Source organism: Scyliorhinus torazame, chromosome 27, assembly GCF_047496885.1.
Source record: "Scyliorhinus torazame isolate Kashiwa2021f chromosome 27, sScyTor2.1, whole genome shotgun sequence".
In the NCBI taxonomy this organism is placed as follows: domain Eukaryota; kingdom Metazoa; phylum Chordata; class Chondrichthyes; order Carcharhiniformes; family Scyliorhinidae; genus Scyliorhinus; species Scyliorhinus torazame.
The window spans coordinates 6,768,505-6,840,593 of NC_092733.1; the positions used below are offsets into that span (position 1 = coordinate 6,768,505).

Consider the following 72,089-nt stretch of genomic DNA (forward strand, 5'->3'; position numbering starts at 1 on the left):
TATATAGAACTAACTTCGACCTAATTTTCAGTTCAAATCTGTTTATCTCAGGAAGAATAGTCTGGCTGGAATGACGAGGAAGCAGGTTCAACACGCTGATGCTGAAGGGGACAATGAGGTTGAAGATCCATGTACTGAGGAGAAAGTGCAGAGCGATCAGTCTGATGCTGATTTAGATCGAGAATATTACAGACTGGAGGTCGGAGTGGAGCCAGACGATGGTAAGAGTTCATTTCACTTGATCGGCGGTGGTTGCCTTTGACATATTAGCAGAATTTCCGTGGAGTTGTCGTGTGGAAAGTTGCTTCGTTCTGAGGGGGAGGGGGGTTAGGGGGAGGGGGGATAGGGGGTGGGGGGATAGGGGGTGGGAGAGGGCTTTGCCATCTCACCAGAGGGCAATCAGGGAGCAGTTGATAGGGGGTCTAGTTGATCTCTTGTAAGATCAACTTGGTGTGTAAACGATGGTGTTTTTCCTGCACACAACTCCAACATGGTCCCTTTCGGCTGATTGGCCTTTTCATAATTTCCCACCTACATTAATTCTTCACGTTCTCGAGATCAGTAAGAGAAAAGCAAACTGCTGTTAGAATTTACAATCCATTACGAAATAAAGATTGTCAAAATGACAGTGATTTACCGGCAGTTTGTTGAACAGATCCCTTAAATACAGAAGCAGTTTGAGCACAGCTGCCGGGGAGGCATTGAAAGAAATCTCTTACACGAAAACATTTAAATTACTTTAATTTATAAGCCTGGTGTTATTTTTGGGCTTTGCGGAGCTGGTCCACGGACGAACGGGATGAAAAGGCTGAATACAACTTGGACCGCAAGTCCAGACACAATCTCAAATGATCTCCCTCCTGGTAATCCTGTCCACATGAACGTTGAAACAAATGAGGTGCACAAACCTGTGACACTGGAAATATTTATTTAATTTTATATTAAGTTTAGAGTACCCAATTCATTTTTTCCAATTAACGGTCAATTTAGCGTGGCCAATCCACCTACCCTGCACATCTTTGTGTTGTGGGGGCGAAACCCACGCAAACACGGGGAGAATGTGCAAACTCCACACGGACAGTGACCCAGAGCCGGGATCGAACCCGGGACCTCGGTGCCGTGAGGCAGCAGGGCTAACCCACTGTGCCGCCATGGTGCCCCGTGACACTGGAAATATGACGGTGGCAACTCATGCCCTGCTTTGAAAATGAACATTGCTTTTATAAAACTAAAACCCCGCGTGGCAGTGTTTGAGAAATGTTCCGGAGACAATACCAGAGTCGCAATGTCTGCAGGCTTTTCACGGAACTGTCCACGATCTCTGAAGACGAGTGACATCGACTCGAGGCGTTAATTCTGTTTTCTCTCTGCACAGACCTGCTGAGTTTTTGCAGCATTTAATGATTCTGTTGTCCGTAAATAAGCTCTAAACTGAACAGTAATTAATTCACATTGTTTCATTATGATTTGCAGTTTGGTTGGAATAGAACGCAAGGGGAGCAATTTTAACCTCACTCTCCTGTCACAGAAATTGATACACTTGTTTTTGAACCCAAGAGGAATAAACTGCAATTCCATCTGAGCCTGTGGATTTCGCTCCTGCAGAGTTTGGTTAAAATTTCCCCCAAGTGTTTTAACGGCATAATATTACTGTCCTTAAAAAAAAAAAAAAAAATAGGTCAATCTCCTTCTGCCCCATTGCTTTGTGTTGGGGACACACTTGAGCAGAAAGCTGTTTGGGGCAGGCAGGGAGTTAGTGAGGAGCACCGAGCTCACTCCGCTACTGCCCCTGTCGGATGATGAGCTGGGAATGTTGCTCTGAGCTGATTTGCAAGTTTTTTCTCCCTCCCGCAGATCTGTTTCCAGCAACATCGTACAGGAAAAGGAAGAGGGACAGATCCCCAACGTCAGGCAGGAAGCCGAAGAGGACCAAGGGCCCGGATAGAGCAACCGGCAAGAAACCCAGCTGCCCCGATTCAGACAGGAGCAACAAAAAGATTATGCAGAAGAGGAAAACCCGACTCGTTGGGACTCACCTGGTTAATTCCCCGTTCAACGGCGAGGCACTCGGGAGTAAAGCTCTATTCAAGAGAAAGTGGCGTCGGGATCTGGGCTCCAAGGCCAAAGGTCAACGCCCAAGCTCCCAGGCCAAAGGTCAACGCCCAAGCTCCAAGGGCAAAGGTCAACACCCAAGCTCCAAGGGCAAAGGTCAACACCCAAGCTCCCAGGCCAAAGGTCAACGCCCAAGCTCCCAGGCCAAAGGTCAACGCCCAAGCTCCCAGGCCAAAGGTCAACACCCAAGCTCCAAGGGCAAAGGTCAACACCCAAGCTCCAAGGGCAAAGGTCAACACCCAAGCTCCAAGGGCAAAGGACAATCTCAGAAAAGGCGCAAAATAAAACGTTACTTTAAACATAAATGAAGAGAAGCACAGAGACAATAAAGAATGATTTTGCTGGATTCATAATAATTGTTTCTCCAATTGCTAGGCTGCGGCTAAAACTCGGGTTTACACAGAGAACGGTATTGATGGGCAAATTCGGGTTTACACAGAGACAGCTTAAAGCTGCCGGTATTGATGGGCAATAACTTTGACCCGTTCGCAATCATTCACGTTCCCACAAAACATCGATCGAAAAGTGTTTTTTTAAAAAACTACACAGCAGCACCAAGTTTTTAAAGAAGTTTTTTTTGTGGGTTTTGTGCAAATTGAGGTGGGGTTAGTATCTGATGCTTGAGGATCAGTATTGACTTTGTGCCCAGGGGCGTTTTTCGACCTCCCCCCGGGCCCCGTGGTAATTGCCCTTCAGATAGAGGCTTTCTGAAACTGCGCCCTCCCCCAGCCCCCGGGGGCCTAAACAAGGGAATTCGACAGGAATGATTTGTTCCTGGAAGGGGTTAAACACTATCCGGTTTTTCCCTATAAACCTCCACGGACTGTACTGAGACCCAGAGTCTGCTGAATCCGGAATGAATCACAATGTGTCACCTGCACACTCCAGCCAGGAGGCCACGGCCATCTCGTTCCGGTGCAAAAGTGCTGAGTGAAAGAGCAGGTGGATTATGAGTCCAAAGATGTGTGGGTTAGGTGGATTGGCCATGTTAGATTGCCAACATGTCTAGAGATGTACAGGTAGGGCAGCACGGTGGGACAGTGGGTTAGCCCTACTGCCTCACGGCGCTGAGGTCCAGGGTTCGATCCCGGCTCTGGGTCACTGTCCGTGTGGAGTTTGCACATTCTCCCCGTGTTCGCGTGGGTTTCGCCCCCACAACCCAAAGATGTGCAGGGTAGGTGGATTGGCCGCACTAAATTGCCCCTGAATTGGAAAAACTGAATTGGATACACGAGGTTTATAGGAAAAAAAAAGATGTGCAGGTTAGGTTAGGGGGGTTCCAGCAATAGGGTGGGGTGCTCTTTCAAAGGGTCGGTGCAGACTCGATGGGCCGAATGGCTTCCTTTAGCGCTGAAGTGATCTGGGCTGGGTGTGCGGAGGCTGGGGATACTGAGCTCTGGTCAGCGAGGTGCAGATGTGAGCGCTCCACTTCATTAAAAAAAATATATAAATTTAGAGGACCCAATTCCTTTTCTTTTCCAATGAAGGGGCAATTTAGCTTGGCCAATCCACCTAGCCTGCACATCTTTGGGTTGGGATGAGACCCACAGTCACGGGGGGGAATGTGCAAACTCCACACAGACAGTGACCCCAGAGCCGGGATCGAACCCGGGTCCTCGGCGCCGTGAGGCATCAATGCTAACCACTGCCCCACCGTACTGCCCTTTCACTCTGTTTCAGAGCATCTCCCTGAGCAGAGCTGAGACTGCAGGTCCCCAAGGCTCTGGGGACATACTGGAATGAGAGTGAAAAAAACACTACAAGCAAGGAGCGAAATGTAAATCAAAGCTTATTTAGTAATGGACAGACTGGATATAAACAGCTGGATGTGGATGAAATGTTCTCATTGAACTCACTCATATTATCAGAGTTATGGACAGTGAGTAAATGAATTGTCAGAAGGCTGGTTTAGTCCAGTGCCCCGTTACATATGGAGCAGTGTGCAGAATCCTGACCCAGAATGAAGATGTAACAGGCCGCAGCTGCTGTTCACTGTCACCACTCAGTGTTGAGTCTTATAGACCTGTACAAGATCAACCCTAAGCCTCCTAAGCTCCAGGGAAAAAAGTCCCAGCCGATCCAGCCTCTCCTTATCGCTCAGACCATCAAGTCCTGGTAGCATCCTCGTAAATCTCTTCTGCACTCTTTCTCGTTTAACAATATCCTTCATATAATAGGGTGACCAGAACTGAACACAGTCCATGTGTGGTCTTACCAAAGTCTGGTACAACTTCCAACAAGACGTCCCAACTCTATTCAATATCCTGACCAATAAAACCTAGCATGCTGAATGCCTTCACCTGCGTGTGTGTAAAACCGTCAGTGCGTGTGCATAACGATCAGTGTGTGTATGTAATGGTCAGTGTGTGCGTAACGGTCAGTGTGCGCGTAACGGTCAGTGTGTGTGTAACGGTCTGTGTGTAACGGTCAGTGTGTGTGTAACGGTCAGTGTGCGTAACGGTCAGTGTGTGCGTAACGGTCAGTGTGTGTAACGGTCTGTGTGCGTAACGGTCAGTGTGTGCGTAACGGTCTGTGTGCGTAACGGTCAGTGTGTGCGTAACGGTCAGTGTGTGCGTAACGGTCAGTGTGTGCGTAACGGTCAGTGTGTACGTAACTCAGTGTGTGCGTAACGGTCAGTGTGTGCGTAACGGTCAGTGCGTGCGCTTAATGATCAGTGTGTGCGTAACGATCTGCGTGTGTGGGTAACGGTCAGCGTGTGTGACGGTCAGTGTGTGTCGGTCAGTGTGTGCGCAACGGTCGGCGTGTCCGTAACGGTCGGCGTGTCCGTAACGGTCGGCGTGTCCGTAACGGTCAGCGTGTCCGTAACGGTCAGTGTGTCCGTAACGGTCAGTGTGCGCGTAATGGTCAGTGTGTGTGTGTAACGATCAGAGTGTGCGTAACGGTCAGTGTGCGCGTAATGGTCAGTGTGTGTGTGTGTAACGATCAGTGTGCGCGCGTAATGGTCAGTGTGTGCGTAACAGTGTGCGTAACGGTCAGTGTGTGTGTAACGATCAGTGTGTGCGCATAATGGTCGGTGTGTGTGTAACGGTCAGTGTGTGTGTAACGGTCAGTGTAACGGTCAGTGTGTGTGTAACGGTCAGTGTGTGCGTAACGGTCAGTGTGTGTGTGTAATGGTCAGTGTGTGCGCGTAACGATCAGTGTGTGCGCGTAATGGTCAGTGTGCGTAACAGTGTGCGTAACGGTCAGTGTGTGCGTAACGGTCAGTGTGTGCGTAACGGTCAGTGTGCGCGTAATGGTCAGTGTGTGTGTGTAACGATCAGTGTGTGCGCATAATGGTCAGTGTGTGCGTAACGGTCTGCGTAACGGTCAGTGTGTGCGCAACGGTCGGTGTGTGTGTAACGGTCAGTGTGTGCATAACGATCAGTGTGCGTAACGGTCGGTGTGTGCGTAACGGCCTGTGTGCGTAACGGTCAGTGTGTATGCGTAATGGTCAGTGTGTGTAACGGTCAGTGTGTGTGTAACGGTCAGTGTGTGCGTAACGGTCAGTGTGTGCGCGTAACGGTCAGTTTGTGCGTAACGGTCAGTTTGTGCGTAACGGTCAGTGTGCGTAACGGTCAGTGTGTGTAACGGTCAGTGTGTGTAACGGTCAATGTGTGTCGGTCAGTGTGTGCGCGTAACGGTCAGTGTGCGCGTAACGGTCAGTGTGCGCGTAACGGTCAGTGTGCGTAATGGTCAGTGTGTGTAACGGTCAATGTGTGTCGGTCAGTGTGTGCGCGTAACGGTCAGTGTGCGTAATGGTCAGTGTGTGTAACGGTCAATGTGTGTCGGTCAGTGTGTGCGCGTAACGGTCAGTGTGTGCGCGTAACGGTCAGTGTGTGCGTAACGGTCAGTGTGTGCGTAACGGTCAGTGTGTCCGTAACGGTCAGTGTGTCCGTAACGGTCAGTGTGTCCGTAACGGTCAGTGTGCGCGTAATGGTCAGTGTGTGTGTGTAACGATCAGTGTGTGCGTAATGGTCAGTGTGTGTGTGTGTAACGATCAGTGTGCGCGCGTAATGGTCAGTGTGTGCGTAACAGTGTGCGTAACGGTCAGTGTGTGTGTGTGTAACGGTCAGTGTGTGTGTAACGGTCAGTGTGTGTGTAACGGTCAGTGTGTGCGTAACGGTCAGTGTGTGCGTGTAACGGTCAGTGTGTGCGCGTAACGATCAGTGTGTGCGCGTAACGGTCAGTGTGCGTAATGGTCTGTGTGCGTAACGGTCGGTCTGTGTGCGTAACGGTCAGTGTGTGTGCGTAACGGTCAGTGTGTGTGCGCAACGGTCGGTGTGTGCGTAACGGTCTGTGTGCGTAACGGTCAGTGTGTGTGCGTAACGGTCAGTGTGTGTAACGGTCAGTGTGTGCGTAACGGTCAGTGTGTGTCGGTCAGTGTGTGCGCGTAACGGTCAGTGTGTGCGTAACGGTCAGTGTGTGTGCGTAACAGTCAGTGTGTGTGCGTAACGGTCAGTGTGTGCGCGTAACGGTCAGCGTGCGCGTAACGGTCAGCGTGCGTAACGGTCAGTGTAACGGTCAGTGTGTGTGTAACGGTCAGTGTGTGTGTAACGGTCAGTGTGTGTGTGCAACGGTTGGTGTGTGTGTAACGGTCTGTGTGTGTGTAACGGTCAGTGTGTGTACGTAACGGTCAGTGTGTGTATGCAACAGTCAGTGTGTGTGTAACGGTCAGTGTGTGTGCGTAACGATCAGTGTGTGTACGTAACGGTCAGTGTGTGTACGCAACGGTCGGTGTGTGTGTAACGGTCAGTGTGTGCGTAACGGTCAGTGTGTGTGTGTGTAACGGTCAGTGTGTGTGCGTAACGGTCAGTGTGTGTGCGTAACGGTCAGTGTGTGTGCGCAACGGTCGGTGTGTGCGTAACGGTCTGTGTGCGTAACGGTCAGTGTGTGTGCGTAACGGTCAGTGTGTGTCGGTCAGTGTGTGCGCGTAACGGTCAGTGTGTGCGTAACGGTCAGTGTGTGTGCGTAACGGTCAGTGTGTGTGCGTAACAGTCAGTGTGCGTGTAACGGTCAGTGCGCGCGTAACGGTCAGCGTGCGCGTAACGGTCAGCGTGCGTAACGGTCAGTGTAACGGTCAGTGTGTGTGTAACGGTCAGTGTGTGTGTGTAACGGTCAGTGTGTGTGTGGGTAACGGTCTGTGTGTGTGTGTGTAACGGTCTGTGTGTGTGTAACGGTCTGTGTGTGTGTAACGGTCGGTGTGTGTGTGTAACGGTCAGTGTGTGCGTAACGGTCAGTGTGTGTGTGCAACGGTTGGTGTGTGTGTAACGGTCTGTGTGTGTGTAACGGTCAGTGTGTGTGTGTGTAACGGTCAGTGTGTGTACGTAACGGTCAGTGTGTGTACGCAACAGTCAGTGTGTGTGTAACGGTCAGTGTGTGTGCGTAACGGTCAGTGTGTGTACGCAACGGTTGGTGTGTGTGCGTAACGGTCAGTGTGTGTGCGTAACGGTCGGTGTGTGTGCGTAACGGTCGGTGTGTGTGCGTAATGGTCAGTGTGTGTGTGTAACGGTCAGTGTGTGTGTGTAACGGTCAGTGTGTGTGTGTGTAACGGTCAGTGTGTGTGTGTAACGGTCAGTGTGTGTGTGTAACGGTCAGTGTGTGTGTGTGTAACGGTCAGTGTGTGTGTGTAACGGTCTGTGTGTGTGTGTGTAACGGTCTGTGTGTGTGTAACGGTCTGTGTGTGCGTAACGGTCAGTGTGTGTGTGTAACGGTCTGTGTGTGTGTAACGGTCAGTGTGTGTGTAACGGTCAGTGTGTGTACGTAACGGTCAGTGTGTGTACGCAACAGTCAGTGTGTGTGCGTAACGGTCAGTGTGTGTACGCAACGGTCAGTGTGTGTGTGTAACGGTCAGTGTGTGTGCGTAACGGTCAGTGTGTGTGTGTGTAACGGTCAGTGTGTGTGTGTGTAACGGTCAGTGTGTGTGTGTGTGTAACGGTCTGTGTGTGTGTAACGGTCTGTGTGTGTGTAACGGTCGGTGTGTGTGTGTAACGGTCAGTGTGTGTGTAACGGTCAGTGTGTGTGTAACGGTCAGTGTGTGTGCGTAACGGTCGGTGTGTGTGTAACGGTCAGTGTGTGTGCGTAACGGTCAGTGTGTGTGCATAACGGTCGGTGTGTGTGCGTAACGGTCAGTGTGTGTGTGTAACGGTCAGTGTGTGTGTGTAACGGTCAGTGTGTGTGTGTGTAACGGTCTGTGTGTGTGTGTGTGTAACGGTCTGTGTGTGTGTAATGGTCTGTGTGTGTGTAACGGTCTGTGTGTGTGTAACGGTCAGTGTGTGTGTGTAACGGTCAGTGTGTGTACGTAACGGTCAGTGTGTGTACGCAACGGTCAGTGTGTGCGTAACGGTCAGTGTGTGTACGCAACGGTCAGTGTGTGTGCGTAACGGTCGGTGTGTGTGCGTAACGGTCAGTGTGTGTGCGTAACGGTCAGTGTGTGTGTGTAACGGTCAGTGTGTGTGTGTAACGGTCAGTGTGTGTGTGTGTAACGGTCAGTGTGTGTGTGTGTAACGGTCTGTGTGTGTGTAACGGTCTGTGTGTGTGTAACGGTCGGTGTGTGTGTGTAACGGTCAGTGTGTGCGTAACGGTCAGTGTGTGCGTAACGGTCAGTGTGTGTGTGTAACGGTCAGTGTGTGTGCGTAACGGTCGGTGTGTGTGCGTAACGGTCGGTGTGTGTGCGTAACGGTCAGTGTGTGTGCGTAACGGTCAGTGTGTGTGCGTAACGGTCAGTGTGTGTGCGTAACGGTCAGTGTGTGTGCGTAACGGTCAGTGTGTGTGCGTAACGGTCAGTGTGTGTGCGTAACGGTCAGTGTGTGTGCGTAACGGTCAGTGTGTGTGCGTAACGGTCAGTGTGTGTGCGTAACGGTCAGTGTGTGTGCGTAACGGTCAGTGTGTGTGCGTAACGGTCAGTGTGTGTGTGTGTAACGGTCAGTGTGTGTGTGTGTAACGGTCTGTGTGTGTGTAACGGTCTGTGTGTGTGTAACGGTCTGTGTGTGTGTAACGGTCTGTGTGTGTGTAACGGTCTGTGTGTGTGTAACGGTCGGTGTGTGTGTGTAACGGTCAGTGTGTGCGTAACGGTCAGTGTGTGTGTGTGTAACTGTGTGTGCGTAATGGTCTGTGTGTGTGTGTAACGGTCTGTGTGTGTAACGGTCAGTGTGTGTACGCAACGGTCGGTGTGTGTGTGTAACGGTCAGTGTGTGCGTAACGGTCGGTGTGTGTGTGTAACGGTCAGTGTGCGCGTAACGGTCAGTGTGTGTGTGCGCGTGACGGTCAGTGTGCGCGTGACGGTCAGTGTGCGCGCGAAACGGTCAGTGTGCGCGCGTAACGGTCAGTGTGCGCGTGACGGTCAGTGTGCGCGCGTAACGATCAGTGTGCGCGTGACGGTCAGTGTGCGCGCGTAACGATCAGTGTGCGCGCGTAACGATCAGTGTGCGCGCGTAACGGTCAGTGTGCGCGTGACGGTCAGTGTGCGCGCGTAACGATCAGTGTGCGCGCGTAACGATCAGTGTGCGCGCGTAACGGTCAATGTGCGTAACGGTCAGTGCGCGCAACGGTCAGTGTGCGCGCAACGGTCAATGTGTGCGCGTAACGGTCAGTGTGTGCGTAACGGTCAGTGCGCGCAACGGTCAGTGTGCGCGCAACGGTCAGTGCACCACCCAGAAATGTCGTCTCCACAGGCCAATAGATGGTCAATGTTACTGTTCTCTTGTTGAATATATCGGTGTGGATTCACACTTGGCCACATTCTCCTATCAGTGAAGAGGTTGAAAATCCTTCCCCAAACTCCAATCCCATCGCCACTACCTTCAACCTGCTCCCTAGCAACCGTCTGAAATTCAGCCAATCTGTTTACAATCCTGGTCGCCTGCTTGACCCTGAGGCGAACTTCTGACCTCAATAGTGTCATCACCAAATATCGCAGATTTCCACCTCCGTAACATTGCTCAACCTGCCCTGTCTCAGCTCATCTGCTCTGAAACCTCCATCCATGCCTCAGTTACTCTGAACTTTCCCGTTCCACCGCTCTCCTGGCTGTCCTCCCACATTCTATCCCTATAAACGTGAGATTGTGCGACCCTCTGCTGGCTGTGTCCTAACTTACGCCAGGTCCTGACCCCCTCACAGCAACTGGTCGACATGGCCCCAGGTCAAGCAACATTTTGAGTTTAAAATTCTCATCCTCTATTTTTTCAAATCTATTCATGCCGTCCCTATCTCTGTAATTTCTACCATTCGCACAGCCATCTGAGATATCTCCACTTCTGCATCTCCACCATTGTCTTCGGTTGTCATGGTCCCAAACTCTGGAATCTCTCCCCATCCCCGCGGACAAGACACTCTTTAAAGAACAGGTCTCGAACGAACCATCTGCCCCAACACCTGTGTCTCTTGGTGTCACATTTTATTTTTTCTGTTTTGTGAAGCACCCTTGGTATGTTTTGTTGCATTGAAGTTACAGGTGCTATATAAATGGAAGTTGTTCCGTGTTCTTTGTTCCGTGCTCATCATTTAGTAGGTTTCTGTTCCCCCCGCCCAATTTGGTTTTCACTTCTTTTGTTGTAATTGCAAGCCAGCTCAGTCTCTTCCTCCTGGGAACCCCACTGCCTGGAGGTTCCCCTCCAAGTCACACCATCCTGACCTGGAAATATATCGCTGTTCTTTCACTGTCGCTGGGTCAAAATCCTGGAACTCCCTCCCTAACAGCGCTGCGGGTGTACCTACACCTCACGGACTGCAGCTGGTTCAAGAAGGCAGCTCACCACCACCTTCTCGAGGGGCAATTAGGGGTGGGCGATTAAATGCTGGGTGGAGCCAGCGAAGCCCAAATCCCGTAAATTAATTTATAAAACTTCTGGACCACTGCCCGTCTCCCAGAACGCTGACTGCCCAGAAATCACTTTTGTTAAAGATTCAGTCGTGACCTGAACCTGGCCGAATAGCCACTGTCTGGCTGCGGTGCTGGATGCAGGTGTGAAGGACACCTACAGCCCCCCTCCCCCGGTTGAATATTCTGGAGTGAATAATCCAGGACAGAATAGGCTGCAGTTCAATTATCGATCACACCCACTGGAGATTGCAAAGCCAAAAACAGAATAATGCTGATCTGTCTCCATTAATTAATCAGGTGAATATTTCAGTCCTACAACAACCCCTGCTTGCTTAGATAATGTGACAGCGAGGGTGCTACAAAGCAATGAGTCTGATTTACTGCTCTTGTTTCGTACCCCGTCCATCCCCATCCCCCCCACCCCCCCATCACTGGTGCACTGTGGCTGCACTGGATACGAGCTACACGATGCATTGCATCAATCAGGACAAACCAAGCAAGGGAATACATGATAAACGGCAGGACCCTGGGAAGCCCCGAGGATCAGAGGGACCTTGGTGTCCATGTACACACGTCCCTTGAGGTAGCAGAGCAGGTGGATACAGTGAGAAGGCATGTGGTATACTTGCCTTTATTAGCCGAGGCAGAGAGCGGGGAGGTTATGCTGGAACTGTACAAATGATTGGTTAGAGTATTGTGAGCAGTTCTGGAATCCACATTACAGGAGGGATGTGCTAGCACTGGAAAGGGTGCAGAGGAGATTTACCAGGATGTTGCCTGGGCGGGAGAGTGTTCGTTATGAAGAGAGATTGGATAGACTGGGATTGTTTTCCTTGGAACAGAGGAGACTGAGGGGGGGACAGGATTGAGATGTGTAAAATTACGAGGGGCATCGATAGAGTCGACAGGAAGAAACTTTTTCCCAATAACCATAGATTTAAGGCAAGGAACAGGAGGTTCCGAGGAATGTGAGGGAAAACATTTTCCCCAGAGGGTCTGGAACCCGCTGCCTGAAAGGGTGGAGGAGGCAGAGACCCTCATAACATTTAAGAAGTATTTAGATGTGCACTTGCGATCCCAGGGCAGTCCCGGCTATGGGGCAAGTGCTGGGGAATGGGGTTAGAATGGTTAGGTGGCTGTTTTTCACACGAAAACGGCTGTTTTTGCAGACAGAATAGCGTATTCGGCTCTGGGGAAGTCGGCCCAGATCGATACCTGCGACCATTAGCAGCACATCAACCCAGACATCTGCAGTTTAATCGGCTATCCCCGGGAACAATTGCAACATATTAGCAATTGAATGCCGGGCCAGACCTGTCGGTGCCTGCAGTGGCCGAAACAAAGACAGGTGAACGACCACCCCCCGATCGAGGAATCGCCCCATTATTGGAGCATATCGAACCCAGTGATTGGGAACAAGTCCAATCACTTGGGACTCAGGGTCAAAGGCCGCCCCGAGAGGCGGGAAGCCCCTGGGCCCTATAAAGTGAGGGGCCAAGTTCAGATCTCTCTCTCTCTCGTCTTCTCCTGCTCGAGACCTTCGCAAGAACATCCACCAGAAACAGTAAGTTTGACTCCACCGATCGCTACCCGATAAAGACTCCTAGCCATCGACCCATATCAGCCTTTTGAATCCCGCAGGCCAGATCCGATTCGATAAGCCATTCGTTGCCCTGACCTGGTGGGCCCTTCCTAAAGTTAAGTATTGGCCAGTAGTGGTAGGTTTCTATGTAGATAGGATTATTGTGTAAGCATTAATTGTTGTATATAATAAATGACCGTTGATTTCAATCTTACTAAGCGGTGTGCTGACTTATTAATCATTACTTGAGCTTGAACCACGTGGCGGTATCAGAAAGGTATCAGAGCTAATAAAACTAAGGCTAAGAAAAGCATCCTGTTACTGTAGCTTTCAACCGGAAAGCTGTAGGAGTTAATGTCTCATAGCTTCAATGTGGTAGTTACTTATGTCAGTTTGGTTAACCCTTTATCAGCTGCAGTGGGGAGGTCACAGCTAACAGTGCTTGGTGTTCTGAATCTGATATGGGTCTTGGGGAGGGCGGTAGTTGTAGGTAGGGCACTGTTGAGAGTGGGGTGATCTAGTTCGATCGCGGCTCAGGATCACTGTCCGTGTGGAGTTTGCACATTCTCCCCGTGTCTGCGTGGGTTTCGTCCCCACAACCCAAAGGTGTGCAGGCTAGGTGGATTGGCCACGCTAAATTGCCCCTTAATTGGAAAAAATGAATTGGTTACTCTAAATTTTTAAAAAAAGAGAGTGGGGGGATCTAAATGGGGCTCTGAGGCAGTATCGGAGAGGGGGCGGGGTGTTGGCGGGGAGGAAGATGGAAGCAGTTGGTGGGAGACAATTTTCTGAACTGGAGATGGGTCCAGATTGACAGGAGGGATGGTGAATATCCTTAAACCTTCAACTCACTGTGAGTGGTGCAGCTATAGAACACACAGTGCAGAAGGCCATTCGGCCCATCGAGTCTGCACTGACACCACTTAAGCCCTCACTTCCACCCTATCCCCGTAACCCAATAACCCCACCTTTGGGCAGCCCAGTACCATAGTGGTTAGCACAATTGCTTCATAGTTCCAGGGTCCCAGGTTCGATTCCCCACTGGGTCACTGTCTGTGCGGAGTCTGCACATCCTCCCCGTGTGTGCGTGGGTTTCCTCCGGGTGCTCCAGTTTCCTCCCACAGTCCAAAGATGTGCAGGTTCGGTGGATTGGCCATGATAAAATTGCCCTTAGTGTCCAAAATTGCCCTTAGTGTTGGGTGGGGTTACTGGGTTATGGGGATAGGGTGGAGGTGTTGATCTTGGGTGGGGTGCTCTTTCCAAGGGCCGGTGCAGACTCGATGGGCCGAATGGCCTCCTTCTGCGCTGTAAATTCTATCTATGATAACCTTATTGGTCACTAAGGGAATCTAACTTGGGACCCTGGTGCTATGAAGCCACAGTGCTAACCACTATGCTGCCCTGAGGCCAGCCGATAGGCCAGTCAGCACCAGTAATAAATAACCGTGCAATTTTAAGACATGTGTGGACCAGGCGTTACTGCAGACAGACTGATAGTTCAGGGCGGTGCTGGTGGAGATGTTTCCTCATGTCGGATGTCCCCCCAGTGTTCTGCCGACCATCGCTCCTGCAAACTGGGAGCCAGCCCCTCTCTCAGAGAGTAACAATCCCCGGCTTCAGTATTACATGTATGTAAGTATCAAGATATTTCTCAGGTGTGGAAATACACAACTTTAGTGCAACACTTGTTAGTTTATTAATGCGATTAACACTGCTACGGCCACGTTTATTAGTTCCCTTGAATTTATATTGGGCTAGGGTGGCACATTGGTTAGCACTGCTGCCTCACGGCGCCGAGGACCCGGGTTCGAACCCGGTTCTGGGTCACTGTCCGTGTGGAGTTTGCACATTCTCCCCGTGTCTGCGTGGGTTTCGCCCCCACAACCCAAAGCTGTGCCGGGTAGGTGGATTGGTCACGCTAAATTGCCCCTTAATTGGGAAAAGAAATAATTGGGTACTCTAAATTTAAAAAAAGGAATTTAGACTGGATTGATACGGCCACTGAATGTCTGTGTAGTCAGGCTGGATGGAGACAGCAGCTTCCTTTCTCTGCACGATATTACTGAACAAGTTGAGTTTTTGCAGCCATGCCCAGAATGTTATATTGGTTGAATGTGTGACCGTATGTGTTGCTTGCCAGTTATGTAACCATATATCGGGCTGCACAGTCGCGCAGTGGTTAGCACTGCAGCCTCACGGCTCTGGGTCACTGTCTGTGTGGAGTTTGCACATTCTCCCCGTGTCTGCGTGGGTTTCGCCCCCACAACCCAAAGATGTACAGGGTAGGGGGATTGGCCGCGCTAAATTGCCCCTGAATTGGAAAAAATGAATTGGGTACTCTAAATTTAAAAAAACAAAAATGTAACCATATAGCCTGTCTTTCCTGTTGTGTAATGAATGCATTACGGATGCTGACTCAGTCATGTTTCCCCCCACCAGCTCAATTGTGTCTTTGTGGCTTTGGTCCTTTTTCCTTTTATAAATTTAGAGATTCATTTTTTCCAATTAAGGGGCAATTTAGCGAGGCCAACCCACCGACCCCGCACAATGTGGCTTCAGTTCTTGATGAATCTGTGGTTGAAGCGATTCCAAGACTGGCTCAGACTGCCACCTGGTAGAAAGAAAGAGTTACATTTCTGTAGCGCCTTTTGCGATGCTCCCAAAGTGGTCACAGGAATCCTCCAAAGCCCGGCAGTGTTTGCGGGGAAATCCACTTCGCGGCTCAGGCCAGTGAGCCTTGGCCGTTTGCGGGATAGTCAACTGGAGTAGGCTTCACAGTTGAGCCTGCCTCCATCATTAGGAGCCAGTCAGTGATTTACAGCGAAAGGAAATCCTGGCAATTGCTTTTTCTACAAGCCTGTGGGACTGAAAGCAATTGGAGGTTCCCAACCACTTTGATCCAGATGAGAGTTTAGCCAACAGAGATTGGGATCAAACCTTAGCTTGTCTGTAAAATGCTGTATGCATGCCATCAGGAGTGTTGACAATTTGCTGCTTAACTGAATAATCAGTGGCTTCCTGTTCACATCGACTGCTGAACGAATTGCCCACAGGAAACACAACAAATAAAGCTGTGTTGAATCCACCCAGAAGTGACACCTCTGTTTCTTGCTCTGATGTAAAGCAGCGTGGTGTTCAGATCTAACAGTTTGACAAAAAAAGAGTGCCAAGGGCGAACACCCCGGGTAAGGAACAAGAACGTTTGTTTACAGGTGCGGAACTCCTCGCTAAAGCAAATGCTTTGGGCTACTGGGATTTAACTTTCAGGTGAGTGGTGGGGGATTATTGTAACTGTCGCTTCCCAGTAACAGGATCTGATCAGGAAATGCTTGAATTTCGATTCTCTTCTGAATGGATGTGAAGTTTACTGGTGTTGTGGGGGGACACGTTTCGATACGCTGCAGAGAAAAGGGTTTGACCTGTTCTTGATATCGTACAAAGGCTTGAGATGTAAAATCTGGTCCCCTGCATCGGTGCAAATTACAGGTGATTACATCAGCTCATCCACATCTGAATGGCAATTCTGTCGGGTTTCCAGTAATCAGGAAGAACAATATTGTGGAGTTTGACTTGTTACGATCTCTGCTACACGATAGAGCTCTTTCCACCCTCTCTGAAATCTCACCCAGTTTAAACATGTCACATTATAATATGGCCCAAAGTGATAACTGGACTGACTCACTCTGATTCCGCCTCTGAGACAAGAGGCTTTTTCTGTATATTTAAAATAACCAATTCTTTTGTTTTCTAATTAAGGAGCAATTTAGCGCGGCCAATTCACCTAACATCTTTTTTGTGTTGTGGGGGGTGAGACCCACGCAGACACGGGGAGAATGTGCAAACTCCACACGGACAGTGACCCGCGGCCGGGATCGAACCCAGGTCCTCAGCGCCGTGAGGCAGCAGTGCTAACCACTGCGCCACTGTGTCGACCTTGAACAAAGAACCATAACAGTACTGGAACATGCCCTTCGGTCCTCCAAGCCTGTACCGGTCATGTTACCACGCCTGGCCCAAACCCTAAAGAACAAAGAACAACGCAGCACAGGGATAGGTTTTGAGATACTTTGCATGATTGAGCACAGTCCGGGCCTACACACCTGCGCTTTGCTGAGGGAGTGCTGCACTGTCAGATGCCATTGTTTGGATGAAGAATGAAACCAAGGGCCTGTCGCTAGGTGATTGTAGCTCCTTGAGCTCCTTCTCCACTCGTCTTTTAATCCTTTATTTGAACCTGGTGTTGGAGCTGCTGTGTGCATCTGGATGATGGCCCCCATGGAAGATTTATCTTGGTTGAGGATCTCGGCTCCACGCGCTGGCCATTAGAGCTCCATTTGAAGAATTGCAGGGTAATTTTATGAGGGGTGGCATTGCACAAGAGTTCTTGCACTCGAGAGAGCACTTTTCCTGGTGAGGATCCTCCTTCTTGTGGTCAAGATCCTAATGGATGGGGCGCTAATCACTGGTCCTCTATCGTTATATTCCCAACGCTTCTGGTGGGGGGTTGGAGGTGGCCAAGTGGGGTCAGATCATTCCCCCCGACCGGGGCCTATTCTGGGCGTCGGAGAGATGTCATGGTGAAAGTGATGGCGTCTCGTGCTTCGATCATTGTAGTCCTTGAGCGATCCAGAAGTGTGTTTGTTGATCCTGTTAATTCGCTTCCTTCGCGTGCAACATGGATGATGTATTTATCCTGCAATTCTTCTATAATCCTGGATGTTACTCCCTGGCGATCGTGTGGTTGATTATTTATTGTTTCCTGCAAGGGCCTGTGAGATGTGAGCATGAGGGAGGGTCGATTATGTGAAATGTGATCTGTGCAGAGTCCTTTTTTGTCATTGTGTCTCATAATCTTTGTGGCCGGGGGAGGGGAGTGTATTTTATCACCCCGGACCCCCCCTCACCATAAAGCGGGGTGGAGGGTGGATGGTTGGGGCTAGTAGGGTTACTTCAGTCCTCACTGAGATTGAGGGTAGCTCTTCTCCACACACCCAGTTTGCGCTAATCCGGCTCGAGTTGTTTTTTATTTATAATTTTAAAAAATGTTATTTGAATTTAAGAATCCACGTCTTCATCCTTCGATGGCCTGGGCAGAGTTCATATACTGGGGAGGATTGGATTCTCCTTCTCCTGCGTCCCGCTCTCTCTCTTTACTTCCTTTGAGCTATTGGAATGTGAAGATAAGTACTGGCGCACGCTGAGGTGGGATTGATAAATTGTGGTTGGATTGTTGAGGGGGAGGGTTGCCCTGGGTACTGCGATGGGGGTCAGGTTGAGTTAGTTTGGGCATCCTTTCCTTGGGTTTTTCTATCCAGGAGGACTTTCTTCTGGTTCTCACCCTGGTCTGGCCCAGGGGTTTGGTGGGGGAAGGGGCGATTCCGTAGTTGTGGCGGGGAGGGAGGTATCTCCCGTCCCTTCCATGGTGCCCGATTATCGACCATATTCCTTCTTCCCAGAGCTGACACCTCTGCTTTTTGCTCTGACGTAAAAGCAAACTGTTCAGACCTTCCAGTTAGGCCACAAGAGTGCAAATGAGGAACTCCCCGGGGAGAAGGAATCAGAAAGTTTGTTCAAAGGGGGTTTGGGGCCTCCCTGGGCTGGGGTTCGAGTAATAATCCTCTTATTCTTAGTCTGAAATGGGACGGTGTATTGTCCTCAATGGGGTTGGAGAGGTGCACGTCTGGCTGGGGTGCGGGTTTTGGGGTGAGCTGGAGGTGTTGTTTCCTGTGGGTCGGGAGGTGCCGGACTAGACCAGCTCTGGTGGTGTCGCTAGTATCCTGTTACTCCTGAGGCCTTGAGATGTCTTTTCTTGAAGGCACTTAATGGGGACATGCTGAGAGGTTGAGATTTGCTACTTTGGTGCACAGGGGCCTGGGGATGAGCCAGGTCCTGTACTTTGGTGGATTTCCTGTTGCCCCCCTGGGGAGGGGGGGGGAGGCCAAATCACTGAGTGTCTTTAAGACGCGGGAGGCGGGACAGCACGGTGGCGCAGTGGGTTAGCACTGCAGCCTCACGGCGCCGAGGTCCCGGGTTCGATCCCGGCCCTGAGTCTCTGCGTGTGGAGTTTGCACATTCTCCCCGTGTCTGTGTGGGTTTTGCCCCCACAACCCAAAGATGTGCAGGCTAGGTGGATTGGCCACACTAAATTGCCCCTTAATTGGAAAAAATGAATTGGGTACTCTAAATTTATAATAAAAAAACAAAAAAAAGACCTGGTAGGCACGGTGGCACTGTGGTTAGCACTGCTGCCTCACGGTGCGGGGTCCCGGGTTCTATCCCGGCCCTGGTTACAGTTTGATAGGTTCTTGATCAATAAGGGGTTCAGCGGTTATGGGGAGAAGGTAGGGGAATGGGGATGAGAAAATATCAGCCATGATTGAATGGCGGAGCAGACTCGATGGGCCGAATGGCTTAATTCTGCTCCTCTGTCTCATGGTCTTATGTTCTAGTGGCCCCTTCTCTTCTACATTTGTGGATGTTCAATGGTCTCCAGGGAGGTTTGGGGCCTGGGTTGGGTCCTGATCCTTTTGTTATCTGGTGAGTTCATTCTGATAGTACCAGTTCTTCCTTCCATCCGCTTTGCCATTGGGAGGCCCTGAAGGTTTGATCATTAACTGCAATGACTAGTGAGGTCCTGCAGGGGTCAGTGCTGGGACTCCAGCTGTTCACAATATCCATTAATGATCTGGACGAAGGAATTGTATGTAATATCTCCAAATGTGCAGACGGCACTAAGCTGGGTGGCAGTGTGAGCTGTGAGGAGGATGCAAAGAGGCTGCAGGGTGATTTGGACAGGCTGGCTGAGTGGGCGGATATTTGGCAAATGCAATCTAATGAGGGTAAATGTCAGGTTACCCACTTTGGCGGCTAAAACAGGAAGGCAGATTATTATCTGAATAGTGGTAGTTTATGAAAAGGGGAAGTGCAACGAGACCTGGGTGTCTCGGTGGAACAGTCGCTGAAGTTTGGTATGCAGATACAGCAGGCGGTGAGGGAAGCTAATGACATGCTGGCCTTCATAGCAAGAGGATTTGAGTATAGGAGTAGGAATGAATTGCTGCAGTTATACTGGGCCTTGGACTAAGAGGAATTGATAAAGTAAACGTGGCCCCAATGATCCTCCTTTTGGGGCGATCTAGAACGAGAGGTCATGGTTATATGTTGAGGCAGTAGATTTAGAACTGAGATGAGGAACTACTTCCCGCAGAGGGTGGTGAATTGGTGGAACTCGCTGCCCCATAGTGCGGTGGAGTCAGAATCATTAAATGGTTTCAAGAAGGAGATAGATATATTTCTGATTTTAAAACACAGGTTAAAGGGATATGGGGAACATGTGGGGAGGTGGATTTGAGACCAGGAAGAGATCAGCCGTGATCTGATTGGATGGCGGAGCAGGCTCGAAGGGCTGAATGGCCGACTTCATAGAATAATAGAATTTACAGTGCAGAAGGAGGCCATTCGGCCCATCGAGTCTATACACTTGGAAAGAGCACCCTACCCAAGCCCATGCATCCACCCTGCCCCCCTAACCCCACTGAACCTTTTTGGACAATGAGGGCAATTTAGCATGGCCAATCCACCTACCCGGCACATTTTTGGGAGGAAACTGGGTGGGGGGTTGGGGTGGGTTGGGGGTTGGGGGTGGGGGTGGGGGGGTGGGGTTGTGGGGGTAGGGATGTGTGTGGGGTGGGGGTGTTGGGGGGGGGGGGCTGGAAGGGGGGGGGGAATTATAGACTGATCCAGAGGGCAACAAAATGTATATAGAGTTAGTTAAATGAAGGACAAAATAAACCTCTCTACAATAAAGTAAATTAGCGCGGGCAAGAAAAATGAAATGTATACACACAAATAGTTTATAAATCAGAGAAAAGCCAATAAAAGATTTTCAAAAAGAAAAATATGTTTGTGAGGAAACCGGAGCACCCGGAGGAAACTCACGCACACACGGGGAGAACGTGCAGACTCCACACAGTGACCCAGCCGGGAATCGAACCTGGGACCCTGGCGCTGTGAAGCAACTGTGCTAACCACTGTGCTGCCTCAGACGTCTGCTCCTAATTGCTATGTTCCTGTGTTCTGCCGTGGGCCTGGATTGGGGCTAGGTTGGGATGTTCAGTATGTACCCAACTCATCCTTTGGACTGGGGTTTTGGCGAATTCCCCCCCCCCCCCCCCGCATTCCACCTTTACCTCATCCAATGGAGTGGATTCTGCTGACAGGATCTGGTTGTAAACACCCGAGATGTTCCATCTCCCCGCCCCCACCAGAGAGAGACAACCTTTTCTCCTCTGTGCAATAAGGTAGAGTAGCAAAGGGATAATGTTACTGTGACCTGGAGGTCTGGAATAATGATGCAGACATGAGTTCAAATCCCACTGCATCAGCTGGGGCAACATCCTGGAACTCCCTCCCTAACAGCACAGTGGGTGTACCTACACCTGACGGAGGTCCAAGAAGGCAGCTCACCCCCACCTTCTGAAGGGCAACTAGGGATGGGCAATAAATGCTGGACTAACCGGTGACGTCTGCATCCCGTAAATGAATAAAAAACAATTACATTCAGTGAGTAGCTATCCCTGGGATAAGGGTGTTGCCCTAGGGTGAGAGACTGAGTAAATGGGATCCATATGCTCTGGGGTTTAGAAGGATGAGGGTGGTCATTGCAGTGTGATCAATTCTGAAGGGGCTTGGCTGGGGAAATCTAGAACAAGGGAGCAATGTTGGACAGCAGTCAATAAAACATCCCGAGTACAGGAACAAGGAGGGTATGTTGAACTTTTACAAGTCACTGGTATGCCCTCAGCTGGAGTTTTGGGTCTAGTTCGGGGCGCCACACGTTAGGAAAGATGTGATGGCACTGGAGGAGAAAATGCAGAAAAGATTCCTGAGAATGACTCCTGGGCTGAGGAACCTCCGTTACAAAGATAGTTTGGAGAAATTGTTTTCCTTGGATAAGGGAAGACTGAGAGGAGATTTGATTGCTAAACTGTGAGGGGCCTTGGCAGAGTAGACGGGGAGAAACCGTCCCCACTTGTGGAAGGATTGAGAACGAGAGGACACAGAGTTTAAAGTAAAGGAAACCAAAGTGACACGAGCAGAACCTTCTTGACGCAGCGAGAGGTTCGGGTCTGGGTGGCGCTGCCTGAGGCTGTGGAGGAGGCAGGTTCAGCTGAAGCATTCGAAAGGACATTAGCTGAAAAGGAAGAACGTGCAGCGTTATGGGGAGGAGATGGTGGGGATGGCACTGAGTGAGTCCATTCGGAGAGCTAGTACAAACACAATGGGCCAAATGGGCTCCTTGTGTGCTGTACCGATTCTGTGATTCAGAGACAGGATAAGGGAGCATTTCCTTTAGGACTGGGAAGAGGACATTCTTCTTCACTCGAAGAGTTGTGAATCTTTGGCATGCTCCATCGTTGAATATATGTATTTTTTTCTTTTAAAAAAAATTTAAAGTACCCAATTAATTTTGTCCGATTATGGGGCAATTTAGCCCGGCCAATCCACCTACCCTGCACATCTTTGGGTTGTGGGGGCGAAGCCCACGCAGACATGGGGAGAATTTGAATATATTTATGACAGAGATAGACAGTGTTGGTCTCTTGGGGATTAAGGGATATGGGGAGTGGGCAGAAAATGGAAAGTGAAGCCCAAAATTATCCAGCATCGTAATGAATGACAGAGCAACTCGATAGGCCGAATGGTCTATACCTTCTCCTGTTCTTACATCCACCTAAAAATGCAGAGGGGGCTTCGGTTTAACATCATCCAAAAGACCTCTGACAGTGCAGCACTCCCTCAGTACTAACCCTCTGACAGTGCGGCACTACCTCAGTACTGACCCTCTGACAGTGCGGCACTACCTCAGTACTGACCCTCTGACAGTGCGGCACTCCCTCAGTACTGACCCTCTGACAGTGCGGCACTCCCTCAGTACTGACCCTCTGACAGTGCGGCACTCCCTCAGTACTGACCCTCTGACAGTGCGGCACTCCCTCAGTACTGACCCTCTGACAGTGCGGCACTCCCTCAGTACTGACCCTCTGACAGTGCAGCACTCCCTCAATACTGACCCTCTGACAGTGCGGCGCTCCCTCAGTACTGACCCTCTGACAGTGCGGCGCTCCCTCAGTACTGACCCTCTGACAGTGCGGCGCTCCCTCAGTACTGACCCTCTGACAGTGCGGCGCTCCCTCAGTACTGACCCTCTGACAGTGCGGCGCTACCTCAGTACTGACCCTCTGACAGTGCAGCACTCCCTCAGTACTGACCCTCTGACAGTGCAGCACTCCCTCAATACTGACCCTCTGACAGTGCGGCGCTCCCTCAGTACTGACCCTCTGACAGTGCGGCGCTCCCTCAGTACTGACCCTCTGACAGTGCGGCGCTCCCTCAGTACTGACCCTCTGACAGTGCGGCGCTCACTCAGTACTGACCCTCTCACAGTGCGGCGCTCCCTCAGTACTGACCCTCTGACAGTGCTGTGCTCCCTCAGTACTGACCCTCTGACAGTGCCGCACTCCCTCAATACTGACCCTCTGACAGTGCGGCGCTCCCTCAGTACTGACCCTCTGACAGTGCGGCGCTCCCTCAGTACTGACCCTCTGACAGTGCGGCGCTCCCTCAGTACTGACCCTCTGACAGTGCGGCGCTCACTCAGTACTGACCCTCTCACAGTGCGGCGCTCCCTCAGTACTGACCCTCTGACAGTGCGGCGCTCCCTCAGTACTGACCCTCTGACAGTGCTGTGCTCCCTCAGTACTGACCCTCTCACAGTGCAGCACTCCCTCAGTACTGACCCTCTGACAGTGCGGCACTCCCTCAGTACTGACCCTCTGACAGTGCAGCACTCCCTCAGTACTGACCCTCTGACAGTGCGGCACTCCCTCAGTACTGACCCTCTGACAGTGCGGCACTCCCTCAGTACTGACCCTCTGACAGTGCAGCACTCCCTCAGTACTGACCCTCTGACAGTGCAGCACTCCCTCAGTACTGACCCTCTGACAGTGCAGCATTCCCTCAATACTGGATTCTCAGCCTGGATTATGCACGGGGGTCTCTGGAGTGGGGGGTTAACTCACACCCAGTGATGCACAGCTCTGGCATGCGATTCAGTTGGTTCAATCTTCAAGCATCTATTTTATTTTTAAAAATAAATAAATTTAGAGTCTCCAATTAATTTTTTCCCATTAAGGGACAATTTAGCATGGCCAATCCACCCACCCTGCACATCTTTGGGTTGTGGGGGCGAAACCCACACAAGCACGGGGAGAATGTGCAAAACTCCACACGGACAGTGACCCAGAGCCGGGATTGAACCTGGGACCTCAGCACCGTGAGGCAGCAGTGCTAACCACTGCACCTCCATGCTGCCTCTTATTGAAGCATCTATTAAGGAAATCTTATTGTCAGAATTTCTATATTTCAGCATGGTATCATCAGATGATTCCAATCAAGATAAAAGCAAAACATTGTGGAGTTACTCAGCAACGTGACAGGGTCTGTGGAGAGAGGAAGAGTTAAATTTTCAGGTTGATGATGAAATTGTGATGAAACCTGACTGATCAGAAACACTGACTTATTTCTCCACAGACGCTGGCCGACCTGCTGAGCATTCTCTGTTTTTATTTCAGGTTTTCAGAATCTGCAGTATTTTGCTTTAGAATTCCATTGTAGAGAAGTGGAAACACTCTCTTCTGCCCAGGCAGATCCCAAGAATGCCTCAGTGGAATTTTTAACTGAAAGTAACATTTCTATCACCGCCCAATTGCAGGATGGATTGAAGCAATTGCACTTGAGGAACTTTTCCCGATGCCCATTGTCCAGTCGTTATTCCCATTTCAGAAGCAAGTTCGAAAGCCCACTGGCTGAGACCTGGTTGATTACAGGGGCTGGTTTAGCACACAGGGCTAAATCGCTGGCTTTGAAAGCAGACCAAGGCAGGCCAGCAGCATGGTTCAATTCCCGTACCGGCCTCCTCGAACAGGCGCCGGAATGTGGCGACGAGGGGCTTTTCACAGTAACTTCATTGAAGCCTACTTGGGACAATAAGTGATTATTATTATTGGGTCAATTTCTCTCTCTCAAATTTTTAGTTCAGGTTCAAAGTGAAGCTGTTGAAATCAGAGGACTCCTGTCAAAACCACGGGCTGGGCAGAGAAACGGAATTAACGTTCAGAGTTCTTCCCTTTTCAGAATTGTTCTAACCCCTCTTGTTATCTCTGCAGGGGATCAAGCAGCTGATCACTGATTCTGGAGATACCGACCTTCCAAAGGAGGCGTAGCCTGGCTGAGACAGCCGGAGATGGCAGAAGGAGGCAATACCTGGTCCAATGCTTCATTCGGTGAATTCCAGACGGCATTCCTACCCCTGGCATTTGGCCTTCAATTTATTTGGGCTTTTATCATCAACTCTTTGGCTATCTGGATGTTCCTGAGCCAAAGTAAGCCGTGGCACATTGGTATCATCTACGCCTTTAACCTGGCTCTGAACGACCTGCTCTATGTGATCACTCTGCCTCTGTTGGTTGTTTATTATTTCAATAATAAGAACTGGATATTCGGGGACACGTTTTGTAAGATGGAACGGTTTCTGTTCACCTGTAACCTGTACGGCAGCATGTTCCTCATCACATGTATCAGTTTCAATCGATACCTGGCCATTGTCCACCCCATGTTCACCCGCAATACAATCCAGGCCAAACATGGCAAGGTTGTTAGCCTGTTGGTCTGGGCCCTGGCCATTGCTATAACCTCACCAACACTTTACTTCTCTCGGGTCAGTGTGGCAGGGAACAAGACAGAGTGTTTGGGAACCTCCACTGGTGAGCTGTTGCCAGAATATTTTCCGTACAGCCTGTGCCTGGCTGTTTTTGGGTGTGCTGTCCCCTTCGCAGTGACCTTCTGGTCCTATATTTGCATATTCAGGGAGCTTCGCAGTAGCCAGAGTGTAAGCAGGTCAGAGAGGAGGCAGGTAGCAGTCCTGGTCTGTGTTGTCATCGTGTTGTACGCTGTATCTTTCATCCCATACACCTGCCTGAGGAATATCAATATGTACCGACGTTTATACAATAGAGACAGAGGGAGGCCCATTTCCATATACAAACTCTACCAGGTGAGCAAGTGCCTGCTCACTCTCAGCATGTGCATCCACCCATTACTGTACACAGACTTTTTTCACAAAATCAAGAGGCTGTGTACCAGCGACAGGCAACAGAAACCCACCAGAGCGCAATCAGAATTTTAAAATCGATTCCCGATCATCCTTCAATTGGCCAGACGATATCTTTAATCATTTATGCTTGGGCATGGGTGTGACTGACATTTATTTATTTATTCCTTTTAAATACATTTTGAGTACCCAATTAATTTTTTCCAACCAAGGGGCAATTTTAGCGAGGCCAATCCACCTACCCTGCACATCTTTGGGTTGTGGGGGCGAAACCCACGCTGACACGGGGAGAATGTGCAAACTCCACACGGACAGTGACCCAGAGCCGGGATCGAACCTGGGATCTCGGCGCCGTGAGGCAGCAGTGCTAACCACTGAGCCACCGTGCCGCCAGTGACTGACATTTATTAACAATGTCTCCTTGCCTTGGGTACATCCGAGTGCCTTGCTGGAATTTTGCAGAGGGCGGTTTAGATTCTATCACATTTCTGTGGGTGTGGAGTCACATGGAGACCAGAGTGGGTAAGGAGCATAGAGCTCAGGATCAGTCCATTCAGCCCTTCGCGTCTGCCCCACCAATCAATAAGACCATGGCTGACCTGGCTGTGGTCTCAGCTCCACACTCCTGTCAAACCCCCTCAGCTACCTCCGGGTCGGATCCTCCCCAAACATTTCCAAGTTAATTTGTGGCGGGTTTTTCCCGGGAGTTTCCCTCCGGCTCTGACGGCGAGTTCCCAACCGCTATCCAGTGAAATTGAAAGGGTGGCCCGTTCTATGAGTGAGCCTGTGGGTCTTGGGCACCATTCCCCCCCCCCCCCTAATGAGGTCACCCAGCTATGGGGTCCCTGGGGGTGTCCCCTCTTCAAGCCCCCCCCCCCCCAGTGAGGACACCCAGCTATGGGGTCCCTGGAGGTGTCCCCTCTTCAAGCCCCCCCCCAAGTCCCCTTACAGCACCCCCAACCTCCCAGAGGCCCCTACTTACCTGTCCTGCCCACCCCCACCCTTCAAACACCTCCACCCTCCTTTCATTGGCCCCCCCTTCACCCCGGCCCTTGGCAGTGCCACCCTAGCACCCGGACACCCTTGCACTGGCATCCTGGCACCTGGGCAGTGATTGAGCCAGCTGGGCAGTGCCAAGGCACCCATGTTCCAGGGAGAGGGCCAGGGGGCCAGCCTGCATTGACCTTGACCACCCAGGTGCCACCGATGGCCTGGGAGACCCCTCCGGGTGCCGTTCCGCCTGGTCCACATTTGTGCGGACCAGTGCTGAACAGAGTCTGGCTGTGACCTCTCTGAGGCGGCTGGTGGAACCCGCGAGGCCGGTGGATCCTGGATAAGTTCACCGAAGTTAGTTTGTAACCGGCTTCGGGGCCTGACGTTTGGTCCCATCCCCTTGTGGGCGGGATTCTGACTCTGATGACTCACGGGACTTGGGTGAATCCTGCGAGGCGTGAAGAGTTCCGGGAAGCCTGCAAGAGGGCTCTCCCGGCATTCACCGAGAGATCGCAACGCGGACGGTGTATCGCGCCCAATATGTTTCAATAAGCCCACCTCTCATTCTTCTAAACTCCAATAGATACACGCCCAACCTTCTCAAACTTTCTTCATAAGATAAGCCTTTAATTCCAGGAATGGGTGAAGTGAACATTTTCCAAACTGCTTCGAAGGCAATTATATATATTTTTAAATAAAGGGACTAAGACTGCACACAATATTCCAGATGTCGCCTCACCCAGACCCTATACAGCTGCAGTCAAACTTCCCAACTTTTAGATTCCATTCCCCTCGTAATTAAATGACAATGTTTCATTTGCTGAACCCGCAGATTCACTTTTTGTGATTCCAATCTCTTTTTTTAAAGGACATTTGTTGGGTTTTTCCAACTCTGGCACCTTCACTCTCACTTTTGCTGAAGTCAGTGTTTGGTACAAATTCGCAATCTGCCACAGTGAGGTTTTAGACTCCGGCTTCTCGGACCGTTATTCCGCCTCTGGATTGTCCACGGTGCTATCCTGCTCCTGTTCCCATGCACAACATTGCCGAGGTGGCAAAACAGGATCTGCAGCCGGAGAACACCGGGGTCATTCTTGGAATGAGAAATATCCCCATCTGAAACCGGTGATGTGTCATCAGTGCACATGAGGTGTGGAAGACATGGGGTCCGGAATCAGTCACACAGTGAGGCTCCTGCGGTCAAATAGGCGGGAGAGGAGATATTCCAATCCCACCAAGTGCAGCTTCCCATTCCTCAGCTCATCTACAGAGGGAGCACACACAATTCCTGAATTTAATCTGCTGACATTTGCAATCTCTCACAGGGACAAATGCCAATTCTAAACCAAGAGGGGCTGTTTAGCACAGGGCTAAATCGCTGGCTTTGAAAGCAGACCAAAGCAGGCCAGCAGCACGGTTCAATTCCCTTACCAGCCTCCCCGAACAGGCGCCGGAATGTGGCGACGAGGGGCTTTTCACAGTAACTTCATTTGAAGCCTACTTGTGACAATAAGCGATTTTCATTTCATTTTATTTTGAAGTTTGAGTTTGAAAAAGCAGCTTGTGTGTGGCTGTGTTTCCAGAGAGCTGCAGTTTGAAAGGAGCTTGGCAGTGTCTGTGTTTGCAGTGAGCTGGATCTGCTGTGATCTCTGCCATGAAAGACTATCTCTGGATCATTTCGGTGATTTAAACTCATAATAGTAAAGCCTTTAACCTGATGTGATTCTGTTTAAAGGTGTTAAGTCTCTTGGAAGCTTTTCACAGTAACTTCATTTGAAGCCTACTTGTGACAATAAGCGATTTTCATTTTTTTTCCCGAGATCAAAAAAGATCAAAGTGGGAGTCAACAGGAAGCTTCTCTCACAGTGTCTACTGTGGCAGGGGCCTGGGGTGGATTCCATCACGATCTACCACTGGGGAAGGGGGGAGGGGAGAGCAGATAAGTCATCTTCTTGTGTGTCAGTCACTGAGCCTCACCGATTTGTTCAACACTCCGCACTTCTGGCTGCGTGGGTCTGGTGCCAAATGCAGGCCCCCGCTGCCCCTTCCCTGGGCAGGACTATCCGCTCGGAGTGTCTCTTCCGGTCCTTCCAGTTTCACAGCATCGTGTTCTCGGTTGGTTGCAGCAATCCTGAGGCTTGGTTCACCCTGAGTTCACCAATTGTTAGGAACATCTCTCTGGATTCACAATTGTAAATTTTTGCTTTTAATTTTCTACATTTCAAATAAAATATTTTATTCACAAAGCCACCTGATGGTGACAGGTTACTGTGTGACATCTGTGTGTTGTCTGTGTGCCCCCCTGTGTGACATCTGTGTCTGTGTGTCATCTGTGTGATGTCTGTGTGATGTCACGTCTGTGTGATGTCACGTCTGTGTGATGTCACGTCTGTGCGATGTCTGTGTGATGTCCGTGTGACGTCGGTGTGTCATCTGTGTGATGTCACGTCTGTGCGATGTCTGTGTGACGCCCGTGACGTCGGTGTGATGTCTGTGTGATGTCTGTGTGACCGTGTGACGTCTGAGTGATGTCACGTCTGTGTGATGTCACGTCTGTGTGATGTCACGTCTGTGTGATGTCTGTGTGACGTCTGTGTGATGTCTGGGTTGCCTGAGTGTCATATGTGTGACATCATAGAATCTTAGAATCATAGAATTTTGTGTTGGCTTTGTGACATATGTGTGATGTCTGTGTGTCATCTGTGTGATGTCTGGGATGCCTGTGTGTCATATGTGTGACATCATAGAATCTTAGAATCATAGTATTTTTTTGTTTACTTTGTGACATATGTGTGATGTCTGTGTGTCGTCTGTGGGATATCTGTGTAACATTTAGTGTGTCTGTATGACACCTGGGTGACTCTGTATGATGTCTCTGTGATGTCTGTGTGAGGTCTGCGATATGCCTGTAGGATGTCAGTGTGATGTCACTTTTCCTCTTGGTGTGTGAGAATCATTGTATTGTCTGATTGACTCACTTTCAGGATCCAGGAACGTGAGATGTTCCTAACCCCTAACTGATCACTGTTTCCTGAGATATTTCACATTCTATCATTCACATTGCACATGTCTCCTGTACTCTCAGATATTGTTTCTTCAAAAGAGAAATTGGATCCTGATTTCATGACATATCAAACAGTACAGCATAACACAGGGGCAGATATCTCAGTATAACACAGTGTAATACAGGGGATATTATCTCAGTGTAACACAGTATAACACAGGGGCAGTTATCTCAGTATAACACAGTGTAACACAGCGGCAGATATCTCAGTATAACACAGTGTAACACAGGGGCAGATATCTCAGTATAACACAGTGTAACACAGGGGGTGTAATCTCAGTATAACACAGTGTAACGCAGGGGATATTATCTCAGTGTAACACAGTGTAACACAGCGGCAGATATCTCAGTATAACACAGTGTAACACAGGGGCAGATATCTCAGTATAACACAGTGTAACAAAGGGGCAGATATCTCAGTATAACACAGTGTAACACAGGGGCAGATATCTCAGTATAACACAGTGTAACACAGGGGCAGATATCTCAGTATAACACAGTGTAACACAGCGGCAGATATCTCAGTATAACACAGTGTAACACAGCGGCAGATATCTCAGTGTAACACAGTGTAACACAGGGGTAGATATCTCAGTATAACACAGTGTAACGCAGGGGCACATAACTCAGTATAACACAGTGTAACACAGAGGCAGTTATCTCAGTATAACACAGTGTAACACAGGGGCAGATATCTCAGTATAACACAGGGGCAGTTATCTCATGATAACACAGTGTAACGCAGGGGCAGATATCTCAGTATAACACAGGGGCAGAAATCTCAGTATAACACAGGGGCAGTTATCTCAGTATAACATAGTATAACGCAGAGGCAGTTATCTCATTATAACACAGTATAACACAGGGACAGATATCTCAGTAAAACACAGTGTAACACAGGGGCAGGTATCATAGTATAACACATTGTAACACAGGGGCAGATATCTCAGGATAACACAGTATAACACAGAGGCAGTTATCTCAGTATAACACAGTATAACACAGAGGCAGTTATCTCAGTATAACACAGTATAACACAGGGACAGATATCTCAGTAAAACACAGTGTAACAAAGGGGCAGGTATCATCGTATAACACAGTGTAACACAGGGGCAGATATCTCAGGATAACACAGTATAACACAGAGGCAGTTATCTCAGTATAACACAGAGGCAGTTATCTCAGTATAACACAGTGTAACACAGGGGCAGATATCTCAGTATAACACAGGGGCAGAAATCTCAGTATAACACAGGGGCAGTTATCTCATGATAACACAGTGTAACGCAGGGGCAGATATCTCAGTATAACACAGGGGCAGTTATCTCAGGATAACACAGTATAACACAGAGGCAGTTATCTCAGTATAACACAGTATAACACAGAGGCAGTTATCTCAGTATAACACAGTATAACACTGGGGCAGGTATCATAGTATAACACAGTGTAACACAGGGGCAGATATCTCAGGATAACACAGTATAACACAGAGGCAGTTATCTCAGTATAACACAGTGTAACGCAGGGGCACATAACTCAGTATAACACAGTGTAACACAGAGGCAGTTATCTCAGTATAACACAGTGTAACACAGGGGCAGATATCTCAGTATAACACAGGGGCAGTTATCTCATGATAACACAGTGTAACGCAGGGGCAGATATCTCAGTATAACACAGGGGCAGAAATCTCAGTATAACACAGGGGGAGTTATCTCAGGATAACACAGTATAACACAGGGACAGATATCTCAGTAAAACACAGTGTTACACAGGGGCAGGTATCATAGTATAACACAGTGTAACACAGGGGCAGTTATCTCAGTATAACACAGTATAACACAGAGGCAGTTATCTCAGTATAACACAGTATAACACAGGGACAGATATCTCAGTAAAACACAGTGTAACACAGGGGCAGGTATCATAGTATAACACAGTGTAACACAGGGGCAGATATCTCAGGATAACACAGTATAACACAGAGGCAGTTATCTCAGTATAACACAGTGTAACACAGGGGCAGGTATCTCAGTATAACACAGTATAACACAGAGGCAGTTATCTCAGTATAACACAGTATAACACAGGGACAGATATCTCAGTAAAACACAGTGTAACACAGGGGCAGGTATCACAGTATAACACAGTGTAACACAGGGGCAGATATCTCAGGATAACACAGTATAACACAGAGGCAGTTATCTCAGTATAACACAGTATAACAGAGAGGCAGTTATCTCAGTATAACACAGTGTAACACAGGGGCAGATATCTCAGTATAACAGAGTATAACACAGGGGTAGATACCTCAGTATAACACAGTGTAACACAGATGCAGATATCTCAGTATAACACAGTGTAACACAGAGGCAGATATCTCAGTATAACACAGTGTAACACGGGGGTAGATATCTCAGTATGATACAGTGTAACACAGGGGTAGGTATCTCAGTATAACACAGTATAACACAGTGTAACACAGAGGCAAGTATCTCAGTATAACACAGTGTAACACGGGGGTAGATATCTCAGTATGATACAGTGTAACACAGGGGTAGGTATCTCAGTATAACACAGTATAACACAGAGGCAGGTATCAGTATATCACAGTGTAACACCGGGGCAGATATCTCAGTCTAACACAGTATAACACAGGCGTAGATATCTCAGTATAACACAGTGTAACACAGGGGCAGTTGTCTCAGTTTAACACAGTGTAACACAGGGGCAGTTATCTCAGTATAACACAGTGTAACACACGGGCAGTTATCTCAGTATAACACAGTGTAATGCAGGGCCAGATATCTCAGTATATCACAGTGTAACACAGAGGCAGTTATCTCAGTATAACACAGTGTAACACAGGGGCAGATATCTCAGTATAACACAGTATATCACAGGGGCAGTTATCTCAGACAGTGTAACACAGAGGGAGGTATCTCAGTATAACATAGTGTAACACAGAGGCAGTTATCTCAGTATAACACAGTGTAACACAGGGACAGATATTTCAGTATAACACAGTGTAACACAGAGGCAGTTATCTCAGTATAACACAGTGTAACACAGGGGCAGGTACCTCAGTATAACACAGTCTAACGCAGGGGCAGTTATCTCAGTAGAACACAGTATAACAGAGGGGCAGTTATCTCAAGATTAATATTGTGTAACACAGGGGCAGATATTTCAGTATAACACAGTATAACGCAGAGGCAGTTATCTCAGTATAACACAGTGTAACACAGGGACAGATATTTCAGTATAACACAGTGTAACACAGAGGCAGTTATCTCAGTATAACACAGTGTAACACAGGGGCAGGTACCTCAGTATAACACAGTCTAACGCAGGGGCAGTTATCTCAGTAGAACACAGTATAACAGAGGGGCAGTTATCTCAAGATTAATATTGTGTAACACAGGGGCAGATATTTCAGTATAACACAGTATAACGCAGAGGCAGTTATCTAAGTATAACACAGTGTAACACAGGGGCAGTTATTTCAGTATAACACAGTATAACACAGGGACAGGTATCTCAGTATAACACAGTATAACACAGGGGCAGTTATCTCAGTATAACACAGTGTAACACAGGGGCAGATATCTCAGGATAACACAGTGTAACACAGGGACAGATATTTCAGTGTAACACAGTGTAACACAGGGACAGATATCTCAGTATAACACAGTGTAACACAGGGACAGATATTTCAGTATAACACAGTATAACACAGGGGCAGTTATCTCAGACAGTGTAACACAGGGGCAGGTATCTCAGTATAACACAGTGTAACACAGAGGAAGATATCTCAGTATAACACAGTGTAACATAGGGGCAGGTATCTCAGTATAGCACAGTGTAACACAGGGGCAGATATCTCAGCATAACACAGTGTAACGCAGGGGCAGATATCTCAGTATAACACAGTATATCACAGGGGCAGTTATCTCAGACAGTGTAACACAGAGGGAGGTATCTAAGTATAACATAGTGTAACACAGAGGCAGTTATCTCAGTATACCACAGTGTAACACAGGGACAGATATTTCAGTATAACACAGTATAACGCAGAGGCAGTTATCTAAGTATAACACAGTGTAACACAGGGGCAGATATCTCAGGATAACACAGTGTGACACAGGGACAGATATTTCAGTATAACACAGTGTAACACAGAGGCAGAAATCTCAGTATAACACAGGGGCAGTTATCGTGGCTAACACAGTGTAACACAGGGGCAGATATCTCAGGATAACACAGTGTAACACAGGGACAGATATTTCAGTATAACACAGTGTAACACAGGGACAGATATCTCAGTATAACACAGTGTAAAACAGGGACAGATATTTCAGTATAACACAGTATAACACAGGGGCAGTTATCTCAGACATTGTAACATAGAGGCAGGTATCTCAGTATAACACAGTGTAACACAGAGGCAGTTATCTCAGTATAACACAGTGTAACAAAGGGACAGATATTTCAGTATAACACAGTGTAACACTGAGGCAGTTATCTCAGTATAACACAGTGTAACACAGGGGCAGATATCTCAGTATCACACAGTATAACACGGGGTAGATATCTCAGTATAACACAGTGTAACACAAAGGCAGATATCTCAGTATAACACAGTATAACACAGGGGAAGTTATCTCAGTATAACACAGTGTAACACAGAGGCAGTTATCTCAGGATCACACAGTGTAACACAGGGGCAGGTATCTCAGTATAACACAGTGTAACACAGGGGCAGTTATCTCAGGATAACACAGTGTAACACAGGGGCAGGTATCTCAGAAAACACAATGCAACACAGGGGCAGTGATCTCAGTTTAACACAGGGGCAGTTATCTCAGTATAACACAGAGGCAGTTATCTCAATATAACACAGTGTAACACAGAGGCAGTTATCTCAGGATAACACAGTGTAACACAGGGGCAGTTATCTCAGTATAACACAGTGTAACGCAGGGTAGGTATCTCAGAATAACACAGTGTAACACAGGGGCAGGCATCTCAGTATAACACAGTATAACACAGAGGCAGGTATCTCAGTATAACACAGTGTAACACAGAGGCAGATATCTCAGTATAACACAGTGTATCATAGGGGCAGGTATCTCAGTATAACACAGTGTAACACAGGGGCAGATATCTCAGCATAACACAGTGTAACGCAGGGGCAGATATCTCAGTATAACACAGTATAACACAGGGGCAGTTATCTCAGACAGTGTAACACAGAGGGAGGTATCTCAGTATAACACAGTGTAACACAGAGGCAGTTATCTCAGTATAACACAGTGAAACACAGGGACAGATTTCTCAGTATAACACAGTGTAACACCGAGGCAGATATCTCAGGAGAACACAGTATAACACAGGGGCAGGTATCGCAGTATAACACAGTGTAACACAGGGGCAGATATCTCAGTATAACACAGTATAACACAGGGGCAGGTATCTCAGTATAACACAGTGTAACACAGGGGCAGATATCTCAGTATAACACAGAATAATGCAAGGGCAGATATCTCAGTACAACAGAGAGGCAGATATCTCAGTATAACACAGTTTAACACAGGGGCAGGTATCTCAGTATTACACAGTGTAACACAGAGGCAGTTATCTCAGTATAACACAGTGCAACACAGGGGCAGGTATCTCAGAAAAACACAATGTAACACAAGGGCAGTTATCTCAGTGTAACACAGTATACCACAGGGGCAGTTATCTCAGTATAACACAGCGTAACTCAGGGGTAGATATCTCAGTATAACACAGTGTAACACGGGGGCAGATACCTCAGTATAACACAGTGTAACACAGGGGCAGTTATCTCAGTATAACACAGGGGCAGTTAACTCAGTATAACACAGTATAACACAGAGGCAGTTATCTCAATATAACACAGTGTAACACAGGGGCAGATATCTCAGTATAACACAGTGTAACACAGGGACAGATATTTCAGTATAACACAGTATAACACAGGGGCAGTTATCTCAGACAGTGTAACACAGAGGCAGGTATCTCAGTATAACACAGTGTAACACAGAGGCAGTTATCTCAGTATAACACAGTGTAACACAGGGACAGATATTTCAGTATAAGACAGTGTAACACAGAGGCAGTTATCACAGTATAACACAGTGTAACACAGGGGCAGATATCTCAGTATCACACAGTATAACACAGGGGTAGATATCTCAGTATAACACAGTGTAACACAGGGGCAGATATCTCAGTCTAACACAGTATAACACGGGGGTAGATACCTCAGTATAACACAGTGTAACACAGGGGCAGATATCTCAGTATAACACAGTGTAACACGGGGGTAGATATCTCAGTATAATACAGTGTAACACAGGGGCAGATATCTCAGTCTAACACAGTTTAACACAGAGGCAGTTATCTCAGTATAACACAGTGTAACACCGGGGCAGATATCTCGCTATAACACAGCGTAACACAGAGGCAGATACCTCAGTATAACACAGTGTAACACAGGGGCAGTTATCTGAGTCGAACACAGTGTAACACAGAGGCAGATATCTCAGTAGAACACAGGATAACACAGGGGCAGTTATCTCAGGAAACACAGTGTAACACAAAGGCAGATATCTCAGTATAACACAGTGTAACACAGAAGCAGTTATCTCAGGTTAACACAGTGTAACACAGGGGCAGATATCTCAGTATAACACAGTGTAACACGGGGGTAGATATCTCAGTATAATACAGTGTAACACAGGGGCAGATATTTCAGTATAACACAGTGTAACACAGGGACAGATATTTCAGTATAAGACAGTGTAACAGAGAGGCAGTTATCACAGTATAACACAGTGTAACACAGGGGCAGATATCTCAGTATCACACAGTATAACAGAGGGGTAGATATCTCAGTATAACACAGTGTAACACAGGGGCAGATATCTCAGTCTAACACAGTATAACACGGGGGTAGATACCTCAGTATAACACAGTGTAACACAGGGGCAGATATCTCAGTATAACACAGTGTAACACGGGGGTAGATATCTCAGTATAATACAGTGTAACACAGGGGCAGATATCTCAGTCTAACACAGTTTAACACAGAGGCAGTTATCTCAGTATAACACAGTGTAACACCGGGGCAGATATCTCGCTATAACACAGCGTAACACAGAGGCAGATACCTCAGTATAACACAGTGTAACACAGGGGCAGTTATCTGAGTCGAACACAGTGTAACACAGAGGCAGATATCTCAGTAGAACACAGGATAACACAGGGGCAGTTATCTCAGGAGAACACAGTATAACACAGGGGCAGGTATCTCAGTATAACACAGTGTAACACAGGGGCAGATATCTCAGTATAACACAGAATAATGCAAGGGCAGATATCTCAGTACAACACAGAGGCAGATATCTCAGTATAACACAGTGTAACACAGGGGCAGGTATCTCAGTATAACACAGTTTAACACAGAGGCAGATATCTCAGTATGACACAGTGTAACACAGAGGCAGTTATCTCAGTATAACACAGTGTAACACAGGGGCAGGTATCTCAGTATAACACAGTGTAACACAGGGGCAGTTATCTCAGTGTAACACAGTATACCACAGGGGCAGTTATCTCAGTATAACACAGCGTAACTCAGGGGTAGATATCTCAGTATAACACAGTGTAACACGGGGGCAGTTATCTCAGTATAACACAGGGGCAGTTATCTCAGTATAACACAGTATAACACAGAGGCAGTTATCTCAATATAACACAGTGTAACACAGGGGCAGATATCTCAGTATAACACAGTGTAACACAGGGGCAGATATCTCAGTATAACACAGTGTAACACAGAAGCAGTTATCTCAGTATAACACAGTATAACACAGAGGCAGTTATCTCAATATAACACAGTGTAACACAGGGGCAGATATCTCAGAAAACACAATGCAACACAGGGGCAGTGATCTCAGTTTAACACAGGGGCAGTTATCTCAGTATAACACAGTGTAACACAGGGGCAGTTATCTCAGTTTAATACAGTATAACACAGGGGCAGTTATCTCAGGATAACACAGTGTAACACAGGGGCAGTTATCTCAGTATAACACAGTGTAACACAGAGGCAGTTATCTCAGGATAACACAGTGTAACACAGGGGCAGTTATCTCAGTATAACACAGTGTAACACAGGGGCAGGCATCTCAGTATAACACAGTATAACACAGAGGCAGGTATCTCAGTATAACACAGTGTAACACAGAGGCAGATATCTCAGTATAACACAGTGTATCATAGGGGCAGGTATCTCAGTATAACACAGTGTAACACAGGGGCAGTTATCTCAGGATAACACAGTGTAACACCGAGGCAGATATCTCAGGAGAACACAGTATAACACAGAGGCAGTTATCTCAGGATAACACAGTGTAACACAGGGGCAGTTATCTCAGTATAACACAGTGTAACACAGGGGCAGGCATCTCAGTATAACACAGTATAACACAGAGGCAGGTATCTCAGTATAACACAGTGTAACACAGAGGCAGATATCTCAGTATAACACAGTGTATCATAGGGGCAGGTATCTCAGTATAACACAGTGTAACACAGGGGCAGATATCTCAGCATAACACAGTGTAACACAGGGGCAGGTATCTCAGTATAACACAGTATAACACAGGGGCAGTTATCTCAGACAGTGTAACACAGAGGGAGGTATCTCAGTATAACACAGTGTAACACAGAGGCAGTTATCTCAGTATAACACAGTGAAACACAGGGACAGATATCTCAGTATAAAACAGTGTAACACCGAGGCAGATATCTCAGGAGAACACAGTATAACACAGAGGCAGATATTTCAGTATAACACAGTTTAACACAGGGGCAGGTATCTCAGAAAAACACAGTGTAACACAGGGGCAGTTATCTCAGTATTACACAGTGTAACGCAGGGGCAGGTATCTCAGTATAACACAGTTTAACACAGGGGCAGGTATCTCAGTATAACACAGTGTAACACAGGGGCAGGTATCTCAGAAAAACACAATGTAACACAGGGGCAGATATCTCAGTATAACACAGTGTAACACAGGGGCAGTTATCTCAGTGTAACACAGTATACCACAGGGGCAGTTATCTCAGTATAACACAGCGTAACTCAGGGGCAGATATCTCAGTAGAACACAGTGTAACACAGGGGCAGATATCTCAGTATAACACAGTGTAACACAGAGGCAGATACCTCAGTGTAACACAGTGTAACACGGTGGTAGATATCTCAGTATAATACAGTGTAATACAGGGGCAGATATCTCAGTCTAACACAGTTTAACACAGGGGTAGATATCTCAGTATAACACAGTGTAACACGGGGGCAGATACCTCAGTCTAACACAGTGTAACACAGGGGCAGTTTTCTCAGTATAACACAGGGGTAGATACCTCAGTATAACACAGTGTAACACAGGGGCAGTTATCTCAGTTTAACACAGTATAACACAGGGGCAGTTATCTCAGTATAACACAGTGGAACACAGGGGCAGATATCTCAGGATAACACAGTATCACACAGAGGCAGTTATCTCAGTATAACACAGTGTAACACAGGGGCAGTTATCTCAGCTTAACACAGTATAACACAGAGGCAGTTATCTCAGTATAACACAGTGTAACACAGGGGCAGTTATCTGAGTCGAAAACAGTGTAACACAGAGGCAGATATCTCAGTATAACGCAGGATAACACAGGGGCAGTTATCTCAGGAAACACAGTGTAACACAAAGGCAGATATCTCAGTATAACACAGTATAACACAGGGGCAGATATCTCAGAAAACACAATGCAACACAGGAGCAGTGATCTCACTTTAACACAGGGGCAGTTATCTCAGTATAACACAGTATAACGCAGAGGCAGTTATCTCAATATAACACAGTGTAACACAGAAGCAGTTATCTCAGGATAACACAGTGTAACACAGGGGCAGTTATCTCAGAAAACACAATGTAACACAGGGGTAGTGATCTCAGTTTAACACAGGGGCAGTTATCTCAGTATAACACAGAGGCAGGTATCTCAGTATAACACAGTGAAACACAGAGGCAGATATCTCAGTATAACACAGTGTATCATAGGGGCAGGTATCTCAGTATAACACAGTGTAACACAGGGGCAGATATCTCAGCATAACACAGTGTAACGCAGGGGCAGATATCTCAGTATAACACAGTATAACACAGGGGCAGTTATCTCAGACAGTGTAACACAGAGGGAGGTATCTCAGTATAACACAGTGTAACACAGAGGCAGTTATCTCAGTATAACACAGTGAAACACAGGGACAGATTTCTCAGTATAACACAGTGTAACACCGAGGCAGATATCTCAGTATAACACAGTGAAACACAGGGACAGATTTCTCAGTATAACACAGTGTAACACCGAGGCAGGTATCTCAGTTTAACACAGTGTAACACAGAGGCAGATATCTCAGTATAACACAGTGTAACACAGGGGCAGATATCTCAGCATAACACAGTGTAACGCAGGGGCAGATATCTCAGTATAACACAGTATAATACAGGGGCAGTTATCTCAGACAGTGTAACACAGGGGCAGATATCTCAGTATAACACAGTGTAACACAGGGGCAGATATCTCAGTATAACACAGAATAATGCAAGGGCAGATATCTCAGTACAACAGAGAGGCAGATATCTCAGTATAACACAGTTTAACACAGGGGCAGGTATCTCAGAAAAACACAGTATAACACAGGGGCAGGTATCTCAGTATAACACAGTGTAACACAGGGGCAGATATCTCAGTATAACACAGAATAATGCAAGGGCAGATATCTCAGTACAACAGAGAGGCAGATATCTCAGTATAACACAGTTTAACACAGGGGCAGGTATCTCAGAAAAACACAGTGTAACACAGGGGCAGGTATCTCAGTATTACACAGTGTAACACAGAGGCAGTTATCTCAGTATAACACAGTGCAACACAGGGGCAGGTATCTCAGAAAAACACAATGTAACACAGGGGCAGGTATCTCAGTATAACACAGTGTAACACAGGGGCAGTTATCTCAGTGTAACACAGTATACCACAGGGGCAGTTATCTCAGTATAACACAGCGTAACTCAGGGGTAGATATCTCAGTATAACACAGTGTAACACGGGGGCAGATACCTCAGTATAACACAGTGTAACACAGGGGCAGTTATCTCAGTATAACACAGGGGCAGTTATCTCAGTATAACACAGTATAACACAGAGGCAGTTATCTCAATATAACACAGTGTAACACAGGGGCAGATATCTCAGTATAACACAGTGTAACACAGGGACAGATATTTCAGTATAACACAGTATAACACAGGGGCAGTTATCTCAGACAGTGTAACACAGAGGCAGGTATCTCAGTATAACACAGTGTAACACAGAGGCAGTTATCACAGTATAACACAGTGTAACACAGGGGCAGATATCTCAGTATCACACAGTATAACACAGGGGTAGATATCTCAGTATAACACAGTGTAACACAGGGGCAGATATCTCAGTCTAACACAGTATAACACGGGGGTAGATACCTCAGTATAACACAGTGTAACACAGGGGCAGATATCTCAGTATAACACAGTGTAACACGGGGGTAGATATCTCAGTATAATACAGTGTAACACAGGGGCAGATATCTCAGTCTAACACAGTTTAACACAGAGGCAGTTATCTCAGTATAACACAGTGTAACACCGGGGCAGATATCTCGCTATAACACAGCGTAACACAGAGGCAGATACCTCAGTATAACACAGTGTAACACAGGGGCAGTTATCTGAGTCGAACACAGTGTAACACAGAGGCAGATATCTCAGTAGAACACAGGATAACACAGGGGCAGTTATCTCAGGAAACACAGTGTAACACAAAGGCAGATATCTCAGTATATCACAGTGTAACACAGAAGCAGTTATCTCAGGTTAACACAGTGTAACACAGGGGCAGATATCTCAGTATAACACAGTGTAACACGGGGGTAGATATCTCAGTATAATACAGTGTAACACAGGGGCAGATATTTCAGTATAACACAGTGTAACACAGGGACAGATATTTCAGTATAAGACAGTGTAACACAGAGGCAGTTATCACAGTATAACACAGTGTAACACAGGGGCAGATATCTCAGTATCACACAGTATAACACAGGGGTAGATATCTCAGTATAACACAGTGTAACACAGGGGCAGATATCTCAGTCTAACACAGTGTAACACGGGGGTAGATACCTCAGTATAACACAGTGTAACACAGGGGCAGATATCTCAGTATAACACAGTGTAACACGGGGGTAGATATCTCAGTATAATACAGTGTAACACAGGGGCAGATATCTCAGTCTAACACAGTTTAACACAGAGGCAGTTATCTCAGTATAACACAGTGTAACACCGGGGCAGATATCTCGCTTTAACACAGCGTAACACAGAGGCAGATACCTCAGTATAACACAGTGTAACACAGGGGCAGTTATCTGAGTGGAACACAGTGTAACACAGAGGCAGATATCTCAGTAGAACACAGGATAACACAGGGGCAGTTATCTCAGGAGAACACAGTATAACACAGGGGCAGGTATCTCAGTATAACACAGTGTAACACAGGGGCAGATATCTCAGTATAACACAGAATAATGCAAGGGCAGATATCTCAGTACAACACAGAGGCAGATATCTCAGTATAACACAGTTTAACACAGGGGCAGGTATCTCAGAAAAACACAGTGTAACACAGGGGCAGGTATCTCAGTATAACACAGTTTAACACAGAGGCAGTTATCTCAGTATAACACAGTGCAACACAGGGGCAGGTATCTCAGAAAAACACAGTGTAACACAGGGGCAGGTATCTCAGTATAACACAGTGTAACACAGGGGCAGTTATCTCAGTGTAACACAGTATACCACAGGGGCAGTTATCTCAGTATAACACAGCGTAACTCAGGGGTAGATATCTCAGTATAACACAGTGTAACACGGGGGCAGTTATCTCAGTATAACACAGGGGCAGTTATCTCAGTATAACACAGTATAACACAGAGGCAGTTATCTCAATATAACACAGTGTAACACAGGGGCAGATATCTCAGTATAACACAGTGTAACACAGAAGCAGTTATCTCAGGATAACACAGTGTAATACAGGGGCAGTGATCTCAGTTTAACACAGGGGCAGTTATCTCAGTATAACACAGTGTAACACAGGGGCAGTTATCTCAGTTTAATACAGTATAACACAGAGGCAGTTATCTCAGGATAACACAGTGTAACACAGGGGCAGTTATCTCAGTATAACACAGTGTAACACAGGGGCAGTTATCTCAGTATAACACAGTGTAACACAGAGGCAGTTATCTCAGGATAACACAGTGTAACACAGGGGCAGTTATCTCAGTATAACACAGTGTAACACAGGGGCAGGCATCTCAGTATAACACAGTATAACACAGAGGCAGGTATCTCAGTATAACACAGTGTAACACAGAGGCAGATATCTCAGTATAACACAGTGTATCATAGGGGCAGGTATCTCAGTATAACACAGTGTAACACAGGGGCAGATATCTCAGCATAACACAGTGTAACGCAGGGGCAGATATCTCAGTATAACACAGTATAACACAGGGGCAGTTATCTCAGACAGTGTAACACAGAGGGAGGTATCTCAGTATAACACAGTGTAACACAGAGGCAGTTATCTCAGTATAACACAGTGAAACACAGGGACAGATATCTCAGTATAACACAGTGTAACACCGAGGCAGATATCTCAGGAGAACACAGTATAACACAGGGGCAGGTATCTCAGTATAACACAGTGTAACACAGGGGCAGATATCTCAGTATAACACAGAATAATGCAGGGGCAGATATCTCGGTACAACACAGAGGCAGATATCTCAGTATAACACAGTTTAACACAGGGGCAGGTATCTCAGAAAAACACAGTGTAACACAGGGGCAGGTATCTCAGTATAACACAGTGTAACACAGGGGCAGTTATCTCAGTGTAACACAGTATACCACAGGGGCAGTTATCTCAGTATAACACAGCGTAACTCAGGGGCAGGTATCTCAGTATAACACAGTTTAACACGGGCAGGTATCTCAGTATAACACAGTGTAACACAGGGGCAGGTATCTCAGAAAAACACAATGTAACACAGGGGCAGGTATCTCAGTATAACACAGTGTAACACAGGGGCAGTTATCTCAGTGTAACACAGTATACCACAGGGGCAGTTATCTCAGTATAACACAGCGTAACTCAGGGGCAGATATCTCAGTAGAACACAGTGTAACACAGGGGCAGATATCTCAGTATAACACAGTGTAACACAGAGGCAGATACCTCAGTGTAACACAGTGTAACACGGTGGTAGATATCTCAGTATAATACAGTGTAACACAGGGGCAGATATCTCAGTCTAACACAGTTTAACACAGGGGTAGATATCTCAGTATAACACAGTGTAACACGGGGGCAGATACCTCAGTCTAACACAGTGTAACACAGGGGCAGTTTTCTCAGTATAACACAGGGATAGATACCTCAGTATAACACAGTGTAACACAGGGGCAGTTATCTCAGTTTAACACAGTATAACACAGGGGCAGTTATCTCAGTATAACACAGTGGAACACAGGGGCAGATATCTCAGGATAACACAGTATAACACAGAGGCAGTTATCTCAGTATAACACAGTGTAACACAGGGGCAGTTATCTCAGCTTAACACAGTATAACACAGAGGCAGTTATCTCAGTATAACACAGTGTAACACAGGGACAGTTATCTGAGTCGAAAACAGTGTAACACAGAGGCAGATATCTCAGGAAACACAGTGTAACACAGGGGCAGATATCTCAGGAAACACAGTGTAACACAGGAGCAGTGATCTCACTTTAACACAGGGGCAGTTATCTCAGTATAACACAGTATAACGCAGAGGCAGTTATCTCAATATAACACAGTGTAACACAGAAGCAGTTATCTCAGTATAACACAGTGTAACACAGGAGCAGGTATCTCAGTATAACACAGTGTAACACAGGGGCAGATATCTCAGAAAACACAATGCAACACAGGAGCAGTGATCTCACTTTAACACAGGGGCAGTTATCTCAGTATAACACAGTATAACGCAGAGGCAGTTATCTCAATATAACACAGTGTAACACAGAAGCAGTTATCTCAGAATAACACAGTGTAACACAGGGGCAGATATCTCAGGATAACACAGTGTAACACAGGGACAGATATTTCAGTGTAACACAGTGTAACACAGGGGCAGATATCTCAGAAAACACAATGTAACACAGGGGTAGTGATCTCAGTTTAACACAGGGGCAGTTATCTCAGTATAACACAGTATAACACAGAGGCAGTTATCTCAATATAACACAGTGTAACACAGGGGCAGATATCTCAGGATAACACAGTGTAACACAGGGGCAGTTATCTCAGTATAACACAGTGTAACGCAGGGGTAGGTATCTCAGAATAACACAGTGTAACACAGGGGAGGTATCTCAGTATAATACAGTGTAACACGGGCAGATATCTCAGTATAACACAGGGGCAGTTATCTCAGACAGTGTAACACAGGGGCAGGTATCTCAGTATAACACAGTGTAACACAGAGGCAGTTATCTCAGTATAACACAGTGTAACACAGGGGCAGGTATCTCAGTATAACACAGTGTAACACAGAGGCAGTTATCTCAGTATAACACAGAATAACGCAGGGGCAGATATCTCAGTACAACACAGAGGCAGATATCTCAGTATAACACAGTTTAACACAGGGGCAGGTATCTCAGAAAAACACAGTATAACACAGAGGCAGTTATCTCAGTATAACACAGAATAATGCAGGGGCAGTTATCTCAGTATAACACAGTTTAACACAGGGGCAGGTATCTCAGAATAACACAGTATGATGCAGTGTCAGGTATCTCAGTAGAACACAGTGTAACACAGGGCAGTATACTCAGTATAACACAGGGACAGATATCTCAGTATAACACAGTGTAACACGGGGCAGACATCTCAGTATAACACTGTGTAACACAGGGACAGTTTTCTCAGTATAACACAGTGTAACGCAGGGGCAGTTATCTCATTAAAACACAGTGAAACACAGGGGCAGATATCTCAATATAACACAGTGTAACACAGAGGCAGTTATCTCAGTATAACACAGTGTAACGCAGGGGCAGATATTTCAATATAACACAGTGTAACGCAGGGGCAGATGTCACAGTATGCACAGTGTAACACAGAGGCAGTTATCTCAGTATAACACAGTGTAACACAGAGGCAGATATCTCAGTATAACACAGTGAAACACAGGGGCAGATATCTCAATATAACACAGTGTAACGCAGGGGCAGATATCTCGCTATAACACAGCGTAACACGGAGGCAGATACCTCAGTATAACACTGTGTAACACAGGGGCAGTTATCTGAGTCGAACACAGTGTAACACAGAACTGATATCTCAGTATAACACAGGGGCAGTTATCTCAGGAAACACAGTGTAACACAAAGGCAGATATCTCAGTATAACACAGTGTAACACAGAAGCAGTTATCTCAGGATAACACAGTGTAACACAGGGGCAGATATCTCAGAAAACACAATGTAACACAGGGGCAGGTATCTCAGTTTAACACAGTGTAACACAGGGGCAGTTATCTCAGTATAACACAGGGAAACGCAGAGGCAATTACCTCAGTATAACACAGTGTAACACAGAGGCAGTTATCTCAGGATCACACAGTGTAACACAGGGACAGTTATCTCAGAAAACACAATGTAACACAGGGGCAGGTATCTCAGTTTAACACAGTGTAACACAGGGGTAGATATCTCAGTATAACACAGTGTAACACAGGGGCAGATATCTCAGAAAACACAATGAAACACAGGGGCAGGTATCTCAGTTTAACACAGTGTAACACAGGTGCAGATATCTCAGTATAATACAGTGTAACACAGGGGCAGATATCTCAGTCTAACACAGTTTAACACAGAGGCAGTTATCTCAGTATAACACAGTGTAACACCGGGGCAGATATCTCGCTATAACACAGCGTAACACAGAGGCAGATACCTCAGTATAACACAGTGTAACACAGGGGCAGTTATCTGAGTCGAACACAGTGTAACACAGAGGCAGATATCTCAGTAGAACACAGGATAACACAGGGGCAGTTATCTCAGGAAACACAGTGTAACACAAAGGCAGATATCTCAGTATAACACAGTGTAACACAGAAGCAGTTATCTCAGGTTAACACAGTGTAACACAGGGGCAGTTATCTCAGTATAACACAGTGTAACACAGAGGCAGTTATCTCAATATAACACAATGCAACACAGGGGCAGTGATCTCAGTTTAACACAGGGGCAGTTATCTCAGTATAACACAGTATAATACAGAGGCAGTTATCTCAATATAACACAGTGTAACACAGAGGCAGTTATCTCAGATTAACACAGTGTAACACAGGGGCAGTTATCTCAGTATAACACAGTGTAACGCAGGGTAGGTATCTCAGAATAACACAGTGTAACACAGGGGCAGGTATCTCAGTATAACACAGAGGCAGGTATCTCAGTATAACACAGTATAACACAGAGGCAGGTATCTCAGTATAACACAGTGTAACACAGAGGCAGATATCTCAGTATAACACATTGTATCATAGGGGCAGGTATCTCAGTATAACACAGTGTAACACAGGGGCAGATATCTCAGCATAACACAGTGTAACGCAGGGGCAGATATCTCAGTATAACACAGTATAACACAGGGGCAGTTATCTCAGACAGTGTAACACAGAGGGAGGTACCTCAGTATAACACAGTGTAACACAGGGACAGATTTCTCAGTATAACACAGTGTAACACCGAGGCAGATATCTCAATAAACCACAGTGTAACACAGAAGCAGTTATCTCAGGATAACACAGTGTAACACAGGGGCAGATATCTCAGAAAACACAATGCAACACAGGGGCAGTGATCTCAGTTTAACACAGGGGCAGTTATCTCAGTATAACACAGATGCAGTTATCTCAATATAACACAGTGTAACACAGAGGCAGTTATCTCAGATTAACACAGTGTAACGCAGGGTAGGTATCTCAGAATAACACAGTGTAACGCAGGGGCAGATATCTCAGTATAACACAGTATAACACAGGGGCAGTTATCTCAGACAGTGTAACACAGAGGGAGGTATCTCAGTATAACACAGTGTAACACAGAGGCAGTTATCTCAGTATAACACAGTGAAACACAGGGACAGATTTCTCAGTATAACACAGTGTAACACCGAGGCAGATATCTCAGGAGAACACAGTATAACACAGGGGCAGGTATCGCAGTATAACACAGTGTAACACAGGGGCAGATATCTCAGTATAACACAGAATAATGCAGGGGCAGTTATCTCAGTATAACACAGTGTAACACAGGGACAGATTTCTCAGTATAACACAGTGTAACACCGAGGCAGATATCTCAGGAGAACACAGTATAACACAGGGGCAGGTATCGCAGTATAACACAGTGTAACACAGGGGCAGATATCTCAGTATAACACAGAATAATGCAGGGGCAGATATCTCAGTACAACACAGAGGCAGTTATCTCAGTATAACACAGTGCAACACAGGGGCAGGTATCTCAGAAAAACACAATGTAACACAGGGGCAGGTATCTCAGTATAACACAGTGTAACACAGGGGCAGTTATCTCAGTGTAACACAGTATACCACAGGGGCAGTTATCTCAGTATAACACAGCGTAACTCAGGGGCAGATATCTCAGTAGAACACAGTGTAACACAGAGGCAGATACCTCAGTGTAACACAGTGTAACACGGGGGTAGATATCTCAGTATAATAAAGTGTAACACAGGGGCAGATATCTCAGTCTAACACAGTTTAACACAGGGGGAGATATCTCAGTATAACACAGTATAACACAGGGGCAGTTATCTCAGTATAACACAGTATAACACAGAGGCAGTTATCTCAATATAACACAGTGTAACACGGGGGCAGATACCTCAGTATAACACAGTGTAACACAGGGGCAGTTATCTCAGTATAACACAGGGGCAGTTATCTCAGTATAACACAGTATAACACAGAGGCAGTTATCTCAGTATAACACAGTGTAACACAGGGGCAGTTATCTCAGTATAACACAGGGGCAGTTATCTCAGTATAACACAGTATAACACAGAGGCAGTTATCTCAGTATAACACAGTGTAACACAGGGGCAGTTATCTCAGTATAACACAGGGGCAGTTATCTCAGTATAACACAGTATAACACAGAGGCAGTTATCTCAGTATAACACAGCGTAACACTGGGGCCGTTATCTCAGTATAACACAGCGTAACACAGGGGCCGTTATCTCAGTATAACACAGTGTAACACAGGGGCAGTTATCTCAGTATAACACAGTGTAATGCAGGGTAGGTATCTCAGAATAACACAGTGTAACACAGAGGCAGGTATCTCAGTATAACACAGTGTAACACAGGGGCAGTTATCTCAGTATAACACAGTGTAATGCAGGGTAGGTATCTCAGTATAACACAGTATAACACAGAGGCAGTTATCTCAGTATAACACAGTGTAACACAGGGGCAGTTATCTGAGTCGAAAACAGTGTAACACAGAGGCAGATATCTCAGTATAACACAGGATAACACAGGGGTAGTTATCTCAGGAAACACAGTGTAACACAAAGGCAGATATCTCAGTATAACACAGTGTAACACAGAAGCAGTTATCTCAGTTTAACACAGTTTAACACAGGGGCAGTTATCTCAGTATAACACAGTGTAACACAGGGGCAGATATCTCAGAAAACACAATGCAACACAGGAGCAGTGATCTCACTTTAACACAGGGGCAGTAATCTCAATATAACACAGTGTAACACAGAAGCAGTTATCTCAGGATAACACAGTGTAACACAGGGGAGGTATCTCAGTATAACACAGTGTAACACCGAGGCAGATATCTCAGTATAACACAGAATAATGCAGGGGCAGATATCTCAGTACAACACAGAGGCAGATATCTCAGTATAACACAGTGTATCATAGGGGCAGGTATCTCAGTATAACACAGTGTAACACAGGGGCAGATATCTCAGCATAACACAGTGTAACGCAGGGGCAGATATCTCAGTATAACACAGTATAACACAGGGGCAGTTATCTCAGACAGTGTAACACAGAGGGTGGTATCTCAGTATAACACAGTGTAACACAGAGGCAGTTATCTCAGTATAACACAGTATAACACAGGGACAGATTTCTCAGTATAACACAGTGTAACACCGAGGCAGATATCTCAATATAACACAGTGTAACACAGGGGCAGATATCTCAGAAAACACAGGGGCAGTTAACTCAGTATAACACAGATGCAGTTATCTCAATATAACACAGTCTAACACAGAGGCAGTTATCTCAGATTAACACAGTGTAACACAGGGGCAGTTATCTCAGTATAACACAGTGTAACGCAGGGTAGGTATCTCAGAATAACACAGTATAACACAGAGGCAGGTATCTCAGTATAACGCAGTGTAACACAGAGGCAGATATCTCAGTATAACACAGTGTAACACAGGGGCAGGTATCTCAGTATAACACAGTATAACACAGAGGCAGGTATCTCAGTATAACGCAGTGTAACACAGAGGCAGATATCTCAGTATAACACAGTGTATCATAGGGGCAGGTATCTCAGTATAACACAGTGTAACGCAGGGGCAGATATCTCAGTATAACACAGTATAACACAGGGGCAGTTATCTCAGACAGTGTAACACAGAGGGAGGTGTCTCAGTATAACACAGTGTAACACAGAGGCAGTTATCTCAGTATAACACAGTGTAACACCGGGGCAGATTTCTCAGTATAACACAGTGTAACACCGAGGCAGATATCTCAGGAGAACACAGTATAACACAGGGGCAGATTTCTCAGTATAACACAGTGTAACACAGGGGCAGATATCTCAGTATAACACAGTGTAACACAGGGGCAGATATCTCAGTATAACACAGAATAATGCAGGGGCAGATATCTCAGTACAACACAGAGGCAGATATCTCAGTATAACACAGTTTAACACAGGGGCAGGTATCTCAGAAAAACACAGTGTAACACAGGGGCAGTTATCTCAGTGTAACACAGTATACCACAGAGGCAGATATCTCAGTATAACACAGTTTAACACAGGGGCAGGTATCTCAGAAAAACACAATGTAACACAGGGGCAGGTATCTCAGTATAACACAGTGTAACACAGGGGCAGTTATCTCAGTGTAACACAGTATACCACAGGGGCAGTTATCTCAGTATAACACAGCGTAACTCAGGGGCAGATATCTCAGTAGAACACAGTGTAACACAGGGGCAGATATCTCAGTATAACACAGTGTAACACAGAGGCAGATACCTCAGTGTAACACAGTGTAACACGGGGGTAGATATCTCAGTATAATAAAGTGTAACACAGGGGCAGATATCTCAGTCTAACACAGTTTAACACAGGGGGAGATATCTCAGTATAACACAGTGTAACACGGGGGCAGATACCTCAGTATAACACAGTGTAACACAGGGGCAGTTATCTCAGTATAACACAGGGGCAGTTATCTCAGTATAACACAGTGTAACACAGAAGCAGTTATCTCAGGATAACACAGTGTAACACAGGGGCAGATATCTCAGTTTAACACAGGGGCAGTTATCTCAGTATAACACAGAGGCAGTTATCTCAATATAACACAGTGTAACACAGAGGCAGTTATCTCAGGATAACACAGTGTAACACAGGGGCAGTTATCTCAGTATAACACAGTGTAATGCAGGGTAGGTATCTCAGAATAACACAGTGTAACACAGGGGCAGGTATCTCAGTATAACACAGTATAACACAGAGGCAGGTATCTCAGTATAACACAGTGTAACACAGAGGCAGATATCTCAGTATAACACAGTGTATCATAGGGGCAGGTATCTCAGTATAACACAGTGTAACGCAGGGGCAGATATCTCAGTATAACACAGTATAACACAGGGGCAGTTATCTCAGACAGTGTGACACAGAGGCAGTTATCTCAGTATAACACAGTGAAACACAGGGACAGATTTCTCAGTATAACACAGTGTAACACCGAGGCAGATATCTCAGGAGAACACAGTATAACACAGGGGCAGATATCTCAGTATAACACAGAATAATGCAGGGGCAGATATCTCAGTACAACACAGAGGCAGATATCTCAGTATAACACAGTATAACACAGGGGCAGCTATCTCAGTATTACACAGTGTAACACAGGGGCAGTTATCTCAGTGTAACACAGTATACCACAGGGGCAGTTATCTCAGTATAACACAGCGTAACTCAGGGGCAGATATCTCAGTAGAACACAGTGTAACACAGGGGCAGATATCTCAGTATAACACAGTGTAACACAGAGGCAGATACCTCAGTGTAACACAGTGTAACACGGGGGTAGATATCTCAGTATAATACAGTGTAACACAGGGGCAGATATCTCAGTCTAACACAGTTTAACACAGGGGTAGATATCTCAGTATAACACAGTGTAACACGGGGGCAGATACCTCAGTATAACACAGTGTAACACAGGGGCAGTTTTCTCAGTATAACACAGGGGTAGATACCTCAGTATAACACAGTGTAACACAGGGGCAGTTATCTCAGTTTAACACAGTATAACACAGGGGCAGTTATCTCAGTATAACACAGTGTAACACAGGGGCAGATATCTCAGGATAACACAGTATAACACAGAGGCAGTTATCTCAGTATAACACAGTGTAACACAGGGGCAGTTATCTGAGTCGAAAACAGTGTAACACAGAGGCAGATATCTCAGTATAACACAGGATAACACAGGGGTAGTTATCTCAGGAAACACAGTGTAACACAAAGGCAGATATCTCAGTATAACACAGTGTAACACAGAAGCAGTTATCTCAGGATAACACAGTGTAACACAGGGACAGATATCTCAGAAAACACAATGCAACACAGGAGCAGTGATCTCACTTTAACACAGGGGCAGTTATCTCAGTATAACACAGTATAACACAGAGGCAGTTATCTCAGGATAACACAGTGTAACACAGGGGCAGGTATCTCAGAATAACACAGTGTAACACAGGGGAGGTATCTCAGTATAACACAGTATAACACAGGGGCAGTTATCTCAGAAAACACAATGCAACACAGGAGCAGTGATCTCACTTTAACACAGAGGCAGTTATCTCAGTATAACACAGTATAACACAGAGGCACTTATCTCAGGATAACACAGTGTAACACAGGGGCAGGTATCTCAGGATAACACAGTGTAACACAGGGGCAGGTATCTCAGAATAACACAGTGTAACACAGGGGCAGGTATCTCAGTATAACACAGTGTAACACAGGGGCAGATATCTCAGTGTAACACAGTATACCACAGGGGCAGATATCTCAGTATAACACAGAATAATGCAGGGGCAGATATCTCAGTACAACACAGAGGCAGATATCTCAGTATAACACAGTTTAACACAGGGGCAGGTATCTCAGAAAAACACAGTGTAACACAGGGGCAGCTATCTCAGACAGTGTAACACAGAGGCAGGTATCTCAGTATAACACAGTGTAACACAGAGGCAGTTATCTCATTATAACACAGTGTAACACAGGGGCAGGTATCTCAGAAAAACACAATGTAACACAGGGGCAGATATCTCAGTATAACACAGTATGATGCAGTGTCAGGTATCTCAGTAGAACACAGTGTAACACAGGGCAGTATACTCAGTATAACACAGGGACAGATATCTCAGTATAACACAGTGTAACACGGGGCAGATATCTCAGTATAACACTGTGTAACACAGGGACAGTTTTCTCAGTATAACACAGTGTAACGCAGGGGCAGTTATCTCAGTAAAACACAGTGAAACACAGGGGCAGATATCTCAATATAACACAGTGTAACACAGAGGCAGTTATCTCAGTATAACACAGTGTAACGCAGGGGCAGATATTTCAATATAACACAGTGTAACGCAGGGGCAGATGTCACAGTATGCACAGTGTAACACAGAGGCAGTTATCTCAGTATAACACAGTGTAACACAGAGGCAGATATCTCAGTATAACACAGTGAAACACAGGGGCAGATATCTCAATATAACACAGTGTAACGCAGGGGCAGATGTCACAGTATGCACAGTGTAACACAGAGGCAGTTATCTCAGTATAACACAGTATAATGCAGGGGCAGATATCTCAGTAAAACTCAGTGTAACACAGGGGTAGTTATCTCAGTTTCACACAGTGTAACACAGGGGCAGTTATCTCAGTATAACACAGTGTAACACAGGGACAGTTATCTCTGTAGAACACAGTGTAACGCAGCAGCAGTTATCTCTGTATAACACAGTATAGCACAGGGGCAGTTATCTCAGTATAACACAGTGTAACACAGGGGCAGTTATCTCAGTATAACAGTGTAACGCAGGGGCAGTTATCTCAGTATAACAGTGTAACACAGGGGCAGATATCTCAGTATACACTGTAACACAGGGGCAGTTATCTCAGTATAACACAGTGTAACACAGGGGCAGTTATCTCAGTATAACACAGCGTAACACAGGGGCCGTTATCTCAGTATAACACAGTGTAACACAGGGGCAGATATCTCAGTATAACACAGTGTAACACAGGGCAGATATCTCAGAAAACACAATGTTGCACAGGGGCAGTTATCTCAGTTTAACACAGTATAACACAGGGGCAGTTTTCTCAGTATAACACAGTATAACACAGAGGCAGTTATCTCAGTATAACACAGTATAACACAGAGGCAGTTATCTCAGTATAACACAGTGTAACACAGGGGCAGTTATCTCAGTTTAACACAGTATAACACAGAGGCAGTTAACTCTGTATAACACAGTGTAACACAGGGGCAGATATCTCAGTATAACACAGTGTAACACAGGGACAGATATTTCAGTATAACACAGGGGCAGTTATCTCAGTATAACAGTGTAACACAGGGGCAGATATCTCAGTATACACTGTAACACAGGGGCAGTTATCTCAGTATAACACAGTGTAACACAGGGGCAGTTATCTCAGTATAACACAGCGTAACACAGGGGCCGTTATCTCAGTATAACACAGTGTAACACAGGGGCAGATATCTCAGTATAACACAGTGTCACACAGAGGCAGTTATCTCAGGATCACACAGTGTAACACAGGGGCAGTTATCTCAGTTTAACACAGTATAACACAGGGGCAGTTTTCTCAGTATAACACAGTGTAACACAGGGGCAGATATCTCAGGATAACACAGTATAACACAGAGGCAGTTATCTCAGTATAACACAGTGTAACACAGGGGCAGTTATCTCAGTTTAACACAGTATAACACAGAGGCAGTTAACTCAGTATAACACAGTGTAACACAGGGGCAGATATCTCAGTATAACACAGTGTAACACAGGGACAGATATTTCAGTATAACACAGTATAACACAGGGGCAGTTATCTCAGACAGTGTAACACAGAGGCAGGTATCTCAGTATAACACAGTGTAACACAGAGGCAGTTATCTCAGTATAACACAGTGTAACACAGGGACAGATATTTCAGTGTAACACAGTGTAACACAGAGGCAGTTATCACAGTATAACACAGTGTAACACCGGGGCAGATATCTCGCTATAACACAGCGTAACACGGAGGCAGATACCTCAGTATAACACTGTGTAACACAGGGGCAGTTATCTGAGTCGAACACAGTGTAACACAGAGGCAGATATCTCAGTATAACACAAAGGCAGATATCTCAGTATAACACAGTGTAACACAAGGGCAGATATGTCAGAAAACACAATGCAACACAGGGGCAGTGATCTCACTTTAACACAGGGGCAGTTATCTCAGTATAACACAGTATAACACAGAGGCAGTTATCTCAATATAACACAGTGTAACACAGGGGCAGATATCTCAGTATAACACAGTGTAACACAGAAGCAGTTATCTCAGGATAACACAGTGTAACACAGAGGCAGATATCTCAGAAAACACAATGCAACACAGGGGCAGTGATCTCACTTTAACACAGGGGCAGTTATCTCAGTATAACACAGTATAACACAGAGGCAGTTATCTCAATATAACAAAGTATAACACAGAGGCAGTTATCTCAATACAACACAGTGTAACACAGAGGCAGTTATCTCAGGATAACACAGTGTAACACAGGGGCAGTTATCTCAGTATAACACAGTGTAACGCAGGGGTAGGTATCTCAGAATAACACAGTGTAACACAGGGGCAGGTATCTCAGTATAACACAGTATAACACAGAGGCAGGTATCTCAGTATAACACAGTGTAACACAGAGGCAGATATCTCAGTATAACACAGTGTAACACAGGGGAAGATATCTCAGTATAACAGAGTATAACACGGGGGTAGATACCTCAGATTAACACAGTGTAACACAGGGGCAGATATCTCAGTATAACACAGTGTAACACGAGGGTAGATATCTCAGTATAATACAGTGTCACACAGGGGCAGATATCTCAGTCTAACACAGTTTAACACAGGGGTAGATATCTCAGTGTAACACAGTGTAACACGGGGGCAGATACCACAGTATAACACAGTGTAACACAGGGGCAGTTATCTCAGTATAACACAGTGTAACACAGAGGCAGGTATCTCAGGATCACACAGTGTAACACAGGGGCAGATATCTCAGAAAACACAATGTAACACAGGGGCAGTTATCTCAGTTTAACACAGTATAACACAGAGGCAGTTATCTCAGTATAACACAGTGTAACACAGGGGCAGATATCTCAGGATAACACAGTATCACACAGAGGCAGTTATCTCAGTATAACACAGTGTAACACAGGGGCAGTTATCTCAGTTTAACACAGTATAACACAGAGGCAGTTATCTCAGTATAACACAGTGTAACACAGGGGCAGATATCTCAGTGTAACACAGTGTAACACAGGGACAGATATTTCAGTATAACACAGTATAACACAGGGGCAGTTATCTCAGACAGTGTAACACAGAGGCAGGTATCTCAGTATAACACAGTGTAACACAGGGACAGATATTTCAGTATAACACAGTGTAACACAGAGGCAGTTATCACAGTATAACACAGTGTAACACAGGGGCAGATATCTCAGTATCACACAGTAGAACACAGGGGTAGATATCTCAGTATAACACAGTGTAACACAGGGGCAGATATCTCAGTCTAACACAGAATAACACGGGGGTAGATACCTCAGTATAACACAGTGTAACACAGGGGCAGATATCTCAGGATAACACAATGTAACACGGGGGTAGATATCTCAGTATAATACAGTGTAACACAGGGGCAGTTATCTCAGTATAACACAGTGTAACACAAAGGCAGATATCTCAGTATAATACAGTGTAACACAGGGGCAGTTATCTCAGTATAACACAGTGTAACACAAAGGCAGATATCTCAGTATAACACAGTATAACACAGGGGCAGATATCTCTGTCTAACACAGTTTAACACAGGGGTAGATACCTCAGTATAACACAGTGTAACACAGGGGCAGTTATCTCAGTATAACACAGTGTAACACAAAGGCAGATATCTCAGTATAACACAGTATAACACAGGGGAAGTTATCTCAGTATAACACAGTGTAACACAGAGGCAGTTATCTCAGGATCACACAGTGTAACACAGGGGCAGTTATCTCAGTTTAACACAGTATAACACAGGGGCAGTTATCTCAGTATAACACAGTGGAACACAGGGGCAGATATCTCAGGATAACACCGTATAACACAGAGGCAGTTATCTCAGTATAACACAGTGTAACACAGGGGAAGATATCTCAGTATAACAGAGTATAACACGGGGGTAGATACCTCAGATTAACACAGTGTAACACAGGGGCAGATATCTCAGTATAACACAGTGTAACACGAGGGTAGATATCTCAGTATAATACAGTGTCACACAGGGGCAGATATCTCAGTCTAACACAGTTTAACACAGGGGTAGATATCTCAGTGTAACACAGTGTAACACGGGGGCAGATACCTCAGTATAACACAGTGTAACACAGGGGCAGTTATCTCAGTATAACACAGTGTAACACAAAGGCAGATATCTCAGTATAACACAGTATAACACAGGGGAAGTTATCTCAGTATAACACAGTGTAACACAGAGGCAGGTATCTCAGGATCACACAGTGTAACACAGGGGCAGATATCTCAGAAAACACAATGCAACACAGAGGCAGTGATCTCAGTTTAACACAGTATAACACAGAGGCAGTTATCTCAGTATAACACAGTGTAACATAGGGGCAGGTATCTCAGTTTAACACAGTATAACACAGAGGCAGTTATCTCAGTATAACACAGTGTAACACAGGGGCAGATATCTCAGGATAACACAGTATCACACAGAGGCAGTTATCTCAGTATAACACAGTGTAACACAGGGGCAGTTATCTCAGTTTAACACAGTATAACACAGAGGCAGTTATCTCAGTATAACACAGTGTAACACAGGGGCAGATATCTCAGTATAACACAGTGTAACACAGGGACAGATATTTCAGTATAACACAGTATAACACAGGGGCAGTTATCTGAGACAGTGTAACACAGAGGCAGGTATCTCAGTATAACACAGTGTAACACAGGGACAGATATTTCAGTATAACACAGTGTAACACAGAGGCAGTTATCACAGTATAACACAGTGTAACACAGAGGCAGTTATCTCAGTATAACACAGTGTAACACAGGGGCAGATATCTCAGGATAACACAGTGTAACACAGGGACAGATATCTCAGAATAACACAGTATAACACAGAGGCAGTTATCTCAGTATAACACAGTGTAACACAGGGGCAGATATCTCAGAAAACACAATGTAACACAGGGGCAGTGATCTCAGTTTAACACAGGGGCAGTTATCTCAGTATAACACAGTACAACACAGAGGCAGTTATCTCAATATAACACAGTGTAACACAAAGGCAGTTATCTCAGGATAACACAGTATAACACAGAGGCAGGTATCTCAGTATAACACAGTGTAACATAGGGGCAGGTATCTCAGTATAACACAGTGTAACACAGAGGCAGTTATCTCAATATAACACAGTGTAACACAAAGGCAGTTATCTCAGGATAACACAGTATAACACAGGGGCAGGTATCTCAGTATAACACAGTATAACACAGAGGCAGTTATCTCAATATAACACAGTGTAACACAAAGGCAGTTATCTCAGGATAACACAGTATAACACAGAGGCAGGTATCTCAGTATAACACAGTATAACACAGGGGCAGTTATCTCAGACAGTGTAACACAGAGGGAGGTATCTCAGTATAACACAGTGTAACACAGAGGCAGTTATCTCAGTATAACACAGTGAAACACAGGGACAGATTTCTCAGTATAACACAGTGTAACACAGAGGCAGGTATCTCAGTATTACACAGTGTAACACAGGGGCAGGTATCTCAGTATAACACAGTGTAACACAGGGGCAGGTATTTCAGTATAACACAGTGTAACACAGAGGCAGGTATCTCAGTATTACACAGTGTAACACAGGGGCAGGTATCTCAGTATCACACAGTGTAACACAGGGGCAGTTATTTCAGTGTAACACAGTATACCACAGGGGCAGTTATCTCAGTATAACACAGCGTAACACAGGGGCAGATATCTCAGTATAACACAGTATGATGCAGTGTCAGGTATCTCAGTAGAACACAGTGTAACACAGTGGCAGATATCTCAGTATAACACAGTGTAACACAGAGGGAGATATCTCAGTATGACACAGAATAACACAGGGGCAGATATCTCAGTATGACACAGTATAACACAGGGGCAGGTATCTCAGTAGAACACAGTGTAACACGGGCAGATATCGCAGTATAACACAGTGTAACACAGGTGCAGTTATCTCAATATAACACAGTGTAACACAGGTACAGTTTTCTCAGTATAACACAGTGTAACGCAGGGGCAGTTATCTCAGTAAAACACAGTGAAACACAGGGGCAGATATCTCAATATAACACAGTGTAACACAGGGGCAGATATCTCAATATAACACAGTGTAACACAGAGGCAGTTATCTCAGTATAACACAGTGTAACGCAGGGGCAGTTATCTCAGTATAACACAGTGAAACACAGGGGCAGATATCTCAATATAACACAGTGTAACACAGAGGCAGTTATCTCAGTATAACACAGTATAATGCAGGGGCAGATATCTCAGTAAAACTCAGTGTAACACAGGGGTAGTTATCTCAGTATAACACAGTGTAACACAGGGGCAGTTATCTCAGTATAACACAGTGTAACACAGAGGCAGGTATTTCAGGATCACACAGTGTAACAGAGGGGCAGATATCTCAGAAAACACAATGTAACACAGGGGCAGTTATCTCAGTTTAACACAGTATAACACAGAGGCAGTTATCTCAGTATAACACAGTGTAACACAGGGGCAGATATCTCAGGATAACACAGTATCACACAGAGGCAGTTATCTCAGTATAACACAGTGTAACACAGGGGCAGTTATCTCAGTTTAACACAGTATAACACAGAGGCAGTTATCTCAGTATAACACAGTGTAACACAGGGGCAGATATCTCAGTGTAACACAGTGTAACACAGGGACAGATATTTCAGTATAACACAGTATAACACAGGGGCAGTTATCTCAGACAGTGTAACACAGAGGCAGGTATCTCAGTATAACACAGTGTAACACAGGGACAGATATTTCAGTTTTACACAGTGTAACACAGAGGCAGTTATCACAGTATAACACAGTGTAACACAGGGGCAGATATCTCAGTATCACACAGTAGAACACAGGGGTAGATATCTCAGTATAACACAGTGTAACACAGGGGCAGATATCTCAGTCTAACACAGAATAACACGGGGGTAGATACCTCAGTATAACACAGTGTAACACAGGGGCAGATATCTCAGGATAACACAATGTAACACGGGGGTAGATATCTCAGTATAATACAGTGTAACACAGGGGCAGTTATCTCAGTATAACACAGTGTAACACAAAGGCAGATATCTCAGTATAATACAGTGTAACACAGGGGCAGTTATCTCAGTATAACACAGTGTAACACAAAGGCAGATATCTCAGTATAACACAGTATAACACAGGGGCAGATATCTCTGTCTAACACAGTTCAACACAGGGGTAGATACGTCAGTATAACACAGTGTAACACAGGGGCAGTTATCTCAGTATAACACAGTGTAACACAAAGGCAGATATCTCAGTATAACACAGTATAACACAGGGGAAGTTATCTCAGTATAACACAGTGTAACACAGAGGCAGTTATCTCAGGATCACACAGTGTAACACAGGGGCAGTTATCTCAGTTTAACACAGTATAACACAGGGGCAGTTATCTCAGTATAACACAGTGGAACACAGGGGCAGATATCTCAGGATAACACCGTATAACACAGAGGCAGTTATCTCAGTATAACACAGTGTAACACAGGGGAAGATATCTCAGTATAACAGAGTATAACACGGGGGTAGATACCTCAGATTAACACAGTGTAACACAGGGGCAGATATCTCAGTATAACACAGTGTAACACGAGGGTAGATATCTCAGTATAATACAGTGTCACACAGGGGCAGATATCTCAGTCTAACACAGTTTAACACAGGGGTAGATATCTCAGTGTAACACAGTGTAACACGGGGGCAGATACCTCAGTATAACACAGTGTAACACAGGGGCAGTTATCTCAGTATAACACAGTGTAACACAAAGGCAGATATCTCAGTATAACACAGTATAACACAGGGGAAGTTATCTCAGTATAACACAGTGTAACACAGAGGCAGGTATCTCAGGATCACACAGTGTAACACAGGGGCAGATATCTCAGAAAACACAATGCAACACAGAGGCAGTGATCTCAGTTTAACACAGTATAACACAGAGGCAGTTATCTCAGTATAACACAGTGTAACATAGGGGCAGGTATCTCAGTTTAACACAGTATAACACAGAGGCAGTTATCTCAGTATAACACAGTGTAACACAGGGGCAGATATCTCAGGATAACACAGTATCACACAGAGGCAGTTATCTCAGTATAACACAGTGTAACACAGGGGCAGTTATCTCAGTTTAACACAGTATAACACAGAGGCAGTTATCTCAGTATAACACAGTGTAACACAGGGGCAGATATCTCAGTATAACACAGTGTAACACAGGGACAGATATTTCAGTATAACACAGTATAACACAGGGGCAGTTATCTGAGACAGTGTAACACAGAGGCAGGTATCTCAGTATAACACAGTGTAACACAGGGACAGATATTTCAGTATAACACAGTGTAACACAGAGGCAGTTATCACAGTATAACACAGTGTAACACAGGGGCAGATATCTCAGTATCACACAGTAGAACACAGGGGTAGATATCTCAGTATAACACAGTGTAACACAGGGGCAGATATCTCAGTCTAACACAGTATAACACGGGGGTAGATACCTCAGTATAACACAGTGTAACACAGGGGCAGATATCTCAGTATAACACAGTGTAACACGGGGGTAGATATCTCAGTATAATACAGTGTAACACAGGGGCAGATATCTCAGTCTAACACAGTTTAACACAGGGGTAGATACCTCAGTATAACGCAGTGTAACACAGGGGCAGTTATCTCAGTATAACACAGTGTAACACAGAGGCAGTTATCTCAGGATCACACAGTGTAACACAGGGGCAGATATCTCAGTTTAACACAGTATAACACAGGGGCAGTTATCTCAATATAACACAGTGGAACACAGGGGCAGATATCTCAGTTTAACACAGTATAACACAGGGGCAGTTATCTCAGTATAACACAGTGGAACACAGGGGCAGATATCTCAGGATAACACAGTATAACACAGAGGCAGTTATCTCAGCTTAACACAGTATAACACAGAGGCAGTTATCTCAGTATAACACAGTGTAACACCGGGGCAGATATCTCGCTACAACACAGCGTAACACGGAGGCAGATACCTCAGTATAACACAGTGTAACACAGGGGCAGTTATCTGAGTCGAAAACAGTGTAACACAGAGGCAGATATCTCAGTATAACACAGGATAACACAGGGGCAGTTATCTCAGGAAACACAGTGTAACACAAAGGCAGATATCTCAGTATAACACAGTGTAACACAGAAGCAGTTATCTCAGGATAACACAGTGTAACACAGGGGCAGATATCGCAGAAAACACAATGCAACACAGGAGCAGTGATCTCACTTTAACACAGGGGCAGTTATCTCAGTATAACACAGTGTAACACAGAGGCAGTTATCTCAATATAACACAGTGTAACACAGGGGCAGATATCTCAGTATAACACAGTGTAACACAGAAGCAGTTATCTCAGGATAACACAGTGTAACACAGGGGCAGATATCGCAGAAAACACAATGCAACACAGGAGCAGTGATCTCACTTTAACACAGAGGCAGTTATCTCAATATAACACAGTATAACACAGAGGCAGTTATCTCAGTATAACACAGTGTAACACAGGGGCAGATATCTCAGAAAACACAATGTAACACAGGGGCAGTGATCTCAGTTTAACACAGGGGCAGTTATCTCAGTATAACACAGTATAACACAGAGGCAGTTATCTCAATATAACACAGTGTAACACAAAGGCAGTTATCTCAGGATAACACAGTATAACACAGGGGAAGTTATCTCAGTATAACACAGTGTAACACAGAGGCAGGTATCTCAGGATCACACAGTGTAACACAGGGGCAGATATCTCAGAAAACACAATGTAACACAGGGGCAGTTATCTCAGTATAACACAGTGTAACACAGAGGCAGTTATCTCAGTATAACACAGTGTAACATAGGGGCAGGTATCTCAGTTTAACACAGTATAACACAGAGGCAGTTATCTCAGTATAACACAGTGTAACACAGGGGCAGATATCTCAGGATAACACAGTGTAACACAGGGACAGATATCTCAGAATAACACAGTATAACACAGAGGCAGTTATCTCAGTATAACACAGTGAAACACAGAGGCAGGTATCTCAGTATAACACAGTGTAACACAGGGGCAGATATCTCAGAAAACACAATGTAACACAGGGGCAGTGATCTCAGTTTAACACAGGGGCAGTTATCTCAGTATAACACAGTATAACACAGAGGCAGTTATCTCAATATAACACAGTGTAACACAAAGGCAGTTATCTCAGGATAACACAGTATAACACAGAGGCAGGTATCTCAGTATAACACAGTGTAACATAGGGGCAGGTATCTCAGTATAACACAGTGTAACACAGAGGCAGTTATCTCAATATAACACAGTGTAACACAAAGGCAGTTATCTCAGGATAACACAGTATAACACAGGGGCAGGTATCTCAGTATAACACAGTATAACACAGAGGCAGTTATCTCAATATAACACAGTGTAACACAAAGGCAGTTATCTCAGGATAACACAGTATAACACAGAGGCAGGTATCTCAGTATAACACAGTATAACACAGGGGCAGTTATCTCAGACAGTGTAACACAGAGGGAGGTATCTCAGTATAACACAGTGTAACACAGAGGCAGTTATCTCAGTATAACACAGTGAAACACAGGGACAGATTTCTCAGTATAACACAGTGTAACACAGAGGCAGGTATCTCAGTATTACACAGTGTAACACAGGGGCAGGTATCTCAGTATAACACAGTGTAACAAAGGGGCAGGTATCTCAGTATAACACAGTGTAACACAGAGGCAGGTATCTCAGTATTACACAGTGTAACACAGGGGCAGGTATCTCAGTATCACACAGTGTAACACAGGGGCAGTTATCTCAGTGTAACACAGTATACCACAGGGGCAGTTATCTCAGTATAACACAGCGTAACACAGGGGCAGATATCTCAGTATAACACAGTATGATGCAGTGTCAGGTATCTCAGTAGAACACAGTGTAACACAGTGGCAGATATCTCAGTATAACACAGTGTAACACAGAGGGAGATATCTCAGTATGACACAGAATAACACAGGGGCAGATATCTCAGTATGACACAGTATAACACAGGGGCAGGTATCTCAGTAGAACACAGTGTAACACGGGCAGATATCGCAGTATAACACAGTGTAACACAGGTGCAGTTATCTCAATATAACACAGTGTAACACAGGGACAGTTTTCTCAGTATAACACAGTGTAACGCAGGGGCAGTTATCTCAGTAAAACACAGTGAAACACAGGGGCAGATATCTCAATATAACACAGTGTAACACAGGGGCAGATATCTCAATATAACACAGTGTAACACAGAGGCAGTTATCTCAGTATAACACAGTGTAACGCAGGGGCAGTTATCTCAGTATAACACAGTGAAACACAGGGGCAGATATCTCAATATAACACAGTGTAACACAGAGGCAGTTATCTCAGTATAACACAGTATAATGCAGGGGCAGATATCTCAGTAAAACTCAGTGTAACACAGGGGTAGTTATCTCAGTTTCTCACAGTGTAACACAGGGGCAGTTATCTCAGTATAACACAGTGTAACACAGGGACAGTTATCTCTGTAGAACACAGTGTAACGCAGCAGCAGTTATCTCTGTATAACACAGTATAGCACAGGGGCAGTTATCTCAGTATAACACAGTGTAACACAGGGGCAGTTATCTCAGTATAACAGTGTAATGCAGGGGCAGTTATCTCAGTATCACAGTGTAACACAGGGGCAGATATCTCAGTATACACTGTAACACAGGGGCAGTTATCTCAGTATAACACAGTGTAACACAGGGGCAGTTATCTCAGTATAACACAGCGTAACACATGGGCCGTTATCTCAGTATAACACAGTGTAACACAGGGGCAGATATCTCAGTATAACACAGTGTCACACAGAGGCAGTTATCTCAGTCTTCCACAGTGTCACACAGCGGCAGTTATCTCAGTATAACACAGGGGCAGTTATCTCAGTATAACACAGTATAACACAGGGGCAGTTATCTCAGTATAACACAGTATAACAGGGGCAGATATCTCAGATAATACAGTGTAACACGGGGTAGATATCTCAGTATAACACAGGGGCAGATATCTCAGTATAACACAGTGTAACATAGGGGCAGATATCTCAGTATAACACAGTGTAATGTAGGGGCATTTATCTCAGTATAACACAGTATAACGTAGGGACAGTTATGTCAGTATAACACAATGTAACGCAGAGGCAGTTATCTCAGTATAACGCAGTGTAACACAGGGACAGTTATCTCAGTATAACACAGTATAATGCAGGGACAGTTATCTCAGTATAACACAGTGTAACACAGGGGTAGTTATCTCATTGTAACACAGTATAACGCAGGGTCAGTTATCTCAGTAGAACACAATATAACGCAAGGGGCAGTTATCTCAGTATAACACAATATAACACAGGTGTAGTTATCTCATTGTAACACAGTATAACGCGGGGACAGTTATCTCAGTATAACACAATATAACGCAGGGGGCAGTTATCTCAGTATAACACAGTGTAACGCAGGTGCAGATATCTCAGTATAACACAGTGTAACACAGGGGCAGTTATCTCAGTATAACACAATATAACGCAGGGGGCAGTTATCTCAGTATAACACAGTGTAACGCAGGTGCAGATATCTCAGTATAACACAGAGTAACATAGGGGCAGTTATCTCAGTATAACACAATATAACGCAGGGAGCAGTTATCTCAGTATTACACAGTATAACACAGGGGCAGATATCTCAGTATAACACAATATAACACAGGGGCAGTTATCTCAGTATAACACAATGGTTAGATCTTCTCAGCTACGCCCTCAAAGTACTGGAACCAACTCAATGACTTGGAAGAGTGACAATTATAAAAGCAAGAACTGTCCAGTAGAGTTTGTCTCCCAGAGAAACGTTGTCCCAAATTCAAATAAAAAATAAAGAACAGACACAGTTTCAACAACAGCTCAACGTTACTGAAATGAAATGAAATGAAAATCGCTTATTGTCACAAGTATGCTTCAAATGAAGTTACTGTGAAAAGCCCCTTGTCGCCACATTCCGGCGCCTGTTCGGGGAGGCTGGTACGGGAATTGAACCGTGCTGCTGGCCTGCCTTGGTCTGCTTTAAAAACCAGCGATTTAGCCCTGTGCTAAACCTCCCCTATAACTGCCCCTGCATTACACTGTGTTATACTGAGAATATGCCCCTGCATTAAAAATCTGTGATATGTCAAAACTAGTTCCAGTGAGAGTGCCGCGGAACACGGACTGTTGAACTCACATTCTCTACTTCCAAACATTATTGTAACTGCCCTGCGGCACTCCCTCAGTACTTACCCTCTGACAGTGCAGCATTCCCTCAGTACTGACCCTCTGACAGTGCAGCACTCCCTCAGTACTGACCCTCTGACAGTGCGGCATTCCCTCAGTACTGACCCTCTGACAGTGCAGCACTGCCTCAGTACTGACCCTCTGACAGTGCGGCATTCCCTCAGTACTGACCCTCTGACAGTGCGGCACTCCCTCAATACTGACCCTCTGACAGTGCGGCACTCCCTCAGTATTGACCCTCTGACAGTGCAGCACTCCCTCAGTACTGACCCTTTGACAGTGCAGCACCCCCTCAGTACTGACCCTCTGACAGTGCGGCACTCCCTCAGTACTGACCCTCTGACAGTGCAGCACTCTCTCAGTACTGACCCCCTGACAGTGCGGCACTCCCTCAGTACAAGCCCTCTGACAGTGCGGCACTCCCTCAGTACTGACCCCCTGACAGTGCAGCACTCCCTCAGTACTGACCCTCTGACAGCGCAGCACTCCCTCAGTACTGACTCTCTGACAGTGCAGCACTCCCTCAGTACTGACCCTCTGACATTGCAGCACTCCCTCAGTACTGACCCTCTGACAGTGCCGCACTCCCTCAGTACTGACCCTCTGACAGTGCAGCACTCCCTCAGTACTGACCCTCTGACAGTGCGGCACTCCCTCCGTACTGACTCTCTGACAGTGCGGCACTCCCTCAGTACTGACCCTCTGACAGTGCGGCACTCCCTCAGTACTGACCCTCTGACAGTGCAGCACTCCCTCCGTACTGACTCTCTGACAGTGCGGCACTCCCTCAGTACTGACCCTCTGACAGTGCAGCACTCCCTCAGTACTGACCCTCTGACAGTGCGGCACTCCCTCAGTACTGACCCTCTGACAGTGCAGCACTCCCTCAGTACTGACCCTCTGACAGTGCGGCACTCCCTCAGTACTGACCCTCTGACAGTGCAGCACTCCCTCAGTACTGACCCTCTGACAGTGCGGCACTCCCTCAGTACTGACCCTCTGACAGTGCAGCACTCCCCCAGTACTGACTCTCTGACAGTGCAGCACTCCCTCAGTACTGACCCTCTGACAGTGCAGCACTCCCTCAGTACTGACCCTCTGACAGTGCGGCACTCCCTCAGTACTGACCCTCTGACAGTGCAGCACTCCCTCAGTACTGACCCTCTGACAGTGCTGCGCTCCCTCAGTACTGACCCTGACAGTGCGGCACTCCCTCAGTACTGACCCTCTGACAGCGCCAGCGCTCCCTCAGTACTGACCCTCTGACAGTGCAGCACTCCCTCAGTACTGACCCTCTGACAGTGCGGCACTCCCTCAGTACTGACCCTCTGACAGTGTCGTACTGTCTTGCAGCATCAGTTTCTACGTCATCACCAGTGCCGCTCCAGACCAAGATAGGGAATCATAGAATCCCTACAGTGCAGAAGTAGGCCATTTGGCCCATCGAGACTGCACCCACTCTCCGAGAGAGCCCGTTACCTAGGCCCACATCCCTGCCCTATTCCTGTGACTCCAAAACTCCACTGACCTGCATATCTTTGGTCACTAAGAGCAATTTAGCCCGGCCAATCCACCTAACCTGCACATCTTTGGACTGTGGGAGGAAACCGGAGCACCCGGAGGAAACCCACGCAGACACGGGGAGAACGTGCAGACTCCGCACAGACAGTGACCCAAGGCCTCTATCGAACCTGGTGTTGTGGGGCAGCAGTGCTAAGCTCTGTGCCACCCAGGGAATAACCCTGAAAATGTTCTCTCAGTGTCTCAGTAGTTCTCTTCAATCAGCACGCACAGTCGGAGCTGAGTAAACTGACCCTGTGACCCCCTGTCATCTAAACCTCAGCAATCCCTCTGGAGTTAAATTATTGTGGCAATTCTAGCTCACAATTTGCCCGGAAGCAGGAATGGTGATTCACAAGTGGACAGGACTGAATGCAGCACGTTCAGGCAATCCTGTTCATAGGCTGCATTAAACCTATGTCTGCAAATCATTTCCATGGTGAGGAAGTGTAATAAATTTCTGCTGTCACAAACGGGCCATTGTGACAGTCTGGACCTCACCCAGAACCGGGCTGTGTGTCGTGGGGAATGGGAGGGTCCGGCCCTGAGGTTTGAGAGGTGAGTGTTGGCGTTGATCACAGCAACAGATTCTCTGCAAAGCCCTGATACTCCCCTGGTGGTGCTGTGGTCGAGTTAGACATCAAACAGGCACAGTGAGCCTGGGGTGTCTCACCACCTGTTTGCTTCAAGAACTAAGGTGTAAATATTGCTAACTGTACAGAGTTGCTGTTTTTGAGCAATATTCCAGCAGGTTTTTTTTCTTCTTTATTTAGATATATTTTAATCCGTGTACACAACTGTAAATGTACTATGATCAAAAACCCAATAAAAAACATTTATAAAAAAAAGAACTAAGACGTGCCTTTACTCTGTAAATGACCATACAGATTAGCAGCAGGAGGAGGCCATGCAAGCCCCTAGTTCGAGATTCTCCCACAAGAGGAAACATCCTCTCCACATCCACCCTGTCAATACCTCTCAGGATTTTAAATCCATAGAATCATAGAATCACGACATTGCAGACAGTCACCCGAGGCCAGAATTGAACGCAGTCCCTGGCGCTGTGAGGCAGTGGTGCTAACCACTATGCCACCCTGCTGATCAAGTCACCTTTGACTTGTCTAAACCCCAGTGGATACAACCCTAACCTTTCTTTTTTTAAGTTTAGAGTACCCAATGTAGCCACCTAAAATGGCTGATTCCCGATTAATTTGGCCAACACCACGATATAAAATGGCTCACCGAAAAGGCTGATGGGAAAAGCAGCCAACAGGGCACAAACAGACAGCTGCAGACAGAACAGTGTATTCGGCTCTGGGGAAGTTGGCCCAGATCGATACTCAAGACCATTAGCAGCACATCAACCCAGACATCTGCAGTTTAATCGGCTATCCCCGGGAACAATTGCAACATATTAGCAATTGAATGCCGGGCCAGACCTCTCGGCGCCAGCAGTGGCCGAAACAAAGACAGGTGAACGACCACCCCCCGATCAAGGAATCGTCCCATTATTGGAGCATATCGAACCCAGTGATTGGGAACAAGTCCAATCACTTGGGACTCAGGGTCAAGGTCCGCCCCGAGAGGCGGGAAGCCCCCGGGCCCGATAAAAATAGGGGCCAAGTTCAGATCGCCCCTTCTCTCCCTTCTTCTCCTGCTCGCAACCTTCGCAAGAACCATCGACCAGAAACCGTAAGTTTGACTGCAGCGATCGCCACCCGATAGAGACTCCTAGCCATCGACCCGTATCAGCCTTTTGAATCCCGCAGGCCAGACCCAATTCGATAAGCCATTCGTTTCCCTGACCTGGTGAGCCATCCCCAAAAGTTAAGTATTGGCCAGTAGTGGTAGGTAGTGATATAGATAGTAGGATTATTGTGTAAGTATTTATTGCTGTACATAATAAATGACCGTTGATTTTACTCTTACTAAGCGGTGTGCTGTCTTATTAACCATAACTCGAGCTTGAACCACGTGGCGGTATCAGAAAGATACCTGGCGACTCGTGAGCAAAGGTGCCATAATCAGAGCTAATAAAACTAAGGCTAATAATTGGCGACTCCGCCGGGACCCGAGATAGAAGTTGAAAACCACTCTGGGAGAACCCCAGAAATTTGAATAGAATCCAATTGGGAAAAAAAAAAAAAAAACCCACAAGTGTTCAAGCGGTTCTGGTTAATAATTCACAATTCGGAAGTGTGTGTATGCATGCGTAACGGGTGACAGCAGCCCTCCCCGACCCACAGAATGTAGGAGGAGGCACCCTTGCAGAAATGCATACCGCGATCCTGGATGCGATCGGGTATAACCGGGGTGACCCTGTAGATGGCCTAAATAAGTGCAGACAGAAGAAGTCTGAATACTCCACAGCGTTCGCAGGACGCTTGTGGATTCACTTTGAAGCCGTTTTCGGAAATGTAGACCGTGCCCATTTGTCCGCAGGCAATATGGCCAAATGGACCCGCACCCTTATCTCCCATGCCACGGAAGCAGGACAGAATGCCTGTAGTAATTATGACCCCTCGGAGGAGGCTCATAATGAGAAGTGGGTGGTAAAAAGATTGTCCCGTGTTTGGGAACAGTCTGCTCACAATAAACCCGCCGCTAGAACCCCCGAGGAAAACCAAGCCGCCGCAGACGTGCAGGCAGTGAGAACCACTCTTCACAACCCGCCTGGGTAAACGAGGGAAAGAGCAGCCCCCCAGCAAAACCGCAAGAATGCTACAATTGCGGACAGTTGGGACATTTTGCCAAAGAATGCAATGCCCCTAAAAAACCACAGAGAGCCCAACAGACAGGCACTCTCAATAAGAAAAAGGCAGAGCCCATACATAGCGTTAGCACCCGGTCGGATCAGACAGACTTGACCGGAACGGACTGACGGTGTACAGGCTCCCCCAGCTGGGTCTGCGATACCCTTTGGGATAGGTCAGGACGACCCGTAGTCGCAGCAAAAATTCGGGGACAGCCGATTGAGCTTCTCTGGGACACAGGAGGGTCCCGCACCACCTTAAATTCCTCCACCCTTGGTAAGGACACGTGGCCCACCACAGCCACTATCACCCTCAGCGGCTTCACAGGCCACTCAC

At 46.2% G+C, this 72,089-nt stretch overlaps 2 protein-coding genes across 2 annotated transcripts in view; both read left to right on the plus strand.

Moving 5' to 3' along the window:
• The window catches only part of ppan (peter pan homolog), a 122,402-nt gene extending 119,934 nt beyond the window's left edge, over nucleotides 1–2,468 (plus strand). The window contains 2 exon segments of the mRNA XM_072490976.1: nucleotides 52–221; nucleotides 1,855–2,468. Coding sequence (XP_072347077.1) covers nucleotides 52–221; nucleotides 1,855–2,420 — 736 coding nt within the window. The 3' untranslated portion in view covers nucleotides 2,421–2,468.
• A 13,139-nt stretch (nucleotides 2,469–15,607) lies between these two features.
• p2ry11 (purinergic receptor P2Y11) lies at nucleotides 15,608–26,555 on the plus strand. Its single transcript, XM_072490867.1, has 2 exons — nucleotides 15,608–15,782; nucleotides 24,743–26,555. The coding sequence occupies exon 2, from the start codon at nucleotides 24,820–24,822 to the stop codon at nucleotides 25,759–25,761; it is 942 nt and encodes a 313-aa protein (XP_072346968.1). The 5' UTR covers nucleotides 15,608–15,782; nucleotides 24,743–24,819; the 3' UTR covers nucleotides 25,762–26,555.
• The last annotated feature ends 45,534 nt before the right edge of the window (nucleotides 26,556–72,089 follow it).

What these genes read in the sequence shown, in the direction of transcription:
- p2ry11 (XM_072490867.1), top strand. Translation starts at nt 24,820, where the DNA reads ATGGCAGAAGGAGGCAATACCTGGTCCAATGCTTCATTCGGTGAATTC.